The sequence below is a fragment of the Crotalus tigris genome, unplaced genomic scaffold (assembly GCF_016545835.1).
Source record: "Crotalus tigris isolate CLP2741 ecotype Arizona unplaced genomic scaffold, ASM1654583v1 scf7180000019021.11574027:1482141, whole genome shotgun sequence".
Classification (NCBI taxonomy): Eukaryota; Metazoa; Chordata; class Lepidosauria; order Squamata; family Viperidae; genus Crotalus; species Crotalus tigris.
Window position 1 is genome coordinate 557,411 of NW_024097333.1, and position 69,357 is coordinate 626,767.

At 45.6% G+C, this 69,357-nt stretch overlaps 2 protein-coding genes across 6 annotated transcripts in view; both read left to right on the forward strand.

Moving 5' to 3' along the window:
- The window catches only part of PIAS3 (protein inhibitor of activated STAT 3), a 41,584-nt gene extending 25,280 nt beyond the window's left edge, over window positions 1-16,304 (forward strand). For 3 of the 4 annotated variants that reach the window (XM_039358454.1, XM_039358457.1, XM_039358455.1), the window contains 7 exons: window positions 1,194-1,267; window positions 2,961-3,121; window positions 6,130-6,266; window positions 6,818-6,986; window positions 8,932-9,065; window positions 12,014-12,051; window positions 13,257-13,520. In XM_039358454.1, coding sequence (XP_039214388.1) covers window positions 1,194-1,267; window positions 2,961-3,121; window positions 6,130-6,266; window positions 6,818-6,986; window positions 8,932-9,065; window positions 12,014-12,051; window positions 13,257-13,520 — 977 coding nt within the window. Of the gene's footprint in view, window positions 1-1,193; window positions 1,268-2,960; window positions 3,122-6,129; window positions 6,267-6,817; window positions 6,987-8,931; window positions 9,066-12,013; window positions 12,052-13,256 lie in introns of all 4 variants that reach the window. The other variant, XM_039358453.1, reaches the window with a different exon arrangement.
- A 2,122-nt stretch (window positions 16,305-18,426) lies between these two features.
- ANKRD35 (ankyrin repeat domain 35) lies at window positions 18,427-60,389 on the forward strand. 2 transcript variants are annotated; one of them, XM_039358521.1, is made up of 14 exons: window positions 18,427-19,151; window positions 27,076-27,206; window positions 29,280-29,368; window positions 33,570-33,634; window positions 38,709-38,766; window positions 42,597-42,667; window positions 44,701-44,807; window positions 46,090-46,274; window positions 46,980-47,017; window positions 49,842-52,109; window positions 53,557-53,646; window positions 56,002-56,067; window positions 57,099-57,172; window positions 59,582-60,389. In XM_039358521.1, the coding sequence occupies exons 1-13, from the start codon at window positions 19,113-19,115 to the stop codon at window positions 57,153-57,155; spliced, it is 3,264 nt and encodes a 1,087-aa protein (XP_039214455.1). In that variant the 5' UTR covers window positions 18,427-19,112; the 3' UTR covers window positions 57,156-57,172; window positions 59,582-60,389. The 2 variants fall into 2 exon arrangements, with proteins under 2 accessions (XP_039214455.1, XP_039214456.1); XM_039358522.1 differs by lacking the exons at window positions 18,427-19,151; window positions 27,076-27,206; window positions 29,280-29,368; window positions 33,570-33,634; window positions 38,709-38,766 and adding an exon at window positions 40,365-40,475.
- The last annotated feature ends 8,968 nt before the right edge of the window (window positions 60,390-69,357 follow it).

Genomic DNA, 69,357 nt, shown 5'->3' on the forward strand with positions numbered 1-69,357 from the left:
ACAGGTTGAGAACCACTGCTCTAGAACATGTGGGTGCTCCATCACTGGAGGGTTTTAAGAAGAGATTGGACAACCATTTCTCTGAAATGGTAGAGGGTTTCCTGCTGAGCAAGGGGTTGGACTGGATGACCTCAAAAATCCCTTCCAACTCTATTGTTCTGTCTTCTGCATGATTTGTACCCTTGCAGAAATGGGTAGAGGGGCCACTGCTGGGTATTCCATGCGTGGCATGGCAGTTTGTACTTTCCCAGCTTCCCCCCCCCCACCCCGGTCAGGCATTTTGTTCCGTGTTTCTTTCAGGTGCATTTTGAATTTGAACCCAGTGGGAATGCAAAACAAGCCCTTGTAGCCTTGTTAAACTAGTGTGTGCTGAATGCTAGAATTCTAACGCTAGAAATACTTTACCAAGGAAACTATTTTAAAACATTAAAAATAACTCCATGGCAGCGAATGGGAGCAACATTGGATGGCAGCAAATGTTACTTACTTTTAAGCCAAAATAAGAGTATGAGAGAGCTTGTTCTAAATTCCCCTTTTTTCTCCCAAGAGGAACCTTTTAATAATAATAGTAGTAGTAGTAGTAGTAGTAGTAGTAGTAGTAAAGTTGGGAGGGACCTTGGAGGTCATCTAGTCCAATCCCCTGCTCAGGCAGGAAACCCTATACCATTTCAGACAAATGGCTGTCCAGTCTCTTCTTAAAAACTTCCAAAAACTCACTGCTTCTGGAGGCAGGTTGTTCCACTGGTTAATTGTTCTGTCAGGAAGTTTCTTCTTAGTTCTAGATTGACTTAACAACCACTAGCTTAACAGCTGCAGGGATTCACTTAACAAATGAGGCAGAAAAATTCTCTAAAGTGGGCCAAAACTCACATCATCATCATCATCATCATTATCATCATCATCATAAAGTTGGAAGGGACCTTGGAGGTCATCTAGTCCAACCCCCTGCTCAGGAAGGAAACCCTACACCTAACAAAAGTCTCGCTTTGTAACATACATTTTGGGCTCAATAGTGTGTGTAAGTCAAGGACTACGTGTGTATATCCTTCTTTTATTGTGTGTTTTTTTTTTACTCCAGGTGAAATGTTAGTGTATGTCATAAGTCCGTGTATGTTGCACCACGTGGTACATAACTCTCTTCCGTGAATTATTTGTGCTTGGGATTTTAAAAAAAGCTTTTTTTCTCTTTGCAGTCAAAGAGAAGCTGACAGCTGATCCTGACAGCGAGATCGCCACCACGAGTTTACGAGTGTCGCTCATGTGTCCGGTAATGTCTGCCAGCAGCGCTCACTGTTAGTCTTTTTATGGTTTTGGGGGAAAAAAGTCGACTTGCTTGATACCAAGAGAAACCCCATAAAATGCATTTACGCTTGGACTGTTTTCCACCCCAGAAACGTGTATACAGGCAGTCGTCTATTTAAAACTTTAAGGAAGCCTTCCCTCGTGGTTGTGGCTTGACATGATTTTACAGTCTTTTTGTGCTGGCTGTTAGAACACAGCCGTCATAAAACGAATCAAAGACAGCTTTGCGAAGCGCTGGGAGTGAATACAGGAAGTCCTCAACTTACGAGCACAATCGAGCCCCAGATTTATGCCGCAAAGCGAGACATTTGTTAAGTGAGTTTTGCCCCGTTTTACGGCCTTCCTTGCCATACTTGTTACGTGAATCGCTACGGTTGTTAAAACGAGTAACACAGTCGTAAAGCAGGTCGGGCTTCCCCCGATGACTTTGCTTGGGGGTCACAGAAGGGGAATCACATGACCACCCACCTCCACCCAGGGATGCTGAAGCCGTCATAAATACGAGTCGGTTGCCAAGGGTCCAAATGTTGATCCCCTGAGCCTGGGGATGCTGCAGTGGTCGTAACTCTGAAAAACGGACCTCAATCACTTTTTTCCACTGCTGCTGTGACTTTGTGAGGATTTCTTAGAATGGTTTTTTTTTTTAATTAAAAAGATTTATAAAAAATTACAATATCAACCCACCCCCAAACCCCCCCTCTCCCTCCCCCACTTCCCAGAGCTGAATACAGGGTTACAAATATGATAATCATAATCTAACTAACACTAACCAACTATATAAATAACCAAATACATAATGCACTTTAACTCCCCTTTAACATAAATATAAACAAATTAAAAGTAAACATAATAATAATGAAAACATAAACAAATTAATGTCCTAATTATTAAACAATACAGTCCCCAAATAATTAAACAATACTAATACTAAAAATAATATAATAATACTCTAAAATTCACTCATAGGCTAAATGAAACTTTTTAGTCCCATATTTATTCTGAATATAATTTATCCATCTTCTCCAAACCGAAATGTATCTTTCTTATGAGTGATCCTTCAAGTAAGCAGAAATCTTAGCCATTTCTGCTAAATTTGACACTTTAAGCGTCCATTCTTCTATAGTAGGCAAGCAATCCTTCTTCCAATATTGCCCTACTAATAACCTTGCAGCTGTTATCAAATTCAACATCAAATTAATTTCTTTAGCATCAAAATCTGTAATAACACCCAATAAAAATAATTGTGGGGTAAACTTTATCTTTCTATTAAAAATCTGTTGAATGTTCCATCAGATCTTAATCCAAAAGGCTTTTATATTTCTACCATATATGAAAATAAGTGGCATCCAAATTACCACATCTCCAACATTTGGGCTGTAAATTAGGATACATACAAGACAACTTTTTAGGATCCAGATGCCATCTATAAAACATATTAAAATATTAGAATGGGTTTTAGCTACACTTGTAGAACGCAGTCACAGGAACGGCAGGATGCTGCAAACAGCCATGAATTGTGTGATTGGTCACTGGAATGTGCTGGATGGCGAAGCACATAACAGAATGCTGATGCCCTGTTGGGAGGGCATCCCCCACTGCAGGGGTCTGGGTCCTCCCCTAGCAACTCATCCTCCCCATCCCTTTCCTCCCCCCGCCAGCTGGGCAAGATGCGGCTGATCGTTCCCTGTCGTGCCTTTACCTGCACCCACCTCCAGTGCTTCGATGCGGCCCTGTATCTGCAGATGAATGAGAAGAAGCCCACCTGGACGTGTCCCGTCTGCGACAAGAAGGCTCCCTATGAGGGATTGATCATTGACGGGTAAGGCTGGGGAGGCCGGGGGCTCCCTTTCTCCTGCTGCCTGTGGGGAGACCCTTGGGGGGAGAGGCCATCTGGAGATCATCAAGCTGCTCCTGAGGCAGAATCAGAATAGAGCTGGAAGGGACCTTGGAGGTCTTCTAGTCCAGCCCCCTGCTCAAGCAGGAGAACCTAGACCAGTGGTTCTCAACCTTTTTAATGCCGCGACCCCCAACCGGTCGTAAGTCGAGGACTACTCAACTGGTGCAGCACCGTTTGCAGAAGGGGACTTTTGGCGGGCTCAGCAGGGCAGAGACAGCCTGGACAATTCCTATGGGCTTTTGAAAGCCAATAGAATTAGACTCTATTCAAGAGAGTCTATTCTATTGGCTTTCAAAAGCCAATAGAATAAAAGGGAGTAGCACAGCTAAGGAAAAGGGGAAAAAAATGGCGGACTGTGTTGTTTGGCGACCCCCGTGAAATGGTCGTTCGACCCCAAATGGGGTCCTGACCCACAGGTTGAGAACCACTGACCTAGACCATCTCAGACACAGGACTGTCTAGCCCAGGGGTAGATAACCTTGGCTCTTTTATGACTCATGGACTTCAACTCCCAGAATTCCTGAGCCAGCTGTGCTGGCTTAGGAATTCTGGGAGTTGAAGTCCACAGGTCTTAAAGTGGCCAAGTTTAAAGACCCCTGTGGAAGAGTCTTAAGATCTGATTTTGTTGATCAGCTTGGTGCCATCATGGGGGTGCTCTTTGCTGGAGGTGGTTGATGGGGTAAGAAGACCTTAGCCCTGGGCCATTTTGTAACTCTTCGTCATTTTAATTTTATTTCATGCTAGCTGTACCCAGCCACGCGTTGCTGTGGCTCAGGAAAGAAAAGAGAAAGCGCACGTTTGTAATATGTTTAATTTCACAATGCTTGTGGGTATACAGTATTTTTTTGTTCCATTGTGTGTGCAGATATAGAGATTACGTCCAACAGATGGCGCTGTTTTTCAAAAAAAGCATGTTTTACCTGTTTTCCAAAAAAAGCATGTTTTTACCTGTTACAGGTGTGACCTCTATATAATATAGGTATATAAAAACACGCGCGTATTCTCACAATGCTTGTGGGTGTACAATATTTTTTGTTGTTCCATTGTGTGTGTAGTTATAGAGATTATGTCCAACAGATGGCGCTGTTTTTCAAAAAAAGCATGTTTTTACCTGTCACAGGTGTGACCTCTATATAATATAGATATATAAAAACACGCACGTATTCGAATGCAACGTTGTGGCAAAATTTCAAAGCAATCAGTGAAGAACTTTTGGAGATTTAAGATTTTGAACAAACGAACATTTACATTTTTATTTATAGATATAGATTTACCTTTTTACTCTTGGTAAGTTGCTCAAAATAGCTCCTTCTTAACTTCCTTTCTAATAATTCTTGTCTATTTGCCCACGGGCGATGGGCTATTGGAAAAAAGACAGGAAAAATGAGTGAGATCCTTATGCTTTGTTAACAAGCCACAAACCAGTCATTACAATGTAATACAGAGTTTCTCAACCTGTATTAGTGGACTTCCAACTCCCAGAATTCCCCAGCCAGCTATGGGAGTTGGAAGTCCAACCATCTTCATGTTGCCAAGGTTGAAAAACTCTGATGTAATAAAACCGAAAAAGCGAATAGAATCCTGGGTTGTGTAAACAGAGGCATAGAGTCAAGATCACACGAGGTATTATTACCGCTTTACAAAGCCCAGTGAGACCACATTTGGAATACTGCAGCCAATTTTAGTCACCATATATCAAAAAAGATGTTCAGAGTTTGGAAAAAGTTCAGAGAACAGAACTAAGATGATCCAAGGCCTGGAGACTAAAACATATGAAGAACGGCTACGGGACTTGGGTTTGGCTAGTCTAAAGAAAAGAAGAAATAGGGGAGACATGATAGCAGTGTTCCAGCATTTGAGGGGCTGCCACAAAGAAGAGGGAGTCAGGTTGTTCATCAAAGCACCAGGGGGCAGGACAACAAACAATGATTGGAAATTGACCAAAGAGAGAAGCAAACTGGAATTAAGGAGAAACTTCCTGACAGTGAGGACAACTAACCAGTGGAACAGCTGGCCTCCAGAAACCGTGGACGCTCCATCACTGGAGATTTTTAAGAAGAGACTGGACAGTAACTTGTCTGAGATGGTACAGGTTCTCCTGCTTGAGCAGGGGGCTGGACTAGAAGACCTCCAAGGTCCCTTCCAGCTCGATTCTCTTCTAAATTCGAAAAACACTGAATGAGACGGAGCTATTGCAATGTGATACAGAAACAGAAATACCTGCCCTTGGTGTCAAATCACACCTTTGACTAAGTTCATGAACAATGTGAAGCCTTAAACCATTGGTTCTCAATCTTTTTAATGCCGCGACCCCCAACCGGTCATAAGTCGAGGACTACTCAAACGGTCGTAAGTCGAGGACTACTCAACTGGTGCAGCACCGTTTGCAGAATGGGACTTTTGGCGGGCTCAGCAGGGCAGAGACAGCATGGACAATTCCTATTGGCTTTGGAAAGCCAATAGAATTAGACTCTATTCAAGAGAGTCTATTCTATTGGCTTTCAAAAGCCAATAGAATAAAAGGGAGGAGCACAACTGAGGGAAAGGGGGGGGGAATGGCGGACTGCATTATTTGGCGACCCCCGTGAAATGGTCGTTCGACCCCCAAATGGGGTCCCGACCCACAGGTTGAGAACTACTGCCTTAAACCGTGGCTTGTATATAACTCTGTGGAGCCAAATCCCAACAACTTGCAAGGGTTTTTCAGGCCTGGGCTCACAAGCGTGCGGAAAGGTGATAGGGCTCACCTGTTGCAAGGTGGCGAGCGTTCTTTAATGTCCCTTGAGAGATGCTGCCTTGCCGGTGGGGACGTAAGTTTGGAGACCCAGTGGGAAGCCTGTTCAACAGGGTCTCTGAGAAGCTTGGCGCCTCGGTTCCTCTCCAGTGCTGTCCGTCAACCATCCCTCCTTCTGACTTGCTCCCCTCCCCAGGCTGTTCATGGAGATCCTGAACTCTGTGACGGACTGCGATGAGATCCAGTTCATGGAAGACGGTTCCTGGTGCCCCATGAAGCCCAAGAAGGAGAACCAGGACGTTTGCCAGCCGTCCGCGTACAATGGACTGGAAGGTAGGTGGAGGCTCGGCTTTGACGCGCTGGCCATGGCTTTTGGGCGCGAAAGGAGGGCCCTGGCTGGTGTGGGTGTGTGTGTTGTGGGTCCAGGAGCAGAGAGGGGTCCTTGCTGCAAGAGGCCCCAAATCTGGGAGCACTTTGCCCCTCTTCTGCACACGGAGGCTCCTCTGTGGTGTCTCAGTGGCTGATGACTTAGCATCGAGGTGGCGCAGCAGTTAGGGTGCAGTACTGCAGGCCACTTTAGCTGACTGTGTTCAGCAGGTCAGCAGTTCAAATCTCACCGGCTCAAGGTTGACTCAGCCTTCCATCCTTCCGGGGTAGGTCAAATGAGGACCCAGATTGTTGGGGGCAATGTGTATATATATATATATATATATATATATACACATTGCTTACTGGTGTACACCGCTTAGAGAGTGCTCGCACTTAAAGCGGTATATAAGTCTCGTAAATAAATAAATAAAATCGTGGCGTCCCAGGGATTGTGCCGTGCGCAAGGCTGGCTGGCTGAAGCCAGTTTCTGAGCCTTGCCATTGTTTTTGTTGCAGCCTCCCTGTACACAGTAAGTTCAGAGGGAAAGCCACTGCCCGAAAGCAAGAAGAAGGTGGAGGTGATTGACCTGACCCTGGACAGCTCTTCGGACGACGAGGAACTCCTTGCCAAGAAAGTGTGTTCGGTGGCCATTGCGGCCATCCCGCCAGCAGCCGGACCAAAATGGTAGGGGCTGTTGTCTCTGAGGCCTTTCCTTCCTCTGGCTTGGCCAATTTCTGTGAGCCAGACTCGGTGACGGGAAGGCTCTTAGGACGTGGAATCCTAGGCCCGCAAGGGATCTCGGAGGTCTTCTAGTCTGACCCGCTGCCCGAGGCAGGGGTCCTTCCTTCATTTGGGACAAAGGGCTGCGCAGTCTTTTTCTGGGAAACCTCCAGTGACGTAGCATCCACAACTTCTGGAGGCAAGCTGTTCCTTTGATTAATTGTTCTCATTGGCGGGAGATCGACAGGAGCTTTGTGCTAGAACAGGGGTAGGCATGCTGGCTCAGGAATTCTGGGAGTTGAAGTCCATCAGTCACAAAAGAGCCAAGGTTGCCTACTCCTGGCCTAAGTCCTCCTGTTCTAAGCGGTGACCAGGGGTAGGCAACCTTGGGCCCTTCACGACTCGTGGAATTCAACTCCCAGAATTCCTGAGCCAGCCTGGCTCAGCTTGGAAACCTCTCCGTTTCCCCTCAGCATGGCTGATTCAGGAATTCTGGGAGTGGAAGTCCACCCACCATAAAAGAGCCAGGGTTACCTAACCCTGCCCCAGCAAGCCAGGAATTCTGGTAGTTGAAGTCCACAAGTCATAAAAAGAGCCAAGGTTGCCTACCCCTGTCCTAAGTCCTCCTATTCTAAGCGGTGAGCCTCCTAGACCAGGGGTAGGCAACCTTGGGCCCTTCATGACTCATGGACTTCCAGAATTCCTGAGCCAGTATGGCTCAGCTTGGAAACCTCTCCGTTTCCCCTCAGCACAGCTGGTTCAGGAATTCTGGGAGTTGAAGTCCACGAGTCACAAAAGAACCAGGGTTGCCTACCCCTGTCCTAGAAAGACTTCCCTTTTTAGCTTTTCTTTCTTTCTGGCTCTATTTCTGGGAGGTCCAGGAAGGTGAAACAGACTAGCTTGTGTTCATAATGGTTCGTGATTTGTGTATTCAAGGTTGTTTTTTTTTTTAAGAGTTAAATGAACTTTCTTGGGTGAATTCATCAGGTTAATGTATTTATTAGGGGAGGGAGATAAATTGCCTCTCAGTCCTTCTGAACAGGGCCTGGGTCTTCTGCTTTCACTGGCCCCCTCTGTCTTTTCCCCCTTTCCCCCATCATTACGTACGAAGTGGCCTTGACCCATCAAATCTTAATATAAAATGGATTAATGTTTAAAGCAGTGGTTCTCAACCTTTTTAATGCCGCGACCCCCCAACCGGTCGTAAGTCAAGGACTACCCAACCGGTCATAAGTTGAGGACTACTCAACTGGTGCAGCACTGTTTGCAGACTGGGACTTTTGGCGGGCTCAGCAGGGCAGAGACAGCCTGGACAATTCCTATTGGCTTTTGAAAGCCAATAGAATGAGACTCTGTTCAAGAGAGTCTATTCTATTGGCTTTCGAAAGCCAATAGAATCAAAGGGAGGAGCCCAGCTAAGGAAAAGGGGGGGAAATGGCGGACTGCGTTGTTTGGCGACCCCCGTGAAATGGTCGTTCAACCCCAAATGGGGTCCCGACCCACAGGTGGAGAACCGCTGATTTAAAGCCTGGATGTGCAACTGCATGGCCCAGGTGAGCTTCTTTTTGGATAACATTCTGCGGAACTTAATCTTTGGAAGGTAATCTTCTTTGGAAGACCCAGGCCCTTTCTGTGGGGGGTTGGTGGTGAGGGCTGGACCGGCAGTTTATCTTCCTCTCTGTAATTCTTTGGAATATTATCTGAGCACAGTTGCCGGAAACTGCCCAAATTCCAAAATTCAATAAAAAAAAACAACAAAAGTGGAACTCCCCAGCTCTTCCTCTTCCCGCTGGCTTGTGAGTCCCCCCAGAAGAAATAGAATTGGCCCCCAAAGCCTGCTGCAAGTGCCCCTTTTCTCCCCGAGAACCGAAGGGTCTTCCAGCTCTGCTAACCTTCCATTCCCTTTCAGGGTTTTGAACGCAGACCACCAGCCCTCCTCGGTGTTGCGGAGCCCCTCAATGGCTGCGATGGGCAGTGATTTTCTCTCCAGCCTCCCCCTGTCAGACTACCACCCTTCTTATCCGGTCCCTTCAGACATTCAAGGTAAGCAGGACCAGGTGACTCCAAGCTCGCGCTCTCTTCCCTAAATTGGGGGGAACTGGAGAAGAAAAGGAATCTGCAGGGTCCTGCCCCAGCTACTCTTGAAACAGGCCTTATTTATTTATTTATTTATTTATTTATTTATTTATGAGACTTATATACCGCTTTAAGTGCGAGCACTCTCTAAGCCAGTGGTTCTCAACCTTTTTAATGCCGCGACCCCCAACCGGTTGTAAGTCGAGGACTACTCAACCGGTCGTAAGTCGAGGACTACTCAACGGGTGCAGCACCGTTTGCAGAATGGGACTTTTGGCGGGCTCAGCAGGGCAGAGACAGCCTGGACAATTCCTATTGGCTTTGGAAAGCCAATAGAATTAGACTCTATTCAAGAGAGTCTATTCTATTGGCTTTCAAAAGCCAATAGAATAAAAAGGAGTAGCACAGCTAAGGAAAAGGGGGAAAAAAATGGCGGACTGCGTTGTTTGGCAACCCCCGTGAAATGGTCGTTCGACCCCAAATGGGGTCCCGACCCACAGCTGGAGAACCACTGCTCTAAGTAAGCAATGTATATATATATATATCTACATTGCCCCCAACCATCTGGGTCCTCATTTGACCTACCCCGGAAGGATGGAAGGCTGAGTCAACCTTGAGCCGGTGAGATTCGAACCGCTGACCTGCTGAACAACAGTCAGCTAAAGGGGCCTGCAGTACTGCACCCTAACTGCTGCGCCACCTCGGCTCTTATCTCCAAGGGATCTTTTACTGAGAGAAAGTGGTTGCAGGGAAGACGTGCCGAATCTGAAATTCCTGCGCGAAAACGTTAGGCGAATTCCTGAACCCCTCCCCGGTGCCCCAGTCCACCAGGAGCCAAGCTGATGATGGTGCAAAGTTGTTGTGAGAACTCCCAGCCGAAGAGAGGAGCCAAACCAGATGGCCCTGAAGGCTTCTCTCCCCCCCCCTCCCCAGTTCCCAGGCAGATACATCAGAGCAGAAGTAGAAACAATATAGAACTAGATTCCCCCAAAGCGCGCCCCTTCTTCCTTCAGGATGGCAGGGTTCCAACAGGGACCTGACAGAGTCAGAGGTAAAGCTCACCTGTCTTCGTGGCATTGTGGCTTCTCGGTCTTGGACGGGTTTCAGCTTCTCGTGTGAACACAGCCCACAAAGGGGCCCAGGCCCTTGTCTGGTTAGCAAGCCCAGATATTGCACCTGTGGATGTTAGCCACCTCTGAAGACCCCCAGTGCCATCCATCTGGCTTAAGTTAGTTAGCAAAGAATGGCCTCGGGATCATTGTTTCTCCCAAGAGTAGACAGTCTGGAATGGAATGGAATAGAATTACAGAATAGAAATACAGAATAGGATAGCATAGGATAGGATAGCATAGGAATACAGAATAGAGTAGAATAGAATAGAATAGAATAATGGAATGAAGAATGGAATGGAATAGAATAGAATAGAATAGAATAGAATAGAATAGAATAGAATAGAATAGAATAGAATAATGGAATGAAGAATGGAATAGAATAGAATAGAATAGAATAGAATAGAATAGAATAGAATAGAATAGACTAGAACAGAACAGAATACCAGAATAGAACAGAATAGAATAGAATAATAGAATAGAATAAACTAATAGAATAACAATAGAATAAAATAGGAATAGAATAGAATGGAATGGAACAGAATAAAATAATAGAAGAATAGAATAAAACAGGATAATAGAATAGAATAATAGAATAGAATAAAATAGGAATAGAATGGAATGGAGTGGAATAATAGAATAGAATAGAATAAAATTACATAATAGAATAGAATAGAGCTAGAAGGGAGCTTGGAGGTCTTCTACTCCAGCCCCCTGCTCAACCTATACCAGTGATGGCGAACCTTTTAGAGACCGAGTGCCCAAACTGCAACCCAAAACCCACTTACATATCGCCAGGTGGGTGTGGCCCACTCGGCGTGCGCAGCTACAGTGGGCTTGGCAGACTGGGTGGGTGTGGCTGCAGTAGTCATGGCAGATTGGTTGGGCATGGCCGGGGTGGGCATGGCCACCTTGATGTTGCTTATGGGGAGGAACACCTGTGGGAGCCGGGCAGGGTTGGGAGGGATCCAGGGGATCTCTGGTGCGTGGGATGGCGGGCTCCCCAATGGCGGCTACAGGCTGGCCGGCCTTGGGCCAGTGATGGCAAACTTTTAGGGACCACGTGTGCTGGGGCAATGGCACATGCCCACAGAGAGGGCTCCGCGTGCCGCCTCTGGTATGCGTGCCATAGGTTCGCCACCACTGACCTATACCATCTCAGACAAGGGACTGTCTAGCTCTAGCCTCTTCTTAAAAATCTCCAGGGATGGAACGGCCACGATTCCTGGTGGCAAGCTGTTCCACTGGTTAATTGTCCTCACTGTCAGGAAGTTTCTCCTTAATTCCAGGTTGCTTTTCTCCTTGATCAGTCTCCAAGCATTGTTTGTTGTCCTGCCCTCTGGTGCTTTGGGGAATGACCCACAATTGAGCCCAGAATTTATGTTGCTAAGTGAGAAATGCGTTAAGCGGGTTTTGCCCCATTTTGCGACTTGTCCTGCTTGCCACAGTGGGTAAGGGAATCACTGCATTCGTTAAATTAGTAACCCGGTTCTTAAGTGAATTCTGGCTTACTCTCATTGACTTTACTTGTCAGAAGGTTTCAAAAGCTGGTCATGTGACCGCAGGACCCTACGACCGTCATAAATATGAGTCAGTCGCCAAACATCTCAGTTTGGATCACATGATCATGGGGATGCTGGAAAGGTCAGAACTGAAAAACACTCATCAGTCACTGTTTTTTTTACTGCCGTCGTAACTTTGAACGGTCATTAAACGAACTGTTGTAAGCCGAGGACTACCTATCTTTTTAAAAATCTTTTCCTTCATTTTAGCATTAAGTTGCTTTCCCCCTTTCCGTTTCTCTAGGTCTGGATTTGTTTTCCTTTCTTCAAAGTGAAAACCAGGTATGTTTTCTCTCTTGTCTTCCGTCTCCCAACCAACCATTCATGAAATCCACAGCGTGGTCATTAAAATGGAAGGTTTCTTTTTCTCTGCGTTTAATTGCCTTGGTAACCCAGCAAGCTTCCTTTTACAGCTCTTCAAGCTTTTTCAGACTTGCAAGACTCAGAGTTCAGAACATCAGTTCCAAAGAATAGAAGAGAAGAGAAGGAAGAGAAGAGAAAAGAAGAGAAGAGAATAGGGAATAGAGTAGAGTAGAATAAGAATACAGTAGAATGGAATGGAATAGAATAGAAAATAGAATAGAACAGGGAATAGAGTAGAGTAGAATAGAATAGAATAGAATAGAATAAGCACTTATATACCACTTCACAGTGCTTTACAGCCCTCTCTAAGCGGTTTACAGGGTCAGCCTCTTGCCCCCAACAATCCAGGTCCTCATTTTACCGACCTCAGAAGGACAGAAGGCTGAGTCAACCTTGAGCTGGTCAGGATCGAACTGCCTTACTGCTGGCAGTGGGCAGTCAACAGAAGTAGCCTGCAGTGCTGCATTCTAACCACTGTGCCACCACGGCTGTGTACCAAAGTTGAAAAGCCAGGCAGCACCAGATTGGCCTGTGATGACAGGTAGTCCTCAACTTACAAGCACAATTTGAGCCCCAGGTTTCTGCTGTTAAGTGAGACATTTGTCAAGTCAATTTTGCCCCATTTTGCGACCTTTCTTGCCGCAGTTCTTAAGTGAATCTCTGCACTTGTTAACTGAGACATTTGTCAAGTCAATTTTGCCCCATTTTACGACCTTTCTTGCCGCAGTCGTTAAGTGAATCACTGCAGTTGAGAAGTTAGTGACACGGTTGTTAAGTGAACCTGGCTCCCCCCTTGACTTTGCTGGTCAGGAGTTCGCAAAAGGGGATCACGTGACCCTGGAACACGGCAACCGTCACAAATGTCGGTCGGTTGCCAAGCAACCGAATGTAAACCACGTGACCCTGGGGATGCTGCCAACGGTCGCAAGTTTGAAAAAATGGTCCTAAGTCACTTTTTCCAGTGCCGTTGTAACTTTGAACGGTCACTAAGCAAACTGTGGTAAGTTGAGGACTACCTGTAGCTCCCTCTCCTTCAGCCCAAGGACTTCGGGCATAGCAAGTGCGCTAAGGGCAGAAGACAAACATTGTCCTGATTGTTAACAACAAGTCTTTCCCTCTTGCAGCACTACGGGCCCTCCGTGATCACCACCTCGGACGAACAGGAGTCGCTGAGCCATTTTTTTCAGTATCGGGGGACCTCCCCGCATTTCATGAGCCCCCTCTCTCCGATTGTGGTGGGATCCCACAATGGGGTCAGCTCCCCCACCAGCAGCCGCATGAACAGCGTGGTCTCTTCGCCCACGGCCAGCTTGCGGGAGAGCCACGGGGCCATGGGAAGCAGCCCGGCTCTGCCGGGGTGTCGGCCGGACATCATCTCTCTGGACTAAAGGGGGGGGGCACACCCTCTGGGACTCCCTTCCCCTCTGGAGGAAGGAAGACATTTTGGCAACTGAGGCAACGTGTCGGCAGCTGAGAAGAGGGGAAGAGGCACGGCGGAGGGATTCTACTTTGTGACCGCTGTCGTCCTAAAGTGAGCCTGGAAAATCATGGCAGTTTTAAAGCTGGAAACTCTCCCGGACGCCAAGCTTTCGGTCCGTGTGGATTGCAGAGGGCTCCGTCTCTGAATCAGAAGAGTCACAGCTGAATGTGGGTCATGGGAGCGGGGGCTAAGCGGGAGTTCAATCTTCTGTTGTATGTCCAAGTTACAGAACCCTGGCCTTTTGCTTAGCTGTGGAAACCCAGTTTAAGGTGGGCAGGATCGGATGAGTGCAGCAGACGGGGGCATTTGAAATTCTGCACGGCTTGAACTCGGAACAAGCAGTCAGGACCACACTGGGTCAAGCATGGCACAAGTTCATTGGATCGGGAGCCTGCTGGCCAAATCTGAAGGCCGCCTTAAATCTCCACGTTGGAGGATTCGAAGGCTGACGTGTTTTGAATCGGGAACATTTGGCGGAACCCTGGAAGTTGGCTCCTCCTCGCATTAAAACAAACATTTTTTTTTTTTAAAGGATGCTGGCTAGACCAATTGAGGCCAATATGAATGTTTTGCAGGTTCTTGCATTTTCACAGCTCTGTTGTTGGGGAAGGAGCAGAGTTTTTTCCCTAACCAGTTTTTTCTCTAACTCCCAAAGTGTATTTTCTGTACTTATAAAAGGCCAGCAGCCTCTTTGGAGGTTTGAAGGTGTAACAAGGGAAAGCTGAGTTTTATGCAGAAAATTCCACTGCTTTCTGTTCCCCCTCTTTGGGGGAAGTTCCCATAGGCAGCCAGGAGAAGGCAGAAGACCCGCGGGAAGGCTGGGAAGCGTCTGCCCTCTTTGCTCATCCGTGCCCCCTCCAGCTGAGCCTTCCCTTTTGGAAATCTCTACGCAGAGACGGGATGCTCGCCTTGTCCTGGGGCGAAAAAAGTTGCCAAGGAGATGTTTGAGCTGTGAGGTGCAAAGTTTGAATCCCAACTTCGGTGAAGCACGACTACCACCCCCAGAACAGAAGACAATTCTTCTCGGACACTCCTAGCTTCAGATTTTGTAGAATCCAACCAGAACTGCCATCGGGCCACCGAAGGGAGCCCTGGGAATGCGCCGGGTGGATTTTTTAGGATTTTGGTTGGGGCACCTGGCACTGCCTGCCTGATGTGGATTTGCAAGGGGGGGGGGTGTTCCCTTTGAAGCTGGCTTTCCATACCCCTGGGGTGGGCTCAGGGGCCAAGGGACCGTCTGCCAGGCTGCCTTCAAAAACCCCACCATCCGGTTGCCGTTACTGGTGGTTTCCAGGGATTGCCCGGTCTGTAGGCTCTTGCTGTTACCATGTATTTTTTTACACTTTAAATCTTGTATTTCCACCCCCCCCCTTAAAAGTATTTCCAGCCAATCCTGTACAGAGAACAAAAGATCTATCAATCAATCAATCTATATATATCTATATATCTATATTACGATAATCTATATTTTCAGTTTTTGTACATAATGCAACTCCAAAGATCTTTTCTCTGCGTTTTTTCCCTTCCTTTTCTGAGGACTAAATGAAGGTGGCGTCATACTTTGCACACGTGTAAGTGAGCGTGAGGGGCAGTGCATTGTCCGTTGCACGGCTAATTTATATATTTATGTACGTGTTCTGAGTTGTGTGTGTGTGTGTGTGTGTGCGTTTTTCAGTTGGAAGCTTTCTGAGTCCAGCTGCTCAGCCTCCCCTTCCCACCTCTTCAGCCAGTTGGGTGTTTGAGCCTCCAACGTGGAAGTCCTGGAAAACCTCCGCGCAGCCAGAACTGTCCCGGTGGAGTCTGGTCCGAGACACAATGAAGGAAACTCTTAATTTTGCAGAACTTCCCCTTCAAGCCCTTTGCTTCCTGCATGATTTCCCAAAGCCTCAGTGGAGAAGGCCGGATTCCTATTTTAAGTATTTAATTTTAACACTGCTTGTTACCCACACTCCATCGTTGTGTGGCTTTCTTTCAAGCATTTCGGTTTCAATCAAAGGGAATGTTTTTCCGGGACAGCTGAAGTTTTCCTAAACGTTCCCGGGAGGGGTCTGTGACAACTTGCGGTGGACAACTCGCCATGGAGCAAGAGTTAACATTAATGTAGAAGAAATGGTAGCATAGAATCATGAAAGGAGGGACAGAATGAAATTTTATTTAAAACAAATTAAAAAAAAAAACCTTTTAATTTTTGACATTCACAGAATGACAAAACTTGAAATATTTTTTTAAATTTATTTTAAATAAATAGCATTGTTAAATTCTCCTGCAGTGAGTTGTCCCGTGAGTGAGTGGTCTCCCGGGAGGAGCCAGGGCTAAGGGCAGGGGGAGTGGAGGCCGAGACCCCATTTGTAGCCAGTGTTTGTGGCTGTGCAGGTGGAGAAGAGGCTGACCTCCTTTAAGCAGTGTTTCTCAACCTTGACAATTTTAAGGCATGTGGACTTCAACTCCCAGAATTCCACAGCCAGCAATGCTGGCTGTGGAATTCTGGGAGTTGAAGTCCACATGCCTTAAAATTGTCAAGGTTGAGAAACACTGCAAGTTTAGTGGATCTTTTTTTCTGTCTTTTGGAAGAGACAAACCTCCTCTCCTGGGCTTATTTATTCTGTCATATCCTTGTTTTTATCAACTCAGAGCCATGGTGTATATGCCTTTGTAGAGAAAAATATAATAATAAAAAAAAAAGTTGCAAAGAGCTGTGGTCCCACATCATTAAGGGTCTTCTCCATCTTGGCTGCGTCGCTGGCTTTTTTTTCCCCAGCCTTGTAAATATATTATAAGTTGGGGAAGGGGGGGTGGGTGAAGTGTTGGCACAATCCCAGTTCATAATGAAGGTAATTTTCTTTCCACTTATACTGATTTCCATTTAGGGCAGACATGTCAAACACAAGGCCCGGGGGCCGGATGCGGCCTGCGAAGTGGTTTCATGTGGCCCGTGAAGCCATCCTGGAAACAGTGAGGGAACGGCCCCTGCTGCCTTGGCCCTGGCCCAGGCCGGCCGGGAGCCAATGTACAATTTTGTGGTGGCCATTTATGCTGAAATGCATTCAGTCTCAGCTCCACACGGCCGTCTGGAAACAGCGAGGAACCGGCCCCTGCTGCGTCGCCCGTGCCCCCTGGGTGCATGCTGGGGAGGGGTCACCCTTTGTGAGGAATGAAGAAATGGACCGTGCCTTGGCGCTTCTTACTATGCCTTATTTATCTTTTGTTTTATTTTTATTTTATTTATTTTATTATTATATTATTATTATTTATTATTATATTTTATTTTATTTTAGCAACAGCAACAGCACTTAGATTTATATACCGCTTCATGGTACTTAATAGCTGGCCTCCAGAAGTTGAGCGTTGCTCCATCACTGGAGGCTTTTAGGAAGAAATTGGATAACCATTTGTCTGATATGGCATAGGGCAGGGGTAGGCAATCTTGGCTCTTTTATGACTTGTGGACTTCAACTCCCAGAATTCCTGAGCCAGCGTGGGGGAAACTATGGCCCCTTCACGACTCGTGGACTTCAACTCCCAGAATTCCTGAGCCAGCATGGGGGAACTATAGTCCCTTCATGACTTGTGGACTTCAACTCCCAGAATTCCTGAGCCAGCCATGCTGAGGGGAAAGGGAGAGGTTTCCAAGCTGAGCCATGCTGGCTCAGGAATTCTGGGAGTTGAAGTCCACGAGTCATGAAGGGGCCAAAGTTTCCCTCATGCTGGCTCAGGAATTCTGGGAGTTGAAGTCCACGAGTCATGAGGGGGCCAAAGTTTCCCTCATGCTGGCTCAGGAATTCTGGGAGCTGAACTCCACGAGTCATAAAAGAACCAAGGTTGCCTCACTCTGGCCTAGGCCTAGGCTGCTTTATGACTCGTGGACTTCAACTCCCAGAATTCCTGAGCCAGCATGGGGAACTATGGCCCCCTCATGACTCATGGACTTCAACTCCCAGAATTCCTGAGCCAGCCATGCTGAGGGGAAAGGGAGAGATTTCCATGCTGCGCCAGGCTGGCTGAGGAATTCTGTGAGTTGAAGTCCACAACTCATGAAGGGGCCAAAGTTTCCCTCATGCTGGCTCAGGAATTCTGGGAGTTGAAGTCCACGAGTCATGAAGGGGCCAAGGTTGCCTACCTCTGGCATAGGGTCTCCTGCCTGAGCAGGGGGTTGGACTAGAAGACCTCCAAGGTCCCTCTCAACTCTATTATTCTGTTCTGTTATCCTGAAATCCTGTGGCACAATCTTCCAGGCCGATAGTCCGTCCTCGTCACATTTGCATTCCAGTCTGGTGATGGTGCGTGCAGAGCTGAGACTGCCTTTCGGTTTTCCGGCTTGCCTTCTAAATCAAGTTTCTAGATCTGAAGGTGAGATGGTGTCAGAGGCCTTAGGAAATCTTGGAAGCTGAAGAAAGGCTTCCACGAAACTGCCTCTGGTCAGGAGTGAGGATGTCAAAGGCCAAAGAAAGATGCTGCAGGCCAAAATTCTCTTGTGCTTGTGGTCTGTGTTGTTCAAGCAGAGATGGAAAGAAAAAGAGGAGATGTTAAACTGAGGCCAGATCCAGGAACCGGTGTGAGACTTAAATCCACAATCCAATGTTAAGTTGCTAGTCCCTAGCAATAGGGAGTCAACCCATTCACCAAAGCACCTGAAGGCAGGACAAGAAGCAACGGATGGAAACTAACCAAGGAGAGAAGCAAGCTGGGATGAAGGAGAAACTTCCTAACAGGGAGGACAACGAACTTCCCTCCAGAAGTTGTGAATGCTCCAATACTGGAAGGAGAGATTAGGCAGCTATTTGTCTGAAATGGTACAGGGTTTCCTGCCTGAGCAGGGGGTTGGACTAGAAGACCTCCAAGGTCCCTTCCAACTCCGTTATTCTGTTACCCAGCCAAGCGGCCACAGCAGTGAGAGCCGTCTCCCGAAAAAGCCAGAAGAAAGCAGAGATTGGAGATAGAGAGAGGGAAGTAAGAAGCTGCTGGAGAGTCGATTCTTGCGCTGGAGACATTGGCCAATCTTCCCTTCCCCTCCTGCGGCTGGCCTGCAGGCTTTGCGCAGCTGTGAATGGTGGCTTTTTCTCTTGAATGCCGATGATGGTTACATTTGGGCGACCTGAATGCTGAGAGGAGAGAGCCGAAAGAGGAGGAGGAGGCTGGCTCCGAAGCCGTTTCGCTTTCAAGTCAGGCGACAGGGAGATTACCCGGGGATGAGTGTCTGGGGCATGTCCGGGCCTGGCTGAGCAAGGGAACAGGTGTGCGGGAGGCGCACCTAGCAGGACCGTGCAGCTCCCTGCAAAGGCCCTCAGGCGGCTCAAGTGCGCCCTCCCAGCCACACGGATCGGGATCTCCAACCGGCTGCAGCTCTGGAGATGCGCTCCGGCCGGGCCCGGCGTTCCCCTCTGGAGAAAGCATCTCACCTGGGTGAACCTCTCCTGCCAGAGATGGACTGACCCGGTCTGTGTACCTCCACTCAGAGCGAGAGCCTCGGCCTTCCGGGGAGGGCTGGAAGGAAGCAGCCACCATGAAGAAAATGTTCTCCTGTTCCAGCCATCCAGTGGCGGTGAGTAACAACGGCTGCGTTCATCGAAGCTCCGTCTGACAGGTGGCAGGTGATCCTCCAGTAATTATACTTGATATGCCTGTAATTATACTTCTAAAAAAGCAGCAAAAACGTCGAACCTGCAGGCGATAGGAACTGGAGTTCTATCTCTTGGTTTGAATCAAGCTGCTAGTCCTTAAGGTGGCGAAGAAAAGCTTGGAAAACCAGAACCGGCACCAAGGCCTGGGAGGAGCCGTATGTTTTGCAGTATTGAGGAGGGGAATTTAAGTGCTTTCCCTAACTTGTTAGGGACTAGCAACCGCTGCTCTGTCTTGGTTGGGATCTCCGTGACTTTATTCCTAGTCAAGTTGCAGTTTTCAACTTTACTTTATAGCAATAGCAACAGCATTTAGACTTATACAGGTAGTCCTCGACTTACGACGAGGCCCAAATTTATGTTGCATTTGTTAAGTGAGTTTTGCCCCACTTTACGACTTTTCTTGCCACCGTTGTTAAGTGAGTTATTCCAGTTGTAAGTTAGTAACACAGTTGTTAAGTGAATCTGGCTTGTCCGTTGATTTTGCTTGTCGGAAAGTTGCAAAAGGGGATCACATGACCTCGGGACACTGCGACCGTCGTACATATGAACCAGTTGCCAAGTGTGTCTGAATTTTGATCATGGGACCACAGGCATGCTACAAAGGTCGTAACTGTGAAAAAAGGTCATAAGTCATTTTTTTTCAGGGCCGTTGTAACTTTGAATGGTCACTAAATGAACTGTGGTAAATTGAGCACTACCTGTTTAATGCTTCGCAGTGCTTTACAGCCCTCTATGAGTGGTTTACAGAGTCAACATATGGCCCCCAACAATCTGGGTCCTCATTTTACTGACCTTGGAAGGACGGAAGGCTGAGTCAACCTTGAGCCGGTCAGAATAGAATAGAATAGAATAGAATAGAATAGAGAATGGGAGAGAATGGAATAGAATAGAATAGAGTAGAATAGAATAGAATAGGATAGAATAGAATAGGAATATGGAATGGAACAGAACAGAATGGAACAGAACAGAACAGAATAGAATATGGAATGGAATGGAATAGAATAGAATAGAATAGAATAGAATAGAATAGAATAGAATAGAATAGAATAGTAGAATAGAAACAGGAAGAATGGAATGGAATGGAAAATAGAATAGACTAGACTAGACTAGACTAGACTAGAATAGAATAGAATAGAATAGAATAGAATAGAAAAAGGAAGAAGAATGGAATGGAATGGAAAATAGAATAGAATAGAATAGAAATAGAAACAGGAAAAATGGAATGGAGAATAGAATAGAATAGAATAGAATAGAATAGAATAGAATAGAATAGAATAGAATAGAATAGAATAGAATAGAATAGAAAAAGGAAGAAGAATGGAATGGAATGGAAAATAGAATAGAATAGAATAGAATAGAATAGAATAGAAATAGAATGGAATGGAATGGAATAGAATAGAATAGTAGAATAGAATAGAATAGAATAGAAACAGGAAAAATGGAATGGAATGGAAAATAGAATGGAAATTAGAATAGAATAGAATAGAATAGAATAGAACAGAATAGAATAGAATAGAATAGAAGAGACATCAGTGTCCAAAGCAGGGATGGGATTTGAGGAAGGGTCTCAATCTCAACCCTCCCCAGTTTTCTTCAGGATAACGGCAAAGAGTGGAATTGCAAGATTCCAAAGCTGCAGCCTTATAATAAAAGTACAGGGGGTCCTCAACTTACAACAGTTCATTTAATGACCGTTTGAGGTTACAATGGCACTGAAAAAAGTGACGTAGGACCGTGTTTCACACTTATGACCATTGTAGCATCCCTGAGGTCACGTGACCACAATCCAGACGCTTGGCAACTGACACATATTTATGACGGTCGTTGTGTCCCGGGGTCCCCTTTTTGTGACCTTCCGACAAGCGAAGCCAGATTCACTTTACAACCGGGTTACTAATTTCACAACTGCAACGATTCACTTAACAACTGTGGCAAGAAAAGTTACAAAACAGGGCAAAACTCACTTAACAAACGTTTCACTTAGCAACATAAATTTGGGGCTCCATTGTGGTCGTAAGTCGAGGACTACGTGTAGCTTTCGTTTTCATGACTCTTTGATTTTCAAGTCTGGTCCGCTTCGCAGGGCTGAAACCTAGGAGTCCATATTAGGGCTCAATGTAGAAGGCACTCTGCACATGGTCAGAGGGACATGACGGCGCACACGTTCTGGTTGAGATATTCCAAGCCTCAGACCCAGCTGAGAGAAGTCATTGGGGAATGACAGAATAACAGAGTTGGAAGGGACCTTGGAGGTCTTCTAGTCCAGCCCCCTGCCCAAGCAGGGGACCCTATATCATTTCAGACACATGAATGTCCAATCTCTTCTTAAAAGCCTCTAGGGATGGAGCATCCACAACTTCTGGTGGCAAGCTGTTCCACTGGTTAATTGTCCTCACTGTTAGAAAGCTTCTCCTTAATTCCAGCTTGCTTCTCTCCTTGATTAGTTTCCACCCATTGCTTCTTGTCTTGCCTTCTGGTGCAGTATATTTAACAATGTAACACAGTTGGAAGGGACCTTGGAGGTCTTCTAGTCCAACCCCTTGTTCAAGCAGGAACAGGTTACAACACAATTGAGCCCAGCTGAGTTATCCTGTCTCCCCCCCCCCCAGTCCTTCTTTTCTCTAGACTGGCCATACCCAAATCCTGCAACCGTTCTTCCTACGTTTTAGCCTCCAGCCCCCTAATCATCCTTGTTGCTCTTCTCTGCACTCGTTCCAGAGTCTCGCCATCTTTTTTATACGATGGTGACCAAAACTGGATGCAGGATTCCAGGAGTGGCCTTATAAAGAAGTTCAGTTCAGTTGTGGAAATTGGGCCATCCATTATATTTTTTCTCTTTTTTTCATGGCTCAGCCTTGCTCTGCCCTGCCCTTGGTTAGATCCGGCCTTGGGGGCTTCAGTGTGCACCACTTCAGCTTCTCCCACAGCGGCACCTGGCCTAGCCAAGCAGGGCCTTGTGGAGATGCTCAGCTCGGCTGCTTCCGTGTGTCCTTCGTTGTGGGTGTTGCCACCCCGACTACGCAACCGAGAGGAAGGGCTCGAACGCAGCCCCTTTGGGAGGGAGGGAGGGAGGGACCCCCGTTGGATTTTCCACGGCAAATTTGGGGCCCTTTCTCCAAGGTCCTTAGGAAAAGACGGTCCTGGCAGCTGAGGGTCTTCATCTGTCCAAGCAGGGTTAGGCAAGAGAGGGCTGGATCCAGAAAGGGAGAAGGTCACAATGCTGGTCCAATGTGAAGATCACAGGACTGGCCGGCTTGGGAGGAGGCTCTCCTGGGGAATGTCTTCCTAAAGGAGGCAAAATCGCTAGACGGAGAAAAAAAAAAGTTTCAGAAATGGAAATAGAGGAAAAACAAGGAAGGCAAGAATCCTACACCTAGAATTCCAAATAAAGAAAGAAATGCCAGTAGGCTAGCTAAATCAGCTTCTTCCTCTAAATGATGTCACTTTTAAAATATGTTTAGGGTGTATTGCGAAGAGGATGGTTGATGGGAGGTCATCTACACTCTCTGCCTGGAAGCTGTTAGACAGGTTCTCCTTGCCTGCTTTCTTTCTTTCTTTCTTTCTTTCTTTCTTTCTTTCTTTCTTTCTTTCTTTCTTTCTTTCTTTCTTGCTTGCTTGCTTGCTTGCTTGCTTCTCTTTTCCTTCCTTTCTTCCTTTTCTCCTTTCTTTCTTTCTTTCTTTTTCTTTCTTTCTTCCTTTTCTCTTTTCTTTCTTTCTGTCTTTCTTTCTCTCTCTTTCTTGTCTTTTCCTTCCTTCCGTTTTTCTTCTTTCTTTCTTTCTTTCTTTCTTTCTTTCTTTCTTTCTTTCTTTCTTTCTTTCTTCCTTTTCTCTTTCTTTCTTTCTTTTCCTTCTTTCTTTCCTTCCTTTTCTCTTTTCTTTCTTTCTTTCTTTTTTTCCTTCTTTCCTTCCTTCCTTTTCTCTTTTCTTTCTTTCTTTCTTTCTTTCTTTCTTTCTTTCTTTCTTTCTTTCTTTCTTTCTTTTTCCTTCCTTCCTTGCTCCCTTCCTTCCTTTCTTTCCATTCTTTCTTTCCTTCTTTCCTTTCTTCCTTTCTTTGTCTCTCTTTTCCTACCTTCCTTCCTTCTTCCTCCACTTTTCCCGAGTTTTAAAATGTGGATATAAAGTGAAAAACTGAAGCTTCACTGGCAGGCTGAACTCCACTTCCTTAAAGAGCCTGAGTGGAGTGATAAAGGGCACTGAATCAAAAGGTTTCCACAACGAAGACATTTTAGGGAGAAGAAAAGAGATCTTCCATTTATTCAGATGACCCTGAGCACATGGTCATTTCCCCGAATGGTTGAGGGGGCTCTGTTGTGCCCTCCGCAAAAAGGGGATTGTCACAGAAACAGTTCAAACCTCTGCACTTGACAAACTAGAATAGAACAGAGCTGGAAGGGACCTTAGAGGTCCTCTAGTCCAGCAACCTATACCGTCTCAGACAGATGACGGTTCAGTCTCTTAAAGATCTCCAGTGATGGAGTGCCCACGATTTCTGGTGGCAAGCAGTTCCACTGGTTGATTGTCCTCACTGTCAGGAAGTTTCTCCTTAATTCCAGGTTGCTCCCCTCTTTGGTCAGTTTCCAACCATTGTTTCTCGTCCTTCCCTCTGGTGCTTTGGTGAACAACCTGACTCCCTCTTCTTTGTGGCAGCCCCTCAAATGCTGGAACGCTGCTATCATGTCTCCCCTATTTCTTCTTTTCTTTAGACTAGCCAAACCCAAGTCCTGCAGCCGTTCTTCGTATGTTTTGGCCTTGTCTCTCAAGTTCATTTCTACAACATACCACTACAGAGGCTGGACAGAGATGCTGCAGCGGCTCCTGCCCCGAGCAGGGGTTGGACTAAATGACCTCCAGGGTCCCTTCCCACTCAATGATTCTATAAGAAGAGGGGCACAGTCAGTGACCTGAGAACTGCTCTCCAAGAAAAAAAGAGCAGATTCCCTTCTGATCTCTTGAGAACCGGATGGCCCGACAGAGGAACCCCGCCTTAGTCAGCTGGCCAACGCCCGGCCTTCCCTCCTCTCAGCATTACTACGGCTGGGGTGAGAGCCGGTTGTGTGTGTGTGTGTGTGTGTGTGTGTGTGTGTGTCCTTGTGCAATCTCCCCTCCGACAACAACAGGGCGTGTGGCTTTGTCGTGCCCTGTCTTCAGAACCGGATTTTTTTTTTTTCTGTCAGGAAGATCCAGCGCCTCTTTCTCGAAACTCATCTGCCTGCCAAAGCAAACGGCGAGGAGGGAAGGCGCAGCCGAGGCTCCAGAGCCGGGATGGGGATCAGGCCTGGGGGGTGTGGGGTGTGGGGTAGGGTCACCGGACAAGGCCGGGTTGGGGCTGAAAAGCCAAAGTGTTCTCACTCCCCAAAGGGCACCATGGACTGGGACTTAAGCACCAACGTCTCAGCTCCTCTGGAATAAAAAATAATAATAAAAAAATAATAAAATAATAAAATAAAATATAATAATAAAATAAAATAAAATAAAATATAATAAAATAAAATAAAGTAAAATAAAAAAATGAAATAATGATAGAACGGAGTATTTGTAGCTCAGAGCTGAACTGTGGGATCCTTGCACTGATGATGTTATCTAGTTGGGTCATGAAACATCTGCAAGAAAACCACCAAGCTCAGAGAGCACCAAGGACCCCATAAAGTAAAAAATAACAAAATAAAATAATAAAATAAAATAACAAAATAGAATAACAAAATAATAAATTAAAATAAAATTAAAATAAAATAATAAAATAAAATTAATTATAATTAAATAATAAATAAAATAAAATAATGATAGAAGAGAGTATTTGTAGCTCAGCGTTGAACGGGCCCTTGCACTGATGATGTTACCTAGTTGGTTCATGAAACGTCTGCAAGAAAACCACCAAGCTCAGAGAGCACCAAGGACCCCATAAAGTAAAAAATAACAAAATAAAATAATAAAATAAAATAACAAAACAGAATAATAAAATAATAAATTAAAATTAAATTAAATTAAAATAAAATAATAAAATAAAATCCTCACCCAGCATGGCTGTCCCTGAGGATTCTGGGAGGCTGGAAATTCTCAAGGTGGGATTCATCCAAGATTCAGCCGGGGGCGGTGAATGTCTCTGCGGCCGAATCCCATCGCAGGGGGTCCTCAACGTACAGCTATTCCTTTAGCAACTGTTCAAAGTTACCACAGCAGTGAAAAAAGTGACTGGCAACTTCCAACAAGCAAAGCCAATGGGGGAAGCTGGACTCGCTTAATGATTGTGTGCTTCACTTAACAGCTGCAGTGGTTTGCTTAACAACCATGGCAAAAAAGGTCATAAATTTGGGCGTGACTCGCTTAACAACTGCTTTGCTTAGCGACAGATATTATGATCCCAATTATGGTCGTAAGTTAAGGACTACCTGTATTTCTGATTTTAAAGAACAACCTGCTGCTGCCGCCTCAGGGTCATTATGGAGGTTTTTAAGAAGAGACTGGACAGCCACTTGTCTGAAATGGTATAGGATGTCCTGCTACGACAGGGGGTTGGACTAGAGGACCTCCAAAGTCCCTTCCGACTCTATTATTCTGTTATTTTACAACCAAAATTGAGCCCAAAATTTCTGTTGCTAATTGAGACATTTGTTATGTGAGGTTTGCCCTGTTTTACGATCTTCCTTTGCACAGTTGTTAAGTGAATCACTGCAGTTGTAAGTTAGTAACATGGTTGTTAAATGAATCAAGCTTCCAGTATTGAGTTTGCTGGTCAGAAGGTCGCAAAACAGGATCACGTGACCCTGGGACACTGAAACCGTCATAAATATGAGTCGCCAAGTGCCCAAATTTTGATCGTGTGACTCTGGGGACGCTGCAACAGTCTTAAGTGTGAAAAACGGTCCTAAGTCACTTTTTCCCATGGTGTTGTAACTTCGGTCACTAAATGAACCGTTGTAAGTCAAGGACTACCTGTATTCCATTTCTTTGCTGAGAAGAAATGTCGGGGCAGAGAGACACAAATTATTTTGCCCAGCTGTAATATATCTAAAGTCATCAACTATGGTTTCACTTTTACCCATTTGAACACATTTTACAGGGGGTGTTATAAAACATGGTTTGTCCTTAACCATAAATTACTATGTCAGAATTCAAGATCCCAGTTTATTTACTGGTTGCTTAAGTCCCTTCTAGTCTCTGTTCCCACAACCAGCTTTGTTGCAAAGCCTGCTTCCCACTCAATGGTCAGCCGTGTGCGGCAGCTGCAAAAAAAGCCAACACAGTGCTGGGCTGCATTAACAGAGGGATAGAATCAAGATCACGTGAAGTATTAATACCACTTTACAATGTCTTGGTAAGGCAATACTTGAAATACTGCATCCAGTTTTGGTCACCACGATATAAAAAAGATGTTGAGACTCTAGAAAGAGTACAGAGAAGAGCAACAAAGATGATTAGGGGACTGGAGGCTAAAACATACAAGGAACAGTTGCAGGAATTGGGTATGTCTAGTTTAACGAAGAGAAGGACGAGGGGGGACAGGATAGCAGTGTTCCAATATCTCAGGGGCTGCCCCAAAGAAGAGGAAGTCAAGCTATTCTCCAAAGCGCCTGAAGGCAGGACAAGAAGCAACGGATGGAAACTAACCAAGGAGAGAAGCAACCTAGAACTAAGGAGAAACTTCCTGACAGTTAGAACAATTAACCAGTGGAACAACCTGCCTCCAGAAGTGGTGAATGCTCCAACACTGGAAGTTTTTAAGAAGAGACTGGATAGCTATTTGTCTGAAATGGTATAGGGTTTCCTGCCTGAGCAGGGGGTTGGACTAGATGACCTCCAAGGTCCCTTCCAACTCTGTTCTGAGTTCTGTATTCTCTTGCCTTCCAGGTCGAAAGCTGGAACAAGCACGACCAGAAGCTGCTTGACGCCGTTGAGAAAGGGGACGTGACCCGGACATCCCTTTTTGCGTCAAGGAAAACAGCCCACCCCACCAAGCTCAACGCCCTGGGTCAATCTGCGTACGTAAGTTTTTCCCCTTGGCCTTCAAGAGGGACAGTATGGCTGAAGGGCAGCGGCCACTTCCTGAGCATTGCCTTAGCTACAATTGACTGAATCTGGGGCTATATGGTTGTGGGAACTCGGCCCTTGGCTCAGAAGAGTGTCTGTAGAGATCATCCCATTCAAGAATGTGGCTTAGAGGCAGTCCTCAAGCTTCGACCATCATGCAGCCTGCCCATAATAGTCCTGAATATCATAAAATGGGTCAGTTACTTGTCCAACCCAAATTTATTGCCCCCCCTTTTTTTTTGCAGAAATCATCACAGTTGTTAAGTTTAATGACCACAACCTTCACTAAGTGGTGGTTAAACAAATCCTGTGCTCATGGAGTGAACCAATGTCACTCTATGGGTGTGGTTTTGCCCAAAACTGGAAGTAAACAATTTTTTTTGCAAAACCACTGTAAAGTGTGGTCACATGACCCCAGAATCCTGCAAAGAGTCATCAATGCAACCTGGTTGATAAGTTCCCAAAGTTAACCAATGTAACCATGTAAGTGCAGTTGGATCTGGATCGTAAGAATCCCCCCCCCCCCGGTAGGTTCATCAGAACTTCACCCATTCGCTAAGTCACCGGTCGTAAGTTGAGTCTTCATCGGGGACAGAAGTTGTCACCCTGAACTTAGGGGCAAGCCAAGTGGCATAGTTCCAATCTAAGAATCATGGCTTGTTAGAGGACTTGGGGGCTATTAAACATAACACAGTCTACCATTGCATTCTTAACCAAGTTTGGCACAGACAATTACATTAGTAAATGATTACCGTACAGATAGTCCTTGATTTACAACCATTCCTTCAGAGTTACAATAGTACCAGGATCATGTGATCGCCATATGTGATCTTCCCGGCTTCCGACAAGTCACATCAATGGGGGAAAATTGGATCGCTTAACAAACGCGCGATTCATTTCACCACTGCAGTGATTCATTTAACAGCTACGTTGTAAATACGTTGTAAAATCAGGCACGGTTGACTTAATAACCGCCTTGCCTAGCAACAGAAATTTTGAGCTCAGTCGTGTGGTCACAAATCGTCTATTTTTGTGCACTCGCTGTACATCCTGGGTGGAGGAATTTCTTTCAAGGACAGGATGTAAATTCCTACTTGTGTAAAACTTGGTTTGCCACATGTATGTGGCTTAAAGTAAAACCTTGCCTAAGAAGTCTTCTGGATGCTGTTTTTGGAGCTGGATCAGGAGAGACCAAGAAATAGCCAAGAGTGGGGTGTAGGACAATTTGCCACGGCCACCTCGCCACGGGAGTGTGGGACAATTCAACGCTATATTAATCATTTCATTCAGATGCTTTTATTATTGACTACGTTTTCGCCAATATTATTGTAAATCTTCTGTGGAATTCCTAGCCCAGTGGTGGTGAACCTACGGCACGGGTGCCAGAGGCGGCACTCAGAGCCCTCTCTGTGGGCACGCGCCCCGTCGCCCCAGTCCTAGGCCTTCAGCTGAGTTTTATAAAACCTTTTCGCTTTAGGCCTCTGCCACCATTTGCAAAAAAAAAAAGGTTCAATCAATCAGTCAATTTCAACTTCTTGCGGGGAAAAAAAGATCTTGCAAAGTTGGAATTGATTGATTGAACTTTTTAGTCCCACCCAGTCTGCCGTTACCACCGCAGCCACGCCCAGCCAATGGGCCACACCCACACAATGGGCCACACCCACACAATGGGCCACACCCACCTGGCACTCGAAGATGCACAAGTGGGTTTTGTGTTGCAGTTTGGGCACTCAGTCTCTAAAAGGTTCGCCATCACTGTCCTAGCCTTTGCTGGTGGGAAATTCTGCTTTCCCCCCTTTATTTATGAGCCATGATAGTGCATGGCTCATAAATAATGTGGTATTGCAAGCTCACTTTGCCCACTGCCAGCAGTTCGATCCTGATCGGCTCCAGGTTGACTTAGCCTTCCGTCCTTCCGAGGTCGGTAAAATGAGGACCCAGATTGTTGGGGGCAAGAGGCTGTAAACCACTTAGCGAAGGCTGTGAAGCACTTTGACATCTAAGTGTTGTTGCTGTTATTGCAGGTTCCATGTGGCAGCTTCCAAGGGACTCACGGAGTGCCTTACCATCCTGCTCAGCCATGGGGCCAACGTCAACGATAAGAACGAGGACGGTGGGTACCAGCCCAAAGACCCCCTCCCCTTTTCCACAGGGCGTTTGCACAAAGGGGGTGGTTGGGTTTTGCAGACCAGAGTCATGTTTGAGGGACATCTGGCTGGTAAGAGAAGATCATGAGAAGACACATTTCAACAGCCCCCCCCCTTTCTCTCCATTGCTTTGACGTCCTGAGGCTCCTGGGGTGGGCAATTAATTTTTCCCAAGGGGCCACATGAGAAACTAAGACTGCATTAGTAGAGGGGCAGAATCAGCATCACGTGAAGTGTTAATACCACTTTACAATGCCTTGGTAAGGCCATGCTTGGAATACTGCGTCCAGTTTTGGTCACCACGATGTAAAAAAGATGTTGAAAAGGTGCAGAGAAGAGCAACAGAGATGATTAGAAGTCTGGTGGCTAAAACATATGATATAAGAACGGTTGCAGGAATTGGGCATGGCCACTCTAGAGAAAAGAAGGACGAGGGGTGACATGATAGCCGTCTTCCATTATTTGAGGGGCTGCCATAAAGAAGAGGGGGGGGGGTGTCAACTTATTTTCCAAAGCATCAGAAGTCACAACAAGAAACAATGGATGGAAACGAATCAAGGAGAGAAGCAACCTGGAATTAAGGAGAAACTTCCTGACAATGAGAACAATTAACCAGTGGAACTGCTTGCCACCAGAGGTTGTGGATGCTTCATCACTGGAGGTTTTTAACAAGAGACTGGACAGCCCTTTGTCTGGAATGTTATAGGGTTTCCTGCCAGAGCAGGGGGTTGGACTAGATGACCTCCAAGGTCCCTTCCAGCTCTGTTATTCTGACACTGTTGTGGATGTCCAAATCAACAGTCCTCCACAGCAAGTTGTGAAGGTGTGTAGGCACGCATGCACGTACATAAATTAAAAACAAAAAGAGCAGTTGCCTTCAAAATAAGCAGTTGCATTGGGTGCATGGCACGATTTAATCAATTTACATTTGATTTTTAATTTCCGATCGACCTCAGGCTCCGGGACCATAAAATGCCTAGGCCTGAGCTAACATGTCCACAAGGTCAGGGATCAATTGGTTGACAATGACTGGAGTCACACCACAGTGTAGACTAGGCTAACATTTGTTTGGTCCTTAAGACTTAGTGTGTTGTGAGAACTCAGTCCCTGGCCTACACTTTTGAATTATTTAGACATAGATAGCCCTTGATTTACACAACTGAGCCTGACATTTTGATCTTAAGTTGTTGCGGTCACGAAGTGGGTCAACTGTTTTTACAATGGTCATTAAGTGAGTCACCACAGTCATTAGGCAAATCCAGCATTTCCAATGTAGGCAGTCCTTGATTTACGACCATAATTGACCTCTAAATTTCTGTTGATAAGCGAGTTGTTAAGTGAGTTTGGGCCCATTTTACGACCTTCCGTGCCACAGTTGTTACGCAAATCACTGCAGTTGTTAAGTCAGCAACCCGCTTGTTAAGTGAATCTGGCTTCGCCGTTGACTTCGTTTGTCAGAAGGTCGCAAAAGGGGATCACGCGACTGGGGGACACTGCGACCGTCATAACTATGAGTCAGTTGCCAAACGTCCGAATTTCCATCACGTGATCATGGGGCTGAGGCAATGGCCATAAGTGGGAAAAACGGTCAGTGTCGTAACTTCTAACAGTCACTAAATGAAAAGTTGTGAGTCGAGGACTACCCGTAGGCATTTTTTGCCATTTTTCTGCCCCCCAGCTGCAGAATCCCAGTCACGTTACCACAGGATGCTGCAACTGGTTGCAAGTGCAAACCAGAACTGCAAGTGCCCAAAATGTGATCATGTGACCTAGGTAGATGCGGCAGTTGTAACTTTGAAGACCGTTGTAAGTAGCTTTTCTGAAGTCCGTCGTAACTTCAAACAGTTATTAAGCAACTGGTCATTAAGGGAGGATTACCTTATCTATTTTTTTTTAGATACCGTGTTCTGTTAACCCGGGGTTATAATTAAATATGGTTTACCGGTGCATCCCTCAAGTATCCTGGAAAGCAGAAGACCTGATATATGGGCAAATGGACCAAAAATAGGAAGATGGCGGCCGTGAGGGCGTCATCAAGGCCCCGCCTCTTTTGCATAGAGTGCGCCTACCAAGGGGCGGGGCTTTGATGGTGCAGTCACGGCCTGCTGGTGATATTTGGCTCCCCACCAAATATGCTCCTGGCCCAGCAAATTACTCTGGGTAGGCTGGTGATAGGCATGTGCATGTGTGTTTGTGTGTGTATATGTAGGACATATAGTCACAGTACATGTAATCCTCCACTTATGTCTGCAATCGGGACCAGAATTTCCATTCCTCAACAAAATGGTTATTAAGTGAATCACACCTGACTTTTATAATCTTTTTGGTCCTGGTTGTTAAGTGAATCACACAGTCATTAAGCGAATTGAGGTTTCCCCCGTCGACTTGACTTCTCAGAAGCTGGCTGAGAAGGTTGCAAATGGCAATCACACAACCCCCGGGATGCTGCAGGCGTCGTAAATACGATGGCCGTGGGCCAGGCTTTTGATCATGTGACCACAGGGATGCTGGGACAGTCGTAAGTGTGAAGTGTGAGTAAGTGACTTTTTTTCAGTGCCTTTGTAACTTGGAACCATTGCTAAACAGAGAGTTGTAAATTGAGGATAAGCTGCACAAGCAAATTTGCAAGCGCCAGTTAGTGACTGATGGACGAAATCAATTTTAACCACGATTGAGCAAATCCTCGACTTACACAAATTCATTTAGTGACCGTCCAAAGTTACGACGGCACTGAAAAGAGTGACTTATGAGGGTTTTTCCCACTTACGACCATGCAATATCCCCATGATCATGTGAGAAATTCAAACACTCAGCAACTGGTTCATATTTATGACGTTCACAGGGTCCTGGGATCACGTGATCCCCTTGTGCGGCCTTCTGACAACTGAAGACAATGGAGGAAGCCAAATTCATTTCACAACCGGGTTACTAACTTATCATCTGCAGTGATTCACTGAACGACTGTGGCAAGGACATTCGTAAAATGGGGCAAAACTCACTTAGCAAAGGTCTCACTTAGCAACAGAAATTTTGGGCTCCATTGTGGTCGTAAGTCGAGGACTACCTGTAAATATTTCACCCCAATACAAGCTGATATTTATCAAGAGGGAAGCAAATGGGGACCAGGGGCCAAGGCTAAGGAACCCTGGTTGGGGATGCGCTCCTCCTTCAGTTGTGGGTGCTCCAATGTTGTTGTTGTTGTTGTTAATTGCGAAGCCGTGTCCGACCCATCGCGACCCCCATGGACAACGTTCCTCCAGGTCTTCCTGTCCTCTACCATCTCCAATATTGGAAGGTTTTGAAGGACAAATTAGACAACCATTTGTGTGAAATGGTCTAGGGCAGGGGTGTCCAACTTGCGACGTCACATGATGTATCGTGACTTTTTTTCCATCGCTGGCAATGGGGTGGGCGCGATTTTGCCATGAAGCATCCGGCCCACCGGCCAGCAGTTTGACACTCCTGGTCTAGGGCAGACATGTCAAACCCAAGGCCCGGGGGCCGGATGCGGCCCGCGAAGTGGTTTCATGTGGCCCGTGAAGCCGTCCTGGAAACAGTGAGGGAACGGCCCCCGCTGCCTTGACCCTGGCCCAGGCCGGCCGGGAGCCAATGTACAATTTTGTGGTGGCCATCTATGCTGAAACGCATTCAGTCTTAGCTCCACAAGGCCGTCTGGAAACAACGAGGGTCCAGCCCCTGCCGTGTCGCCCCCGCTCCCTGGGTGCATGCTGGGGAGGGGTCACCCTTTGTGAGGAATGAAGAAATGGACCATCGCCTGGAAGTGGCCAGCAAATGGCCCTTGCCTACTTCACATATCCGGCTTGATGGACTCTGCCCCGGTCCCACCCGCTTCTGCCAGAGACCCTCAGACCTGTCCCACTCCTGCCCAGACCCCCACAGGCACCCTTGATGGGAACGATGTAGAGCTGGCCACGCCCACCCAGTAGGCCACACCCACTCCATCCACGCCCACCCAGTAGGCCGCACCCACCCTGGCCACACACACACACACACACACCCCGAGGGCAACCGCAATGCTGATGCAGCCCTCAGTGAAATTGAGTTTGACACCCCCTGCTCTAGGGTCTCCTGCTTGAGCAAGGGTTGGACTACAAGACCTCTGAGGTCCCTTCCCTCCCTCTTATTCTATGGTTTATGTTTTTGCAGGCAGCACAGCTCTGCACCTAGCCACCATCGCTTGCCAGCCCCAGTGCGTGAAGGTCCTCCTCCAGGTAAAAGACTGCTTCTCCGTTGGGACCCCTTTGAGGCCCATTCACAGCATCCTAAAGCTAAAGGCACCTCTGAGCACGTGCAGGGACATGGCAGCTTGGTGGGTTTTAGAAGGTTTAGCCCGGGGGGGGGGGAGAGGGAGGTTGTTGCTACCCTTTGGGAATTTTTGTGTGGTTTCTGCCCTGTTCCTCTGGTAAAATGTCCCCCCTCCCCACCATTGAGAGGGCTCTGAGCTTGTTTTCAAGGAGGAGGAGAAGGGGAAAAGGACTATGGGGTCCTTGGTGCTCTCTGAGTTGGGTGGTTTTCTTGCAGACGTTTCATGACCCAACTAGGTAACATCATCCATGCTAGAAGGGAGTACAGTTTACAGGAAGGAGGAGGAGGAGGAGAGGAAGGACAGTGGCGTCCTTGGTGCTCTCTGAGCCTGGTGGTTTTCTTACAGACATTTCATGACCCAACTAGGTAACATCATCAGTGCTTTAAGAGAATGGGGTTTTCCGGGGGGGGGAGGAGGAGGAGGAGAAGGAAAAGTTTGGGGGTCACTTTTTTCAGGGCCGTTGTAACTTTGGATGATCACTAAATGAACTGTCGTGGACTACCTGTAATGGAAAAGGAATACAAACAGTACATTTATTTATTTGAATTTATTAGCTTTATTTGTTTTGGGGGTGTCCACTGGTTGCCCATAAGAAAGAGGCAGAATGTGGATGCCATCTTTTTCGATGGCATCCACATTCAAGTCTGGGCAGTTTGGATGAGTGTCAAGTAATTAGGCGTTAATTAGTCCCCTCGCTGTGAAAACTCATCTTCTTGATTCAAGACCTAACTGGAAAACAGTGATGCCTATCTCGTGGGAATTAATAATAAATAAACTTAAAAGGAAGATTGCTACTTTTAATTGCACTAAATTCTATAATTGCCGGATAGTCAGCGCTGGAAGGGTGAGAACCATCTAATGCAGCAAATCCCATTTTAGAGCCTACACAAACTCACAACCAGCATGAATCTGCCTGGGCTGCATGGAGGACAAACCTGAGATCTCATCCTTGTGTCTTAGAACACACAACACAAGGAGGGGGGATTGAGGTGAGGAGAGTCAATAAAGGAGCGACTGAGACAGACCCTTAGCAAAGCAGGAACTGTTGTGATATGAACACTCTCGCCCTGCGCAGCTGGCTAAGCCCACCAGGATGTCATTCCCACAACATGCTGTTGGAAGAAAAATCAGACCCTGTTCCAAGCCTTGATAAGATCACACTTTGAAATACGGCATCCATTTTTGGTCACCACAATGTAAATAAGATGTTGAGACTCTAGAAAGAGTGCAGAGAAGAGCAAGAAAGATGATCAGGGGACTGGAGGCTAAAACATATAAAAAACAGTTGCTGGAATTGGGTAGGTCTAGTTTAACGAAGAGAAGGATGAGGGGGGACAGGATAGCAGCCTTCCAATATCTCAGGGGCTGCCCCAAAGAGGAGGGAGTCAAGCTATTTTCCAAAGCGCCTGAAGGCAAGACAAGAAGCAACGGATGGAAACTAATCCAGGAGAGAAGCAACCTAAAACTAAGGAGAAATTTCCTGACAGTTAGAACAATTAACCAGCGGAACAACCTGCCTCCAGAAGCAGTGAATGCTCCAACACTGGAAATTTTCAAGAAGAGACTGGACAGCCATTTGTCTGAAATGGTGTAGGGTTTCCTGCCTGAGCAGGGGGTTGGACTAGATGACCTCCAAGGTCCCTTCCAACTCCTTTGTTTCAATTCTAATTGTACTGCCCAGATTTTCCAGCCCCAAATAAATAAACGAATGAATGAATCGGGCTGGGCAGCTGCGGAGGAATCCTGCTGCTTGCAGAGCCCGGTTTTGCAAGAGTCCCCAGGGGCAGTTTCAATCCAGCCGTGGTGGCAGAAGCACCCGGAGCCAGCTGGTTGCACAAGGTTGTGCTGGGAACGTTCAGGCTTGCCTGCTGGCCTGTGTGGCCACATTCCTGAGCTGACAAAGCTATCCGGGTCTCATAAAAATCACCAGTTTCCTCCCAGGGAACCCCTTCTGACGACAGGTGCAAAGCAGGGGGTGCATGGAGCATTTTTCATCGTGTCACAGCTGCAGCTTCTCCTGCGTCTACATCTATTTCCCCCCCCCTCTTTTCCTATTTGTTTCTTAATTTGTCTTGCAAGATTATGTCCAGAGATTACTGCATGGAGAGTTTGCCTTAAACTCTTGGGTAAAAAGAGTTTTATCTTTACTTGGGTAAAGATCTGGTTAAAGAACAGACCAAATCCAAAAGATTTTTTTTTTCTGGAGGCAACTGGACTGTCTTGTTTTTTCTTTGAAGACGTTTCGCTTCTCCTCCAAGAAGCTTCTTCAGCTCTGACCGGATGGTGGGGGAATGGAAGGATTTATACTCCTTGCAGACAGCTGGTCATTTGCCTTCTTTTTAGAGAGTCGTTGAGGCCACTTGGAGGTTGATCTGTGTTCTCAAGGTCACCCGGTTGGTGCGTGTGATAACTCTATAGAGCAGTGGTTCTCAACCTTTCTAATGCCGCGACCGCATAATACAGTTCCCCATGTTGTGGTGACCCCCAACCACTTATACATCACCGGGTGCCAGGGGCGTGGCCAAAGAAAAGGGGGGAAAATGGTGGACAGCCTTGTTTGGCGACCCCTGTGAAATGGTCGTTCGACCCCAAATGGGGTCCCGACCCACAGGTGGAGAACCACTGCTATAGATAGATAGTGTAAGGGCCCACCCCACTTTACATCTTAAGAAGACAGAACTCTTGGAATATCTTTTCCAACAGGCATCTTTATTAAGAAGAAATGATTGTAGGCGTTCTAGACAGGACCTGGGGCCCAAGCCCTACGGTTCAAGGTTTTAAGGGGTCCCCAGCAGCCCCACCCCACCATCTTTCCAGCGACAATCCCAGGCATTACATTTCCACCCCCTTTTTCCTCACGGCCGGCGGAAGGGAGACTTCAGAGAGGAGTAGATGAAAGGTGATGGCCATATTGTTATGGTCAGTCCTTTTGGTGAGATCCACATTCAGTCCCTTCAAAGTTTTAACGAAAGAAGTGAGGGCCATAAAACCCCTTTGTTCACCCCCCTTCCCTTCATCGTATGACAGAATCCAGAGAGGGCAGAAATGGGGTTTTCCATAGTCGACAATTAGAAATGAAATATAATTGGATTCTGATAGATAGTTATGACCACATCTGGGATCAGGCTTAGTTAATTAGAGTTAAGGTTAAGGTCAGCTAGTTAATGAGCTCTAGTGAACTAGAGTTAGTTAATCAGCTCTATTCTGATTCTGATTTAAGTGAATCCCATCTGATTTTATGACCTTCTGGCCATGGTTGTTAAGTAAATCATATGGACATTCAAGGAATCCAGCTTCCCTTGTTGACCTAAGCAGGAAAAACCAAAGGCACAAATACAGTGAGTTTTGCCCCATTTTGTGACTTTTCTTGCCACATTCGTTAAGTGAATCACTGCAGTTGTTAAATTAGTCACATGGTTGTTCAGTGAATCTGGTTTCCCCATGGACTTTGCTTGTCAGGTCACAAAAGGGGGTCGCGTGACCCCGGGACGTTGAAACCGTCATAACGTGGAGTCCATTGCCGAGCGTCCAAATTTTGGTCACGTGACCGATGGGGATGCTGTAACGGTCGTAAGTGTGAAAAACGGTCATAAGTCACTGTTTTTCAGTGCTGTTGTAACTTCGAACGGTCACTAAACAAAAAGCTATAAGGTGAGGACTACCTGTAGGCATTTTTTGCCGTTTTCGTGCAAATCCCAGTCACGTGACCACAAGATGCTGCAACTGGTTGTAACTGCAAGCCAGATGCAAGTGCCCAAAACGCGATCATGTGACCTGGATAAGTGTGGCTGTTGTAACTTGGAGGATGGTTGTAAGTAGGTTTTTTTGAAGCCTTTTGTAACTTCAAGTGGACATTAAACAAATAGTCATTAAGTGAAGACTAACAGGGTCTTTTTTTAGCTCCTGTGTTTCCCATAACCCTCGGTTATAGTTAAACATGGTTTGCAAATGAAAACCCTCAAGTACCCTGGAAAGCAAAAGACCTGATATGTGGGCAAAGGGAACAAAAATAGGAAGATGGTGGCCACCAAAGCATACAACCTTTTGCATACAACCTATTTTCCAGAGCACCTGAAGGCAGGAAAAAAAAACAACAACAGATGGAAACTAATGAAGGAGAGAAGCAACTTAGAACTAAGGAGAAATTTCCTGACAGTGAGGACAATTAATCAGTGGAACAGCTTGCCACCAGAAGTTGTGGGTGCTCCATCACTGCAGGCTTTTCAAGAAATGATCGGACAGCCATTTGTCTGAAATGGTATAGGGCAGGAGTCCCCAATTCCCAGTCCGTGGACTGGTACCGGGCTATGGCATGCCAGCAACCGGTCCACACAAACAAGCAAAGCCCCATCCGCGGGATGCAGGCAGCACACAAAACCACCACCTGTCTGGTCCGTGGAAAAACCTCTCTCCGTGGAACCGGTCCCTGGTACCCAAAAGGTTGGGGACCTCTGGTATCAGGTCTTCTGCCTGAACGGGGGGTTGGACTAGATGACCTTCTGAGGTCCTTTCCAACTCTGTTATTCTGTTAACTTTCACATGCCATCTTGTGGACGGGTTTCAGATACCTGATGCAGTTTAGCTGCAAGAGAATTGGTCCTGCGGAGAAAAAAAAAAATCTAGGATAGGATTGGGAGACTGGGAGGAATTGGGTAGGTCTAGTCTAGAAAAAAAGGAGGGCTAGGGGATGACAGGATAGCCAATGATTCTAACATTTGAAGAGACCCCCAACTCTGTTTTTCTGGCACCTCTGCAGGAATCGTATTTAGAGAAAATCCCCAAGTGGAAAAATAGAGTATTATTTTTGTTTGGCAGCGACTAATTTCACAACTTTGTGGGATGAGTTTAATTGCAGGGGGAAAAAATCAGTCTTATGTTTCATGTTATACTGTTGCTAATTTTTTTTATTAAAAGCTATTAGAACACAGGACATTAGACATGTATTACGGTAAGGAGTATACTGTCCTTTTTTCTCGCAGCACGGAGCAAATGAAGACTGTGTGGATGGAGAGAACCGTACACCTCTACATTGGGCTGGTGAGTCTTAGGATTCTGCGAACTTCTATGGCTTTTTCCTCCCAAATTAAACATTTCTTCCAAGGGCAACTGCTTTGGCATAGGAACAGCACAATCACATAAGAGAAGGGGCTGTTCCTGCTTTTTAAACAGCCCGTTGATAATCTGCAGTTCTGCACACCTTAGCAGAACTTAAACATGAATAATAAGTTTTTCCAGGCATCCTACCAAGTCGCCAGACTTGCATCTAGTTCTTAGATCCCTCCATGAGGACAGAAGCGGCTGTTTCTTTACTATAAAAAAGACTCTAGAACAGCGGTTCTCAACCTGTGGGTCGCGACCCCATTTGGGGTCGAACGACCATTTCACGGGGGTCGCCAAAGTCCTGGAGTTTTTCCTCGTAAAATCCTCGTGAAACACAGTCCGGCATTTTTTGTTTTGTTTTGTTTTTTTCCTCTTTTTCTTGAGCTATGCTACTCCCTCTTATTCTATTGGCTTTTGAAAGCCAATAGAATAGACTCTCTTCAAGAGAGTCTATTCTACTGGCGTTTGAAAGCCAATATTCTATTCAATAAGTCTATTCTATTGGCGGTGCCCCCTCGGCTGCCCGCCGTGCGCTCCAGCCGCAGGAGAGGAGGTGGAGCGTGCGCGCCAGAGAGAGAAAAATAAAAAGTGAGAGAGAGAATGAGAGGGAGCAAACCCCGCCCCTCCTGCCCCCACCCGCAGGGAAATACAGGTAGTCCTCGACTTACGACCACCTGGTTGGGGGTCGCGGCATTAGGAAGGTTGAGAACCACGGCTCTAGAAAGTGTGCAGAAAAGAGCAACAAAACGTATCAGAGGGCTGGCAGCTACTTAGGTTGCAGGAATTGGGTATGTCTAGTCTAGTGTAAAGAGGACCAATATTTGAGGGGCTAGCACAGAGAAGAGAGGGTCAGCCTATTCTCCAAAGCAGCAGAAGGACAAGAAACAATGAATGGAAACTAATCAAGGAGAAAAGCAACCTAAATTTAAGGAGAAAGGTCCTCACAGTGAGAACAATTAACCAATGGAACAGTTTGCCACCAGAAGTTGTGGGTGCTCCGTCACTGGAGGCTTTTAAGAAGAGACTCTGGTATAGGGTCTCCTGCTTGAGCAGGGGGTTGGAACTAGAACACCTCCAAGGTTCCTTCCAACTGTGTTATTCTATTATTCTTGGGGGGTGTTATTTGAATTCTCCAATGAACCTCCAGCTTTGGGATTCCCAGGTGGTCTCCCATCCCATTCAAGCCCTAACCAACTTAGATCCTTCTTTGCTTCCAGTACCATCCAGGCTCTGCTCTCTGCTCAGATTCATTAGGGTTGCAGCCTCCGAGTAACTTCCCCTGAGAATGCTTGGTTCTCTCAATTTCATAATTGTATTTTATCAGGGAACACGATCTAGTCAGTTTCACAACATCAAGTTGTGTGGTTGGGAACTCCAGGGCTATGTTACTTTGTTTTTATGCAAGTGGCCACCCCTTTCCTCCAGCTGTGACGCTCAAGGAAAATTAGTATCATATCCTGCAAATACATTGATAGTATGCTAGAGCTCTGATTGGCCCATAAAATTTGCTATAAAAGCAGTCAAGAAAAGGGATGGATTTTTAAAAGTAGCATCAGGACAGGCTGGAACAAGTCCTGGTGTCTTTCGAGGGTGTGTGAGGCTTGCATAGATCCATCTCCTGCTGAAGGAGGCTGGTCAGCTAACAGGTAAACCAAGCTTTGCTTACCTTTTCAAACAGGTGAGCACCAATTGCTTAGCTCTAAAGTTTTGCAGACATGTTGGCAAAAGCCTCCCACAGAATTTGCAAAGAGAGCAAAAAATAAAAAAAAATTACTGATGCAGCTTTGAGCTTCCATCATAAATCCACTTAATTGCCTCGCTATAATTTCATGCTTGGTTTTAAGGAAATGCAGATGTTAAATTACATCACTTGCATCTTTAATCGCCTGTGAGCAGAATCAGGAGAATTCTTGCAGCAGAACTATTTGCAGTATTTTAGAACTATTTATTTACAGTAGTTATTATTTTTCGTTGCTGCAATTTTTTTCTGCGCCTTCAACTCACGGAGTCCAGCCAGTTGTTTTAAAACTACTCATGGTTTCCCACATTGCACTAAGCTATGGTTTATTTAACTACAGTTTCTTTTAAAGCTGTAGTCACAAACCACACTGGCTGAGCTGACATACCTTGCTAAACAAGCAAACCATATTGTGACTTTAGCCCAGGGTTGCAAAACTTTTTTTCCCAGATTCTTACTGGCATGTCTGGGGAGACACAAAGGGTGAGAAAACGAAGGCCTGGACAAATCCTGCATTTGATTTACATTTAATCATAAACCACATACATTAAATTAGTTAAACCTGGGAGATTAATTATTCAATTGCTCTGCTTCTGATATTAAAAATGGTAGCAGAAGGTTGTGTACCAAACCTGTGTAGCTGTTCTGAGTTTTTCTTGTGAACTAATTGTGCTGGGAGAATTAATTGTAATTTTGTTATGGTTTTATCTTAGTTTAATATTTTAGATAGATAGATGATGGACAACGCTATCAGAGATAAAATATTAAAATAAAGGTAAAACCATATGATATATATATATATATTATAAAATTTGGATTGCTAACAAAGAATTAAGGGAGAATGGGATAGCTATTTCGAGTTTCTTAACTCTCTTCAGCCAAACTTACCCTTCTGAGATTTGAGCCTATATTTGTTTTCGTAGATTTTCATGGGTATAGGTATACAGGTCTTGGTGTATTCGGGTCTTGTCCTGTGTAAGATTGAGAGTATCTTGGCGAAATGTTGCCAAGATACTCTCAATCTTACACGGGACAAGACCCGAATACACCAAGACCTGCATATATATATATATCCAAGACCTGCATATATATATATATATATATATATATATATATATATATATATATATCCTTAATATCATTAAAATGCGAATCCTGGGCATACACATGTCAATAAAAATATAGAAAACCGAACCCCAGGATAAAAATAAACAGGACCGTTTAATATAAATAAGCCTGTAAATAAATGAGTTACTGAGCTTTCGTCAGCCAAACTACTGACGTCACCAGAGTTAGCAGAGAAAGGCAACTATATAGGCAAGCTCCCTAATCATCTAGCATTCTAACTCTCCTGTTCTTTCCATCTATAAAGAAATATATATTTCTTTATTAGCCAAGTGTGGTTGGACACACAAGGAAGTATATGTACTTTGTTGCTTGTATCTTACAATTTATATGGTATATGTACATATGTACAATATATCTATGTACAATATATATCGCTTTATTTAAATACATTTGTATAACAGTGACTGCATGACCTCTGTAGATGCCATATGCTAAATAAATTAAAAGTGTGCTGGGAGAGTGAGTTGAAAAGAAAGATGGAAAGAACATGAGGGTTACAAATGGAATACAAGCTAGATGAGTGGGATGTAAGCTTAATAAATAAAGTTCATTAACGCCCATCTCACGTAAAATCCCATGAATGAAGACAGAAGGTTGAAGCCTCTTGATGTTGGAAGCTGAAATTAAGGACAACCATTTTCCTACAGATTGCATGGAGACTTACTTTTGAGTAAGTGTGTGTTTGCTAGTGATACATTCCTTCTTTATTTTTCAAAAAAGAAAAGAAAAGAAATTTAGGGTTTATGATGTTCAGCAGAGATTAGTAATATTTGCTGCAATACTTTTTTTTTTTTACAGTGGTCTGTTAAATTTGGTTCTGAAAATGGCATTTACTGTGATGGGCACATTGTAGAAAGCTGACGTTTTCAACATTTAAACACTGTTTTAATCCCACCAACAGCTTTATCCGGCTGTGCCTCCAGTGTGTTACTTCTCTGCGACCAAGAAGCGTTCCTTGATGTCACCGATAAGGTAAGTGATTTACTAATTTAGTTGTTCAGGACTCTTTTCTATCGACTATTTTTGATTATTGGAATGTACTCTTTTTTTATGAGCTGAGTAGTAAATAATACTATTTTATGGGAAGTAAAACTCCATTGAAAAATGGAAAAAAACTCCACCCTCCAGATTGGGGAAGGCTGAATCAGATCATAATGGTAGTTACTTAATCTGCCCATTTCATTTTATCATTCTTGCTCATTTTTGCTAATATATAAAAGTGGGTGACAATAACTTCTTTTGAAGTGCCTCATCTTTGTGAGAAATATTCCTACTATATATTTTAATGGAATTGAAACTGTCAGGGAATATGTATATGTGTCTGTATATCTATATCTATATGCATACACTTATATACATTCGTGAGAAAATCGTATATATTTCATTTCAGCCTGAACTTTAAAAACAAAACTAAGAAACTGGAGAAAAACTTAACAAGTGAAATGATCCATATGTCATTTTCTTGTTTTGGTCTCCTTTTTTTCCTGCTGTTTTTTTTTTTTAATAATTAAAGGCTTTTGTAAAAAAAAAAAAAAAAAGAAGGTTCAGATTGAATTTTAAAACCATTTTGGTGCTTGCTAATTTGTTTGCAATTTTCCATATCATCTGTTATTTTTGCAGATAATGTCCCCCAACCGAATGCAAATTTATACCTTGTACATAAGAATATATGGATTTTTGTCCAAAGTATTCTGGCAGGTGTGTGTATGTTCTCTCTGCTGGCTGAGGAATTCTGGGAATTGAAGTCCATATACATTTTCCCGTGGTCTTAGGCCAGTGGGTGGATTCTCTGAACTGTTAACTACTAGCCGGTGCAGAAAGTCCTTGACTTATGACCACAATTGAGCCCAAAATTTCTCTGACTAAGTAAGAATTCGTTAAGTGAGTTTGGCCCCATTTTACAACCTTTCTTATCCCCTGTTGTTAAGTGAATCACCGACGTTGTTAAGTTAGGAACACGGTTGTTAAGTGAATTTGGTTTCCCCGGGAGACACTGCGACCGTCATACATACGAGTCAGTGGCCAAGCGTCTGAATTTTGATCACGTGACCATGGGGGAATGCTGCAATGGTCGTAACTGTGAAAAATGGTCATAAGTTACTTATGTTCCAGTTCCATTGTAATTTCGAACGGTCCCTAAACAAACTGTTGTAAGTTGAGGACTATCTATATCTTATCCATTTCCATTCTGATGTTTTTCCTTTGCAAATTTTTCTTCTATTTTTATTCAGAATACAATACTGTCTTCTATGGCTATTATATAAATATACATGTACGTATACATATTTACATATATATACATATACACATATACATATGTAGGTCTTTGGTTATTTGGGTTTTCTCCCGCGTAAAATTGGAAGTGTCTTGGCGACGTTTTGACGAAATCCCATTTGTCATCTTCAGGCTGGTGTTTTTGGCTTCGTGCTTCTAGGAGCAATGTGTGATCGTAGCTCCTAGAAGCATGAAACCGAAAACACCAGCCTGAAGATGACGAATGGGACTTCGTCAAAACGTCGCCAAGACACTTCCAATTTTACGCGGGAGAAAATCCAAATAACCAAAGACCTACATACAAACACCCGCAAAAACCTCAGAAAACAAATATATACATATATATATACATATATCACATATATTGGATGTTTTAATTCATGGGATGGAACTGGACAGATGACCATTTCTAAACCAATCAACTTTTACTTTGAAGTTCTTTGTTGGGCTAACGATAAAAGCGACCCTAGGCCATTTTTGCAGGCTCCCCTTTTTCAGAGGGAGACCCCACTTTATCAAAGTACTGCAATAAATTGGTTTTAAATGATCTTCCAATGTGGTTGCTTTTTGGAAGAAGTAAGCTGAGGCTCAACCTAGGGCCAGATTTGGCCATCATGGGAGTGCATGATGGGTTCCGGAACCAGCCCCTGCTCATCCTTAATTTGCTCCTGTTCTTTGTTCCCCGCTTTGGGCCCAAAATTGAGTTTTTTGGTGTCTCCTGTTGGCTCCAGAATGAGCGGACGCCCCTGATGATTGCGGCGCAGGGGAACCAGACGGCCATCTGCTCTCAGCTGCTCCAGAGAGGGGCCAAGGTCGATCTCCTGGATAAGGATGGCAAGTGAGTCTCCCGTTTGCAAACACCCACCCTGCGAGGCAGGCCACAGAATTCAGCAACCTGGAATCGGGGCAGGCAAAAGGTTTATTAGCCTAGAGAACTAGGTGTCCCTCAAATCCAGAGGTGGGAGCAGATGTGGGAAGAATTGCACCAGCTACTCCCTGAGGTCCAAATTCATCTCTGTGGCAAGCGGAGGAGAGTTCCTTTTTTTTTTCCTTTAAAAAAAATACACTTTATTATTACAACACAAGTAGTACATTATATTATTGGGGTGCATTGGTATCAGTCCAGTCCAGTGTAGGCTGGTGACGTACGACCACAATTGAGTTCAAAATTTATTTATTTATTTATTATTTATTTATGAGACTTATATACCGCTTTAAGTGCAAGCACTCTCTAAGCGGTGTACACCAGTAAGCAATGTATATATATATATTTACATTGCCCCCAACCATCTGGGTCCTCATTTGACCTACCCCGGAAGGATGGAAGGCTGAGTCAACCTTGAGCCGGTGAGATTTGAACCGCTGACCTGCTGAACCCAGTCAGCTAAAGTGGCCTGCAGTACTGCACTCGAACTGCTGCGCCACCTCGGCTCTTTCTGCGACTAAGACAGACATTGACTTTTTGCCCCCATTTTACGCCCCCAAATTTATGTTGCTAAGTGAGAAATGTGTGAAGCGAGTTTTCTCCCATTTTGCGACTTTGCTTGCCCATTTGTTAAGTTGAATCACTGTAGTTAAGTTAGTAACGGCCATTAAATGAATCCGGGGCAAAAGTCACTTACAAAATTTCTCACTTAGCAACATAAATTTTGGGCTCAGTTGTGGTTGTAACCTGTATAAGGTCTCCTGCTTGAACAAGGGGTTGGACTAGAAGACCTCCAAGGTCCCTTCCAACTGTGTTATACTGTTAAATATACTGCACCTGAAGGCAGGACAAGAAGCAATGGATGGAAACTAGCCAAAGAGAGAAGCAACCTGGAACTAAGGAGAAACTTCCTGACAGTGAGAACAATTAACCAGTGGAACAACCTGCCTCCAGAAGCGGTGAATGCTCCAACACTGGAAGTTTTTAAGAAGAGACTGGACAGCCATTTGTCCGAAATGGTATAAGGTTTCCTGCCTGAGCAGGGGGTTGGACTAGATGACTTCCAAGGTCCCTTCCAACTTTATTATTATTATAATAATAACTTTTCAGAACTTCTTGGGGAGGTCCCTGCTTTTTGGCACTCACGAGGCAAAAGCATTCACACAAACGCACAATCTCTACCCGTTTTCCTCAGGACGGCGCTCATCCTAGCCTGCGAAACTGGGGGTGTGGAGGCAGCTGACTTGCTTCTGCAGAACGGAGCCAACGTGGCTTTGATGGACCAGACAGGCCACGATGCCGTGCACTACGCCACGCGGAGTAAGAACCGGATTCTCCGGAGACAGGTCCGGACTGCCTTGAAGAAGTGGAAAAAACGAGGTACGGGGGATCCGGGTGGAGAAATCGCTGCTTGTGTCAATTTGGTAGCAAAGCTGTCTTAATTGGTATGTGTGATACCTCTTTTTTTTCCCTTCAGTAATTTTTTTAATTCACTTATAATAGTATAGGATAGGATAGGATAGGATAGGATAGGATAGGATAGGATAGTTATAGTATAGTAATAGTATAGTATAGTTATAGTATAGTTATAGTATAGTTATAGTATAGTTATAGTATAGTATAGTATAGTTATAGTATAGTTATAGTATAGTTATAGTATAGTATGGTATGGTATGGTATGGTATGGTATGGTATAGTATAGTATAGTATAGTATAGTATAGTATAGTATAGTATAGTACAGTGTTTCTCAACCTTGACAATTTTAAGGCATGTGGACTTCAACTCCCAGAATTCCACAGCCAGCATTGAAGGATAGAAATAGTTAGACAGACAGACACATAGACGGATAAATGTTTTAGAGATAGGTAGGTAGGTAGGTAGATAGATAGATAGAGATATGAAACACTGGGTGATTTTTCCACCAGTGGATGGAGCCCATGTGAAGTTTACAAAAGCAGTAAAGGGGTCCCCAGAAACCTGGCAGAGAAGCACCCCCCCCCCCCCCGCCCCAGCCCTGTAAAAGAACCTGACGTCCCGGACAAATATTTTCTGCCCCTTCACCTTTGGTCTTTCTCTTTCCACAGAACTGGGGATATTTGATTCGTCAGAAACTGGTTCCCAGGTAAGAGCAGCCATTAACGGTTTCAATTAAAAGAGCCAGGGTTGTTTGTTTTTTTTTTTTTTAAAAAAAAGCTTTAACGCTAGCAATTTGGGGGTTTGTTTTGTTTTTTGTTTTAACTCCCTTGTACAATGCAGCAGTGACTTCCAAACGCTTCATCGTCCTTATACAGGTAGTCCTCAACTTACGGCCACTGCAGTGTCCCACGGTCCCACGACTGGACTGCATTTTACAAGAGTTTTGTGGGAATCTGGCGTTTTACTTCCAGTTTTCAGGCAAACAAGCTCATTGGATCACTTAACAACCAAGCATTCCCTCAATGACTGCTGGCAAAAAGGTTGTAAAATTGGGCTGGTCACATGGATGACCTGAATTAGGACTGTCACGAATTAAGACTCGGGATGGGCAGAGGCTCCCTTGGGGCCATAAATGGAGGATGTCCTCCTAAAGACTCCATTTCCCTCTTTTTCTGGCTGGAATGTTCATGCCCTCCTGACTTGTATGTGGTCAGATTAACAAAAAATCTTCCCTGATCTCAGGATTAGTTTCAGATCTGTACAGGTAGTCCTCAACTTACGACAGTTCACTTAGTGACGGTTCGATGTTACAACGGCACTGAAAAAAGTGAGTTATGACCATTTTTCACACTTATGACCGTTGTAGCATCCCCCATGGTCACGTGATTTACATTTGGATGCTTGGCAACTGACTCGCATTTATGACGGTCTCAATGTCCTGGGGTCATGTGATCTTCTGATGAGCAAAGTCCATGGGGGTAGCTTAACTTAAGCCTAACTTTTAAGAAGAGACTGGACAGCCCGGAATTGTACAGGGTTTCCTGCCTGAGCAGGGGGTTGGACTAGATGACCTCCAAGGTCCCTTCCAACTTTATTATTATTATTTATGGATCATCGCACAGTCAGCCAGATGTTCAGACTGGATTTGGCATGTTGTCTACCTATCGAGTCCTTCCCAAGGACCTGGGATAGGCAGATGTGGATGTTTGATGGTATTACAGATATCGTCGCAGGATGGAAGCAGTTCCTAGTAAGGTCGCCTTTTGCAATTGACTAATAGCGAATTTGTCAATGCCAATGGTGTTCAAGTGGTGCACCAGTTGTTTTGGGATTGCACCCAAGGAGCCTATTGCTATTGGTATTATTATTATTATTAACAACAACAACCAGGTTACTAACTTAACTGCAATGATTCACTTAACAAATATGGCAATAAAATGGGGCAAAACTCACTTAACAAATGTCCCACTTAGCTACATAAATTTGGGGCTCAATTGTCATAGGTTGAGGACTAGCTGCATGGAGAACCAGTTTTCCACCCCTCTTTGCTACTTTCGATGTTGGGAAGCATATTAAAAATCTTGACATGAGCTGAGAGTTGAGTCCCGAACATTAGGAACTCCTCCTGGCTTTGCACCACCATACAGGTAATCCTCGACTTACGACCACAACTGAGCCCAAAATTTCTCTTGTTATGCAAGACAGCTGTGAAATTAGTTTTGCCCCATTTTCCTGCCACCGTTTTTAAGCGAATCGCTGCAGTTGTGAAGTTACTGTCACGGTTGTTAAGCGAATCCGGCTTCCCCATTGATTTGGCTTGTCAGAAGGTCACAAAATGGGATCACATGACCCTGGGACGCTGCAACCGTCGTAAATATGAGCCGGTTGCCAACAGTCCAAATTTTGGGTCATAATTGTGGTAAACAGCAATAGGTAACTTTGGTCAGCGCTGCTGTAACTTTGAACAGTCACTAAATGAACTGTTGTAAGCCGAGGACTTCCTGTAGTTAAGCAAATCACTGCCGTTCTTAAGTGAATCAGGTGGTTGTTAAGAGAATCCTGCTTCCTCCTTTGATTTTTGCTTGCCAGAAGCTGGCTGGGAAATTCGTGAACGGGGATCACATGATAATGTAAGCGTTGTAAATAGATGCCAGGCGCTGAAATTTTGATCATGTGACCACGAGGATGCTGCAATGGTCATAAGTGTGGGAACCAGTCTTAAGTCCCCCCCCTTTTTTTTAGCTCCGTTGTAACTTTGAACCACGGCTAAATGAACGGTTGCAAGTTGAGGACCACCTGTAGTTGTTAAGCAGTTGTTAAATGAATCGGGTGGTCGTTAAGCGAATCCCGCTGCCTCCATTGACTTTGCTTGGGAAAACTGCACATGAGGAGCAGGCGACCCCCCCCCCAGGATATTGCAAGCCTTATAAATCCACCCCCTGTCGCCTGGGACCCAAATTTTTATCAGGTAGCCACGGGGGATGCTGCAAGGGTCCTAAGTGTGAGGACCGGTCCTAAGTCACTTTCTCCCCCCAGTGACGTAACTTTGAATGGTCGCTAAAGGAACAGTGGCAATTTGCGGGCTCCCTGGGTCAGTGGTGGCGAACCTATGGCACGTGTGCCAGAGGCGGCACTCTGTGGGTATGCACGCTGTTGCCCCAGCAAAGTTCGCCAGAGTAGCGAGCATGTGGCGTTTGGAAGCAACGGGGCAGGAAGTGAGCGAGTGAGCGGCGTTGGAGCCCTGGGGATGCCCTGGAGATGGTGAGGGACTGATCCCCGCCACCCTGGTCCCAGCCCACCCACCCCAGCCACGCCCACCCAGTCTGCCGTGACCACCGCAGCTATGCCCACCCAGCGGCCATGCCCACCCAGTGAGCCACGCCCCCCTCCTCCGCCTGAGAGCACCCCAATGCTGATGTGGCCCTGGCACTTTGCAATACATAAGTGGGTTTTGGGTTGCAGTTTGGGCACTCGGTCTCTAAAAGGTTCGCCATCACTGCCCTGGGCGATGTCTGTCCCTTTTTGCGCAGGTGCCCTCGGAGAGCGGGAGAGAGACCGACGTGAGCAGCCTGGCCTTCCCGAGCGAGGCGGGAGACCAGAGCGACAACGAAGAAGAGGCGGAGGAAGGCCCCGAGTTACGGGAATGGCGGAGCCGATTCCGGGAGGAAAAGATGAAAGTGATCCAGCTGGAGCTGCAGCTGGACCAAAAGACGAAAGAGTGCCAGGCCCTCTCCATGGGGAGCCAGTCCTTGAAGGAGAAGGTCTGGGACCAAGTGCAGGAGATCAGCCAGATCCTGCCGGATTGGGAGGGCCGGAATCGCAACTGGCGGCAGCCGAGTCAGCGCCACAGCCACGACCACATGGAGGAGGACCACTGCCTGGACCTTCTGGCCCAGCAAGTGCGAGAGCTGAAGGAGAGGAAGAAGCAGCAGGAAGCAGAGAAGGAGCTGCCCAAAGCTTCAACCCAAGAGGTGATGGCCAGTCCCACCAGGCTCCAGCCTGGGAGGGTCCAGTGGCCTGGCGAGGAGGAGGCGGAGGAGCTGAAGCGCCTGCAAAGTGAGCTGCAGGCAGCCCTGGAGGAGAAGGCCAGCGCGGCCAGGCGGGTGGAGGAGATGGAGGGGCACATGGAGAACATGAGGGCCGTCATCGGGGTCTTTGAAGCCAAGAAGAAGTCGCAGAGCGCGGCCCTCAAGGAGATGGAGGCCCGGGCGCTGCGGTTGGGCGACGAGAACCAAAAGCTCCGGGGACTCCTGGGAAAACATCTGGCCGGGCCTCCCGAGAGCAGCCTTGCCCGGGCGAAGGTGGCCCAGTGCATGAAGGAGATGGAGGAGACCCAGGCCCGGGCCCGGGAGGAGATGGCGGCCATGCTGGCCGAAAACGAGGACCTGAAGAAGGAAGCCGAGGAGGCTGTCCGCAGCAGGCTGCAATTCCAAGCGGTGCCATCCGGCGCGGTAAAGAAGTGCATCTCGGCCTGGAAGAAGGTGGTCGCCGGCCTGGAGGGGGCTCTGGTCAAGCTGGAGCAGGCCTGTACTGCTCTCCTGGACAAAGCCCGGCCTTTGCAGGAAGCCATTTTGGAGTCTCCTTCCAAAACCTTGGTCAACGGCAATGGCCTTCCTGAAGAAGAGAAGAATGGTTGTGGTCACGAGCCGGGCCACTTGGAGACCCCCGAGGAGCTGCAGAAAAGTGGGGTAGAAAAGCCCCAGCTCCATAACGGTCTTGTGGGGCAGGTGAAACTCAGGCCGAAATCTGAGGTGATGGAAAGCAGGGCCCGTCCGTGCCGGAGAAGCTCTGACCTGGAGAAGGAGGTGTGGGACCTCAAGCAGAACAACGGTGGCCTGGTACAAGAATTGGCCCAGCTGAGCAGGGAAAGGGAGAAGCTTCAGGAAGAGCTTCAGAAGTTACATGGCCCCAAAGAGAGTTCTCCTCGGGCGGAGAAGACCGAGCGCCTGATGGAAGAGCTGAAACGGACCGTGGAGTTCCTGTCCCACGAGCTCTCGTTGGAGAAAGAGGAATCGGGGAAGCTGCGCCTGAAGCTGGAGGAGCAGAGGAAGGAGATGACGTTTGTGAGGAACAACTTCCTCAAGAAGGTGACCCAAGAGGCCGGCGGTAGAGTTGGCGAAAACCTAGACAGCTGCATCTTGAAGGAGCTCCATTGGAAGCTGGACAACGTGGTGAGGAAGCAGAACGAAGCCTTGCAGCTGGTGTCCGAGATGGAAGAGGAGAACCATGCCCTGCAGGTTGACCGAACCCTCCCGCCGGATCCCAGGAGCCCTGGCAAGGACCAACTTGGTCAAGAGATCTTCTTGGAGGCCTCCGAGGTCATCGGAGAAAACTGGAGAATCCGAGAGCAGATGGTGGAACTGGAGAAAGGCTTGCAGGAGATGAAGAAGTTGCTGGTTGCGTCTCAAGGGACCCCAGGTGGCGTCAAGGTGGTCAGCCTGATGCAGCTCCTGGACCGAGTCCTGGCCCAGATGGCTGATCTGCGCCAGGAGGAGGAGCAGGTCCTTAGCAAGTATGAGAAGATCTGCAGCATGCTGTCCACCAGGGCCCAGGTCCTAGGGGAGGAGCTGGCGGCCCTCCGGGAGAAATACGATGAAGCCAGTGGAGCATCTGCCCATCACAGAGAAGCCCTTGACCGTGAACAGCAGAAGACTCAAGAGCTGATGGCCGAAGCTCTGGAGCACGAGGAGGAAGTGGAAGAGCTGAGAGGGAAGTCCCAGAAGTTGGAGGGCACGGTGGACAAGCTGAATAAGAAGGTGGACGATATCGCCAAGATGTGCCAGGAGAGAGACGTCAAGGTAAGAACCGAAGGGTGAGGGGCATCTTTGAACAGAATCACGGAGTTGGAAGGGACCTTGGAGATCTTCTAGTCCAACCCCCTGTGCCATTTCAGACAGGTGGTTGTCCAGTCTCTTCTTAAAAGCCTCCAGTGGTGGAGCACCCACAGCTTCTGGAGGCAAGCAGGTCCACTGGTTGATTGTCCTCACTGATAGGAAGTTTCTCCTTAGTTCTAGGTTGCTTCTCTCCTTGATTACTTTCCATCCGTTGCTTCTCGTCCTGCCTTCAGGAGCTTTGGAGAATAATTTGACCCCTTCTTCTCTGTGACAGCCCCTCAAATATTGGAAGACTGCTATTATGTCACCCCCGGTCCTTCTTTTCATTAAACTAGACCAGGGGTAGGCAACCTTGGCTCTTTTATGACTCGTGGACTTCAACTCCCAGAATTCCTGAGCCAGAATGGGGGAACTATGGCCCCCTCATGACTCGTGGAGTTCAACTCCCAGAATTCCTGAGCCAGCATGGCTCAGCTTGGAAACCTCTCCCTTTCCCCTCAGCATGGCTGGCTCAGGAATTCTGGGAGTTGAAGTCCACGAGTCATCAAAGAGCCAAGGTGGTCTACCCCTATTCTAGTCCAAGCCCCTACTCAAACAGGAGACCCTATACCAGGGGTAGGCAACCTTGGCTCTTTTATGACTCGTGGACTTCAACTCCCAGAATTCCTCAGTCAGCCATGCTGAGGAGAAATGGAGAGGTTTCCATGCTGAGCCATTCTGGCTCAGGAATTCTGGGAGTTGAAGTCCACCCGTCATAAAAGAGCCAAGGTTGCCTACCCCTGAACTAGACATACCCAATTCCAGCAACCGTTCTTCCTACGTTTTAGCCTCCAGCCCCCTAATCATCTTTATTGCTCTTCTTGGCACTCTTTCCAGAGTCTCAACGTCTTTTTTATAGCGTGGTGACCAAAACTAGATGCAGTATTCTAAGTGTGGTCTTACTAGGGCTTTATAAAGGGGTACTAATACTTAGTATTAAATACTCACTTAGAAAATACTTAGTGTTGAATGACATCTTCCCCCAAAATACTGTACAACACACTCAGGGGCATTGCAAACAGCTGTAAATGCAGCCATGTTGCCAAGTACACAAAAGGCGATCACGTGACCATGGGGTGGGGGCGGAGCAAGCAACTAACTCCGATTTATGACGGTTGCGATATCCTGGGGTCACGTGATTGCACGTTGTGATGCTCTGACCAACAAAGTCAGTGGGGAAGCCGGAGTCACTTAACCAGCACGTTACCAACTGAACAACCGCAGCGATTCACTTAACGATGGTGGCAGGAAAGGTCCTTAAATGGGGAAATGCTCACTTAACAACTGTCTCGGTTAACAACAGAAATTTGGGGGCTCCGTTGTGGTCGTAAGCCGAGGACCACCTGTACGGTTCTGTTCTGTTTCCCCTCAGATCAAGAAGCTGCTGAAGGAGACGGAAAAGCTCTCGAGCGAAATCCTTAACTTGCGCAGCGAACGCACCCGCCTGATCCTGCAGAACGAGGTGAGCCACGTAGGACTTGATATGGGGGTGTGACACGTGTGATATAAACCGATTCTAGTGCTGGCGTTTTTCATATTTCAACAAGTTGATCCTGGCGATCCCAACCAAGGCTTTTGCAGCCCAAAAAAAAAAATAAATAAATCAGGAATTGAAAATGTTGAGAAACACCCTGCACTACGGTATTCGATCTGGATTAGAAAACTCGAATCTGGTTTAAATTCAGCCATCTCTCTCCACCTCTGATCGATGAGGTGGAGGATTGATCACAGCGGCACGACCGCCATCTTGACTTTTGTGACCACGTCCTGGTGGACATCCCTGAACCCGCAGCTTCTAGGACAGTGGTTCTCCACCTGTGGGTCGGGACCCCATTTGGGGTCGAACGACCATTTCACGGGGGTCGCCAAACAACGCAGTCCGCCATTCCCCCCCCCCTTTTCCTTAGCTGTGCTCCTCCGTTTTATTCTATTGGCTTTTGAAAGCCAATAGAATAGACTCTCTTGAATAGAGTCTAATTCTATTGGCTTTCCAAAGCCAATAGGAATTGTCCAGGCTGTCTCTGCCCTGCTGAGCCCGCCAAAAGCCCCATTCTGCAAACGGTGCTGCACCAGTTGAGTAGTCCTCGACTTACGACCGGTTGAGTAGTCCTTGACTTACGACGGTTGGGGGTCACGGCATTAAAAAGGTTGAGAACCACTGCTCTAGGAGATTTTGGAGATGCTGGAAATCTCCTAAAGCAGTGCTCCACTTTGGGAAGGGAATCATGAAATGTCCCAATCCCAGTTAGTCAATCAGAGTAGAGATTGGTCTTCTAGTCCAGCCCCCTGCTCAAGCAGGAGACCCTATGACCATTTCAGACTAGTCTCTTCTTAAAAATCCACAACTTCTGGTGGCAAGCTGTTCCACTGGCTAATTGTCCTCACTGTCAGGAAATTTCTCCTTAGTTCCAGGTTGCTTCTCTCTTTGTTCAGTTTCTAACCATTGTTTCTCGTCCTGCCCTCTGGTGCTTTGGTGGATAATGTGACCCCCCCCTTCTTTGTGGCAGCCCCTCAAATACTGGATCACTGCTATCATGTCTCCCCTATTTCTTCTTTTCTTCAGACTAGCCAAACCCAAGTCCTGCAGCCGTTCTTCCTATGTTTTGGTCTCCAGGCCTTGGATCATCTTAGTTGCTCTTCTCTGATTTTTTTCCCAAACTCTCAACATCTTTTTTGTGATAAGGTGACCAAAATTGGCTGCAGGTATTCCAGGTGTGGTCTTACTAGGGCTTTGTAAAGCGGTACTAGTACGTCGCGTGATCTTGATTCTATGCCTCTGTTTATACAACCCAGGATTGTATTAGCTTTTTTGGCTGCTGCTGCACACTGCTGGCTCGTGGTCAAGTCATCGTCCACTAGGACTCCAAGGTCCCTCTCACAGTTGCTGTTTTTGAGCCAGATCTTGCTCAATCTGTACTTGTACCTTTGATTTTTCCTGCCTAAATGTAAAACTTTGCTTTTCTCCACATTGAAACTCATTGGGTTGGACAGGGCCCATTGTTCAACTTTGTCAAGATCTTTTTGGATCCTGAGTTGATCTTCTGGGGTGTTGGCTACTCCTGCCAGTTTGGTGTCATCTGCAAATTTGATGAGTTCCCCTTCAATTCTCTCCATTTATGAAAATATTGACGAGTCCTGGGCCTAAGACGGAACCTTGTGGTACCCCACTGCTTACAACTCTCCGTGTGGATGTAGTGCCATTGAGGACTACTCCTTGAGTACGGTTTGTTAGCCAGCTACAGATCCATCTGGTGGTGATGTTGTGTATTCCACCTTTTTCTAGCTTACCAAGGAGTAGGTTGTGGTCTACTTTGTCAAACGCCTTGCTGAAGTCTAAGTATACTACGTCCACTGCGTTTCGCTGGTCTATTAGTTTAGTCACTTTCTCGAAGAATGAAACAAGATTGGTTTGGCATGATCTGTTTTTAACAAATCCGTACTGGCTACTAGTTATAACTTTGTTTGCTTCTAGTTGTTTGCAGATCTGGTTTTTGATTATCTTTTCTAGGATCTTCCTAGGTATTGATGTTAGACTGGTTGGTCTGTAGTTTCCTGGGTCTGTTTTTTTTTTTTTTTCCTTTCCTGGGTTCTCGACTTACAACCGCAATTGAGCCCAGAATTATCATTAAATTGTTGCTGTCATTAATTCGGCCATTCCAGCTCTCCCATTGCAGTCGTTATGCAGAGCATGTGGTCAGGGAGGCTCTGGGTTGCTGAAAGGACGTTGTACGGTGAGGACTCCCTGTAGGGGGCTGTTGAGCTACTGATCGCTGAGCCCCCAGGGCCATTTCTCAGCCCTCCTCTTGATTTATTTCAGGTTGCCCAAAAGAACCACCAAGAGATCGTGGCCGTATACAGGACCCACCTGCTCAATGCAGCCCAGGTAAGACAGATGGGAACATCCAGCAGCTCTCCCTCTCTCCCTTTCTCTCTCTCTCCCTCCCTCCCTCCCTCTCTCCCTCCCTCTCTCCCTTCCTCCCTCTCTCCCTCTCTCTCTCTCCCTCCCTCCCTCTCTCTCATGTGCTTTCTTCCTCTTTTTCTTTTTTTCTCTCTCCCACCTCTCACCTCTCTCTCTCTCCTTCTTTCTCCCTCTCTCTCCTTCTCTTCCCCTCTCCTTCTCTCCCCCTCTCTCCCTCCCTCCCTCTCCCTCTCCTTCTCTCTCTCTCTCTCTCTCTCTCTCTCTCTCTCTCGTGTCCTTTCTCCCTCTTTTTCTTTTTTCTCTCTCCCACCTCTCACCTTCTCTCTCTCTCCTTCTTTCTCCCTCTCTCTACTTTTCTCTCTCTCCTTCTCTTCCCCTCTCCTTCTCTCCCCCCTCTCTCCCTCCCTCTCTCTCCCTCTCCTTCTCTCTCTCTCTCTCTCTTTCTCTCTCTCTCTCTCTCTCGTGTGCTCTCTCCCTTTTTCTTTTCTCTCTCCCACCTCTCCCTCCTTCTCTCTTTCCCTCTCCTCCTCTCTCTCCTTCTTTCTCCCTCTCTCATTTTTTCTCTCTCCTCTCCCCCTCTCCTTCTCTCCCACTCTCTCTCTCTCTCTCTCTCTCTCGTGCTCTCTCCCTCTTTTTCTTTTTTCTCTCTCCCACCTCTCTCCTTCTCTCTCTCCTTCTCTCCTTCCCTCTCTCTCTCTCTCTCTCTTGTGTGCTCTCTCTTTTTCTTCTTTTCTCTCTCTCTTTCCTTCTCTCTTCTTTATTTCCTTCTCTCTTTCTCCTTCTCTCTCTCTCTTTCCTTCTTTCTCCCTTTCTCTTTCCTTTTCTCTCTCTCTCTCTCTCTCTCTTCTCTCTTCACACTAACCACTGCACCATCACGGCTTCCAATTATGGTCGTATGTCTAGGACTACATATATTAGATTTATTTCTGGCATTTGCTTTGAAGGGAAATTCCTGCCACTTATATTATTGGGGGGGATATTCTTCTCCAATGCAGGGGTACATGGATGAGGAGGTCCACGCCATGCTGTTGAGGATCCTGAGGACAGACTGAAGTCTGGAAAACTCGGTGTGAGAACCTTATTTATAAATCTATTTCTAAAGGCACATCTATGAGCACTATTATTCACAATTTCATCTGATCCCTACATCCCACCCTCTTGTAATAAACAACATTTCGGTCACTGCCAGCAGTTTTTTTAAGGGTCTCCCACACACTTCTGTTTTTTCTCTTTTTTATTTTTAACCAACAAGACAAAACAGAACAAAGCAACACATAACACACATACACACACAATATATACCTCCTTTTTTTTACAGCAATTACGTAACGGTAATCTAATATTTACATTTCCCCCTTATTCTTCTTTAAATATTTGTCCTATAGCCCATTATTTCTTATTTACATTTTTCTTCCTTCATGTGTACACATATTTTCACTTTTGACCTTTCCATATTTATTCTCCTCTATTATTTCTAGTCTCCAACCAGACATACACCTTGTTCCATACTATATAATACTCTGTGTCTTCCTTTTCTTTTATCTCTTTTGTTAATTTGTCCATCCGCCGCCGTTATCTGTTTTTTCTCAAGTGGCAGGCAGTTCCAGGGGCAGCTTTGCAAGGTCAGTCAGAGAACCATTTAGCAATAGCAATAGCACTTCATAGTGCTTTACAGCCCTCTCTAAGCGGTTTACAGAGTCAGCATTTTGCCCCCAATAATCTGGCTCCTCATTTTAGCGACCTCGGGAGCATGGAAGGCTGAGTCAACCTTGAGCTGGTCAGGATCGAACTGCTGGCAGTGGGCAGAATTAGCCTGCAATACTGCATTCGGACCACTGTGTCACCACTGCTCATTTAAGAACTGATTGGGATTCAAAGGACGTCCAGGCTGTGGGAGAAATTTTCACGCCTTATAATAGCCAACAGCATATGAAGCGAATTAACAAAGCCACTTCTGCATTAAGTGCCCGGCTATTCAAAAAAGTGGAGAGACAGAAAGAAGGCCATAGAGGTAGTCCTTGCCTTACAACTGTAACTGAGCCCACAACTTTGGTTGTAAGTTGTGATGCTCATAAAGCGGATCACTACGTGTGATCATTTTTTGAGTTTATTAAATGAACTCCATGGTCGTTAAGCGACTCCAATGTTCACCGTGGGATAGGTTTTACTGGAAACTAGAAATAAACGCCGGTTTCCAGCAAAAATATCACAAATCATGGTTATGTGACTCCAAGGTGCTGCAAACAGCCATAAATGCAGGCCAGTTTTGGTCACCATAATACAAAAAAGATGTTGTGACCTTGGAAAGAGTGCAGAGAAGAGCAACTAAGAAGATTAAAGGCTTGGAGGCTAAAACTAGGAAGAACAGTTGCATGAATTGGGTATGGCCAATCTAGAGAAAAGAAGGACTGGGGGGAGGACTTGATAACAGGATTCCAGTATTTGAAGGGGTGCCACAAAGAAGAAGGGGTCAATTTATTTTCCAAAGCACCAGAAGGCAAGACAAGGAACAATGGATGAAAAGTAATCAAGGAGAGAAGCAATCTAGAACTAAGGAGAAACTTCCTAACAGTGAGGACAATTAACCAGTGGAACTCCTTGCCTCCAGAAGTTGTGGGTGCTCCATCACTGGAGGTTTTCAAGAGGAGATTGGATAGCCATTTGTCTGGAAGGGTCTAGGGTCTCCTGCTTGAGCAGGGGGTTGGACTAGAAGACCTCCAAGGTCCCTTCCATTCTGTTAAGTCAGTGCCAAAAATGGAGTCACATGACCACAAGGGATCCTGGATGTCAGAACTTCAAAACCAGGTCATATGTCCAATTTTGGGGTGTCCGCTGTAACTCTGAACCATCGCTGAGCAATTGGTTGTAAATCAAGGTCTACCTCCACAGCATAAGCAGAGAGCATCCTCAGAGTTTGTAATCGATTAATCCCGAAGAAGCTCAGAGTCTCCACAGCAGGATCGATTAAGCGTCATATTAGGACATTTGAAAAGTGGAATGTCAGAGCGTGCACAGTCTTATTGTGCTGAAATAACCCAGGAGTGAACACAGTAAACAATGATCTATATTAAATGGTGGTTTATATTACACTATCTACAATATCATACACCAGGAACAATATACATACACGTGTTAATACAGCAGGATCCAACACACAGCAGTTACAGCAGGAAACAGAAGAGAGAGAACACAGCAGCAGAGGCTTCCCTTTTATACGAAGGCTCTTAAAGGGACACAGACCCAGCTGGCTCTTAAAGGGACATAGACCCTGCTGAGTCATTCCCATCATTACATCATACATCTCATATTGCATAAGTTGGCTAGCTGTTCAATTAGTACCTTGACGTGGAATTTCCCAGGTTGCTCCAAAGGCGTTTGGGAATTAGAGGGGATTGCAATCCCTTTTTTCATTCCAGATTTACTTTCACAGCCCACCGTTCATGGCGCTAAAACCACGTTTCCATCCTCTTCCCTGCAGGCGACAAAACCAGTTCCCAATTCACCAGGAGCCAGTTCTGATTTGGGGTATCGCCCGTTGCACAAGACCGTTGCAGGAAGGGTGCAACTTTGTGATGCGTGTAAGGCGTGTCCTGCCTTTTGCCAACCGCTGGAATTACGAATGCAAAATGGACCACTGTTTGCATGATGTCTGAATGTCTGCCTCGCTCTTTAGATGGAGAGCCGGGTTGGGGAAGGGGGGGGGGGCAGAAGGAAAAGCTTCTGCCGTAAGATTTTGGGGTATAAGCAGTTGTTGCAAGGGAATCAGGAAAGACTTGCTCTTCAATTGATGGATGCCAGCAGTAACCACAAAGAGCTGGAGTCATCAAATATTTCTCATCCCGTAATTATTAAATGTGCAAATTACCCTGTAATTTACACCAGCAATTGGGCAATGAGATTTAGATGGGCTGTTGCAATTCATGCAACTAAAAGTATGTTTCAGAAGAGCTGGAATGGTCTAGATCAGCGTGTTTCTCAACCGTGGCTCTTGAAAAATCTGTAGACTTCAACTCCCAGAAGGCTGGGGAATTCTGGGAATTGAAGTCCACACACCTTCAAGGGTTGAGAAACCCTGTCCTAGATTTTGCATTGCCATTCTTTAGGGATATTCCTTGCCCCCCCCCAAATATCTTCAGTGCTAAGAAAATATAAATATTGGGGGGTACCCAAAGGTCATCTAGTCTGATTTTTACCAAAGATTGTTAAACCTTTGTTGAGTTATTAGGATATGGGATTTTTTTTTAATAAAAGACCAAACAAACAAGAAAACCTTACGAATAAAATTATGGGCGTCGTCTTCTATGAGTCTTATGTATTCCGTTTTAGGGTTGCAGATGGCCAAAATTCACCGTAAATTGGAGAAAGGGTGTGATCCATATTTTGGATCTTGGATCAGTCTCTAAACTTTTGGAGTTCAACTGGATAATCACTTAAATATGAATCAAAAAACGTTAATGCCCTAGGCTGCACTAACAGAGGGACAGAATCAAGATCAGATGAAGTTTTAATACCACTTTATAAGACCACACTTGGAATAGCAGACCCAATTTTGGTCACCACATATAAAAAAGATGTTGAGATTCCTGAACGAGTACAGAAGAGAGCAACAAAGATGATTAGGGAGCTGGAGGCTGAAACATTTGAAGGAATGGCAGGAATTGAGTATGTCTATATGTGATGGACATTCTTGTTGAAATTAGGTCATTAAGTGAGAACTAACTGTGAGAAGGACCTTGGAGTCCTAGTGGACGATCACTGAAACATGAGCCAGCCGTGTGCGGCAGCAGCCCCAAAAGCCAATGCAATCCTTGGTTGTATAAACAGAGGCATAGAATCAAAATTATGTGAAGTATTAGTACTGCTTTATAAAGCCTTAGTAAGGCCACACCTGGAACACTGCATCCAGTCACCACATTACAAAAAAGATGTTGAGACAGTGGAACAGCTGGCCTTCAGAAATCGTAGGTGCTCCATCACTGGAAGTTTTTAAGAAGAGACTGGACAGTCACTTGTCTGAGATGGTATAAGTTTTCCTGCTTGAGCGGGGGGCTGGACTAGAAGACCTCCAAGGTCCCTTCTAGATTCTATTCCATTCCATTCCATTCCATTATTCTATTCTATTCTATTCTATTCTATTCTATTCTATTCTATTCTATTCCATTCCATTCCATTCCATTATTCTATTCTATTCTATGCTACTCTACTCTACCCTACCCTACCCTACCCTACCCTACCCTATCCCATCCCATCCCATTCCATTCCATTCCATTCCACTATTCTATTCTATTCTATTCTATTCTATTCTATTCTATTCTATTCTATTCTATTCTATTCTATTCTATTCTATTCTATTCTATTCCATTCCATTCCATTCCACTATTCTATTCTATTCTATTCTATTCTATTCTATTCTATTCTATTCTATTCTATTCTACTCTACTCTACTCTATTCTATTCTATTCTATTCTATTCTATTCTATTCTATTCTATTCTATTCTATTCTATTCCATTACATTCCATTCCACTATTCTATTCTATTCTATTCTATTCTATTCTATTCTATTCTATTCTATTCTATTCTATTCTATTCTATTCCATTCCATTCCATTCCATTCCACTATTCTATTCTATTCTATTCTATTCTATTCTATTCTATTCTATTCTATTCTATTCTATTCTATTCTACTTTGGGAAAAGTGCAAAGAAGAGCAACCAAGATGATTTAGGGCCTGGAGAGTAAAACATATGAAGAGCGGTTGCTGGAATTGCGTGGGTCTAGTTTAATGAAAAGAAGGACTAGGAGTGACATGATAGCAGTGGTCCAACATCTAAGGGGCTGCCCCAAAGAAGAAGAGGGAGTCAACCTATTCTCCAAAGCGCCTGAAGACAGGACGAGAAGCAACGGATGGAAACTAATCGAGGAGAGAAGCAACTTGGAACTAAGCTTCCTGACAGTGAGAACAATCGCCAGATCCACCAATTTCCAACCAGTTGCCTCCTTTCTGAAGATTGTTTGGCCTGAACAGAGCAAGAAAGAATTGGGGTGTTGAGCAAGGGTGGAAACCATCCCTTTGCCATCCCTTTGTCCCCTGTGGGTGTGCACAAGTCTCTTTTGTGGCATGACACCTATTCTAGGAACACTGCCTTGGTTACCGGTATGTTTTGGGGTGCAAACAAGGAGAGAGATTACTACTTGTAAGTACAATGTCTTGATTTCAGAAAGCTGTCCTTTAGATGTATTTAATTTAATTATTGACTTCCTTGGTTTTGCCAAATGATCAGACGGCCATTGGGGGTCACGTCGCTGGATCATGTTACAAAGACATCCAGAAGACCTTCAAAGTGGCCCCCATGCCAGACAAAAAGAGGGAAGGGGGGGGTTCTGATCCCCCCTGGATGCCAGGGATCTGGGGGGCAACCTTCCCCATCGCCTCCCCCCCCGTCGTAGGAGATGAAGAGCATGGTCAAAGCACAGCACCCACCCAGGAGGGTCCTCAGGAGCCCCCAGGGGGCCTCCCATGGCAGGGGCTTTTGGGAGCGCAGCTGCGGTTCACGGGGGGGCTTTGGACCCCCACCCAGAAGGACCTCAGTGGGAGAAGGACGAGGTGACCCCGAAGGCTTTGGGCAGCCATGCTGGCAGCTCCGAGCCTGGGTGGGGATGGCTGGGCCTTCCATGGCAGTTGCAGCCCCTCCGGCCCCCTCCCCTCCCTCCATTGTGACCTCAGAGCAGAGATGATGTCACTCATCTAAGCAACTGCCACTTTCCAGGCAGGTTGCTAGGTGATGCCACTTTGGCTCAGGTGCTCAGACAGTTGGGAGAGGTTGGCACACAGGACCCATCAATGGGAGCGAATCTCGCTTTGAGGTCAAGATAACCAGCTAAAAATCAGGAGACGGGATGTTCCAGTCCTGTAATTGGCATAAGAGCCGGTCGGGTGACTGGGCCAAACGCCAGGAGAGGATGACTTCGACTCCAGCAATAGGCACTGTGAGTTCGAATCCTCCAGATACGGTTGACAACCGGTTGAGTGACGTTGACGTTGAGCGACGTTGAGCTGCTAACTGGGACATGGTGACATCTATTCTGGCAACAGGGGAGGTGAGTTCTAGTCTGTCAATAAGCACGAGAGGCAGCTTAGTGACTTGGATCCAATCAACAAGAGAACATGACCATTTCTGGAACCTTCTACAGGACTGCCATCTTCCTGACATCGGGCCAATGACTAGGAGAAGGAGAGTATTTCTGACATTTCATAAGGGCCAGCAACCTCCGTGACTGGGGGCCAATAAGCAGAACAAGGTAACATGGATTAGTATTTCTGGAATCTCCTATAAGACAGCAGTTTCCCGATTTGGGGACAATAATTGGGAGAAGGTAAGTATTTCTGGAACCTTCTATAGAAGAGCAGCTGCATGATTTTGGGACAATAACCGGGAGAAGGTGAGTATTGCTAGGAACTTCTATAGGACATCAGCTTACTAATTTTGGGAGAAGAACCAAGAGAAGGTATTTGTGGATCCTTGTATAGGACAGCCAGTTTTCTGATTTTGGAAAAATAACTGGGAGAAGGTGAGTATTTCTAGGAACTTCTATAGGACAGCAGCTTACTAATTTTGGGAGAATAACAAGGAGAAGATGAGTATTTCTGGAACCTTGTATCTGACATCAGATTCTGAGCCTATAAAAAGGAAAAGTTGACTGTCATTAGAAACCCATTACAGGACAATAGCTCCTTGACTTTGGGACAATAACCAAGAGCAGATGAGTATTTCTAGAAACTTCTACAAGTCAGCAGCTTCCTGATTTTGGAAGAATAACCAGGAGAAGGACAGTCTTTGTGGACCCTTGTATAGGAGAGCCAGCTTCTTGATTCTGGGCGTATAATGAGGAATAGGTAAGTATTTCTGGAACCTTCTATAGGACAGCAGCTTGCTGACTTTTGGAAAATAACCAAGAGAAGGTGAGTATTTCTGGACACTTTTATAGTACAGAAGCTTTTTAATTTTGGAAAAATAACCAGGAGAAGGTATCTGTGGAACTGTCTTTCGAACAGCAGCTTCCTGATTCTGGGAGAATAACCAGGAGAAGGTGAGTATTTGTGAACCCTTCTCTAGGACAGCAACTTTCTGATTTTGGGAGAATAATTAGGAGAAGGTGAATATTTTTGGACCGTTCCACACGATAGCAGCTTCCTGATTTTGGGACAATAACCAGGAGAAGTTGAGTATTTATCGGCCCTTGCATAGGACAACACCTTCCAGATTTTGGGACATTAACCAGGAGAAGGTGAGTATCTTTGGACCCTTCTATAAGACAGCAACTTCCTGATTTTGTGAAAATAACCAGGGGAAGGTGAGTATTTCTGGGCCCTTTTATAGGACAGATGCTGGTTAATTTTGGAACAATAACCAGGAGAAGGAGAACATTTGTGCAACTTTGTATTGGACATCAGCTTCTTGATTTTGGGACATTAACCAGGAGAAGATGAGCATTTTTGTTCCCTTCTATAGGACAGGAGCTTTCTGATTTTGGGACATTATCTAGGATAAAATATTTGTGGGTCCTTGTACAGGAAAGCCAGCTTTCTGATTTTGAGACAATAACCAGGATTTATGGATTACTGCCTTGTGGTGGCGAAGGGGCTTGCGTAACTCAATGAAGCTATAAACTATGCCGTGCAGGGCCACCCAAGACGGACAGGTCATAGCAGAGAGTTCTGACAAAATGTGATCCACTGGAGAAGGAAATGGCAAATCACTCCAGTATCTTTGCCATGAAAACCCCATGACAGTACTAAAAGGCAAAAAGATATGACACTGGAAGATGAGCCCCTCAGGTCGGAAGGTGTCCAATATGCTACTGGGGAAGAGCAGAGGGCTAGTACTAGTAGCGCCAGAAAGAATGAAGCAACTGGGCCAAAGCCGAAAGGACGCTCAGCTGTGGATATATCTGGTGGTGAAAGGAAAGTCCGATGCTGTAAAGATTTTTTCTCCATAGGAACCTGGAATGTAAGATCCATGAATCAAGGCAAGCTAGACTTAGTCAAAAAAGAGATGACAAGACTGAATATCGACATCTTAGGAATCAGCGAACTAAAATGGACAGGAATGGGTGAATTTAACTCAGATGACCATCAGGTATACTACTGTGGGCAAGAATCCCTCAGAAGAAATGGAGTAGCCTTCATAGTCAATAAAAGAATAGGAAAAGCAATACTGGGATACAATCCCCAAAATGACAGAATGATCTCAATTTGAATCCAAGGCAAACCATTCAATATCACAATAGTCCAAATCTATGCCCCAACCACTGGTGCTGAAGAGGATGAAATTGACCGGTTCTATGAAGCCCTACAGCACCTTATAGAATTAACACCAAAAAATGATGTCCTTATCATCATGGGGGATTGGAATGCTAAGGTAGGAAGCCAAAAGATAACTGGAATAACAGGCAAGTTTGGCCTTGGAGTACAAAATGAAGCAGGGCACAGGCTAATAGAATTTTGTCAAGAGAATACGATGGTCATAACAAACACTCTTTTCCAACAACCCAAGAGACGGCTCTACACATGGACATCACCAGACGGTCAACATAGAAATCAGATTGACTATGTGCTCTGCAGCCAAAGATGGAGAAGCTCTATACAGTCAGTAAAAACAAGACCAGGAGCTGACTGTGGCTCAGATCATAAGCTTCTCGTTGCAAAATTTAGGCTTAAATTTAAAAAAGTAGGGAAGAGCACTAGGCCACTCAGGTATGAACTAAATCATATTCCTAATGAATATACAGTAGAGGTGACAAATAGATTTAAGGAATTAGATCTGATAGATAAGAGTGCCTGAAGAACTATGGATGGAAGTTCGCAACATTGTACAAGAGGTAGCAACTAAAACCATCCCAAAGAAAAAGAAATGCAAGGAAGCTTTGCAAATAGCTGAGGAAAGAAGGGAAGCAAAAGGCAAAGGAGAAAGAGAAAGATACACCCAATTGAATGCAGAATTCCAGAGAGTAGCTAGAAGAGATAAGAATGCCTTCTTAAATGAACAGTGCAAAGAAATAGAAGAAAACAACAGAATAGGGAGGACCAGAGATCTCTTCAAGAAAATTGGAGATATGAAGGGAACGTTTCATGCAAAGATGGGCATGATAAAGGACCAAAATGGCAGGGACCTAACAGAGGCAGAAGAGATTAAGAAGAGATGGCAAAACTACACAGAAGAACTATACAAGAATGAGCTTAACGTCCCAGATAACCACAATGAGATGGTCACTGACCTCGAACCAGACATCCTAGAATGTGAAGTGAAATGGGCCTTAGAAAATCTGAGCAACAACAAAGCTAATGGAGGTGACAGTATTCCAGCTGAGCTATTCAAAATCTTAAAAGACGATGCAGTAAAAGTGCTACACTCAATTTGCCAGCAAATTTGGAAAACTCAACAGTGGCCACAGGATTGGAAAAGGTTAGTTTACATTCCAATTCCAAAGAAAGGCAATGCCAAAGAATGTTCGAACTATCGCACCATTGCACTCATTTCACATGCTAGTAAAGTTATGCTTAAAATCCTACAAGCTAGACTCCAGCAGTATGTGGATCGAGAACTACCAGAAGTACAGGCAGGTTTTCGAAGAGGCAGAGGAACTAGAGATCAAATTGCCAACATACGCTGGATCATGGAGAAAGCTAGGGAGTTCCAGAAAAACATCTACTTCTGCTTCATTGACTATGCAAAAGCCTTTGATTGTGTGGATCACAACAAATTGTGGCAAGTTCTTAAAGAAATGGGAGTACCAGACCATCTCATTTGTCTCTTGAGAAACCTATATGCAGGTCAAGAAGCAACAGTGAGAACTGGACACGGAACCACTGATTGGTTCAAAATTGGAAAAGGAGTCCGGCAAGGCTGTATACTGTCACCCTGCCTATTTAACTTATATGCAGAGCACATCATGAGAAGGGCAGGGCTAGATGAATCAAAAGTTGGAATTAAGATTGCCGGGAGAAATATCAACAACCTAAGATATGCAGATGATACCACTCTAATGGCAGAAAGTGAAGAGGAACTAAAGAGCCTCTTGATGCGGGTGAAGAAGGAGAGTGCAAAAGTTGGCTTGAAACTCAACATTAAGAAAACCAAAATCATGGCATCCGGCCCTCTCAATTCCTGGCAAATAGATGGGGAAGAAATGGAGGTAGTGACAGATTTTATTTTTCTGGGCTCCAAGATCACCTCAGATGGGGACTGCAGCCAAGAAATTAAAAGACGCTTGCTCCTGGGGAGGAAAGCTATGGCAAATCTAGACAGCATACTAAAAAGCAGAGACATCACCCTGCCAACAAAAGTGCGTATAGTCCAGGCCATGGTTTTCCCAGTTGCAATGTATGGCTGTGAAAGTTGGACCCTAAGAAAGGCTGAGCGCAAAAGAATTGAGGCCTTTGAACTATGGTGCTGGAGAAGACTCCTGCGAGTCCCTTGGACTGCAAGGCATTCAAACCGGTCAGTCCTAGAAGAGATCAACCCTGACTGCTCTTTAGAAGGCCAGATCCTGAAGTTGAAATTCAAATACTTTGGCCACCTAATGAGAAGGAAGGACTCCCTGGAGAAGGGCCTGATGCTGGGAAAGATGGAGGGCAATAGAAGAAGGGGACGACAGAGAATGAGATGGCTGGACGGAATCACTGAAGCAGTAGGTGTGAACTTAAATGGACTCCAGAAGGTGGTAGAGGACAGGAAGACCTGGAGGAACGTTGTCCATGGGGTTGCGATGGGTCGGACACGACTTCGCAATTAACAACAACAACCAGGAGAGGTTGAGTATTTGTGGACCCTTGTATACGACGGCAGGTTCCTGATTTTGGGAAATTCAACAAGAGAAGGTGAGTATTTTTTCCCCTACTATAGGACAGCAGCTTCCAGATTTTGGGAGAACAACAGGAGAAGGTGAGTATTTGTGGGCCATTCTATAGGACAGCAGCTTCCTGACTTTGGGACAATAACCAGGAGAAGGTGAGAATTTCTGGACACTTTTATAGGACAGAAGATTCTTAATTTTGAAAAAATAACCAGGTGAAGGAAAGTATTCCAGATTTTGGGAGAATAACGAAGCGGTGAAGATTGTGGAGTCTTGCATAGGACAGCAGCTTCCTGATTTTGGCACAATAACCAAGAGAAGGTGAGAGTTTTTGGAATCTTGTATAAGACAGCAGTTTCCTAATTTTGGGAGGCCAACAGGAGAAGGTGAGTATTTGTGGACCCTTCTATAGGACAGCAACTTCTTGATTTTGGGACAATAACAAAGAGAAGGTGAATATTTCTGGACACTTTTATAGGACAGCAGGTTCCTGATTTTGGGACAATAACAAAGAGAAGGTGAGTATTTCTGGAGACTTTTTTAGGACAAAAGATTCTTAATTTTGGAAAAATAACAAGGAGAAGGAGAATATTTGTGCAACTTTGTATTGGACATCAGCTTCTTGATTTTGGGAGAATAACCACAAATAGGTGAGTATTTCTGGAACCTTGAATGCAACATCAGCTTCCTGAATTTGGCACAATAACCAAGAGAAGATGAGTATTTTTGTTCCCTTCTGTAGGATAGGAGCTATCTGATTTTGGGACATTATCCAGGATAAAGTATTTGTGGGTCCTTGTACAGGAGAGCCAGCTTTCTGATTTGGGGAGAATAATTAGGAGAAGGTGAATATTTTTGGACCGTTCCATACAATAGCAGCTTCCTGATTTTGTGACAATAACTAGGAGAAGGTGAGTATTTGTGGAGCCTGGTTCCTGATTTTCCGAAATTCACCAGGAGAACGTAAGTATTTTTTCCCCCTACTATAGGACATCAACTTCCAGAGTTGGGGAGAATAACCAGGAGAAGGTAAATATTTCTGGACCCATGCATAGGACAGAAGCTTCTTAATTTTGGGACATTAACCAGGACAAGGTGAGTATTTTTGGAACCTTCTACAGGACAGCCAGCTTCCTGATTTTGGAAAAATAACCAGGAGAAGGTGAGTATTTCTGGAACTTTGTAGCCGACATCAGCTTCATGATTTTGGAAGACTAACAGAAGGAGAATATTTGTGCAACTTTGTATTGGACATCAGCTTCTTGATTTTGGGACATTAACCAGGAGAAGGTGAGCATTTTTGTTCGCTTCTATAGGACAGGAGCTTTCTGATTTTGGGACATTATCCAGGATAAAGTATTTGTGGGTCCTTGTACAGGAAAGCCAGCTTTCTGATTTTG

Excerpts from the sequence above, each read along its gene's own strand:
- ANKRD35 (XM_039358521.1), top strand. The coding sequence starts at position 19,113 with ATGAAGAAAATGTTCTCCTGTTCCAGCCATCCAGTGGCG. Across the intron at positions 52,110-53,556 it reads GCCAGGAGAGAGACGTCAAG|ATCAAGAAGCTGCTGAAGGA; the intron begins GTAAGAACCGAA and ends GTTTCCCCTCAG. Across the intron at positions 53,647-56,001 it reads GCCTGATCCTGCAGAACGAG|GTTGCCCAAAAGAACCACCA; the intron begins GTGAGCCACGTA and ends GATTTATTTCAG.